The sequence below is a fragment of the Pipistrellus kuhlii genome, unplaced genomic scaffold (genome assembly GCF_014108245.1).
Source record: "Pipistrellus kuhlii isolate mPipKuh1 unplaced genomic scaffold, mPipKuh1.p scaffold_m20_p_12, whole genome shotgun sequence".
Classification (NCBI taxonomy): Eukaryota; Metazoa; Chordata; class Mammalia; order Chiroptera; family Vespertilionidae; genus Pipistrellus; species Pipistrellus kuhlii.
In genome coordinates this window covers 10288312-10360400 of record NW_023425427.1, presented here as the reverse complement: position 1 = coordinate 10360400, position 72089 = coordinate 10288312, and positions in this window count along the sequence as shown.

Below are 72089 nucleotides of genomic sequence, written 5' to 3'. Positions count from 1 at the left end.
ACCCAGACAACACCAACTTGAAGAACAGTCAGCAAAGGAGACTCAGAAGCAGAAGCAAAGGGGTAAAGAGGAGACTGTAATGTTATAGAAGCTAAGGAAAGAGAAAGTTTCAAGAAGGAAGGAGTGTTGAATGCTGCTGACATTTTAAGTAATGTGCTGACAGAAAATTGTCCATTGGATTTGTAACAAGGTGTTTATTGATCATCTTATCAATGATAATTCTAAAGAAGCAAGCCAGATAGAATGGGTGGAAAAGTGGATAGGAGGTGATTTCTAGATATCATGTTAAGAACTGGCTGTGAAAGAAAGTAGTTTCTATTAACAAATGTGCTTAAATGATGAATTTTGTGTTTTTTAAAATTTAATATCTAACCATGTTTCTGGACTGTAAACTTCATAAGGTAGGCAATATATCTTAGTTGTTTACTTCAGTGCACTCCAGACCTAACATACTTCTCAGTTCATACTGAAACTTAGTAACATTTGATAAGTAGATGAATAAATATGGATTTAGGAAAAATCTTAGAAAACTATTTTTAGGAAAATGATAAAGCTGCATTTAGAATATATTATTGACATTAGAAGTTAATTTGTTAGAGGCAACTCTATTGTCATGCTCTGTTACTTTGGGGGAAAGATTTTGGACTGAAAAAACTATAGTCCTTGTTCTACCTTCTGAGAGGGGAGAGAATTGCACTGTGGTTCTTGTTTCCTTGAACTTTGCCTCCTGCCTTTGTCATCAATGCTGTTGCCTTAAATATCAGCTCTTATTATTGCTCATATATCTAATGTAATTTTAAGTGCCCTAGGCACTGTAATCCCTTTGTTCCTATCTATAAATCAAAATTAGTATAACACCAGGCTATAAAACCCAAAGATTATAGATATGCTGATATTAAAAAAAAAAAAAAACATACACACACACACACACACACACACAAAAAACACTTTTCTCTACATTTCACTGTGTGCAAAATTTTGGATAAACCATATAGCTAATGCAAGCTCAGTCACTCCTGCATCATTGGCACCTTAAACATAAGCTTAACCCACCTACTGAGGATTTCATTATTCCTCTTGGCTGGCCTCTCTCCAGTTCACCCTCTTCTAAAGAGATCTTAAAATACAGATGTGATCTTGTCACATGAAATCCTTCATTGTCTCCCCAGGACCTATAGGATAAAGTGTATTCTCTTAGCCTGGCTTATAAAGTTTTTGGTTTAATCACCCCTGGAAATTCCTTGGTCTCATCCATTACCATAGTTCACATCTGTTCCAGCCATTCTGGATTGTTTGGAGTTCTCTGAACACCTCTTGGGATCTCAAAGATTTATACATTTTCATATTCACAGCCTAATCTCTCAGCCTGGAATACTCCTCTCCAACTTCACCTACCTAATTCCTCCATCTCTCCAGACTCAGCTTAAAAACAAACAAAACAAAACAAAACAAAACAAAACAAAACAACAGCAACACTGAAGACCTGCTCTTCTAGGCCTTCACAAGATCTTGTTAGGTCTCCCCCTGCCCTTCCGCCCCCATACCCCCTCCGCCTCAGTTCCCACTCCCACTCTGCTATTGGAGCATATTCTTGTTTTAGCTAATCTACACACAGTATTAAAACTGACCTCATTTCTTTTTCACGTGCTTCTAATAATGACAGTCAGCATGTATTGGCTCTTTAATGAGTTCTACGTAGGTCATCTCATGTAACTCTCACGAAGTAGGTACTATTAATATTGTATTTTACATGTGACAAAATTAAAACCTAATGACTTATTCAAGGTCACTCAAATATCAAGAGATAGAACAGGGATTCAGACCCAACTATCTAACACTACAATACTTCTTGAGGACGAGGAGTGTACTCCATTTGTCTCTGTTGCCAAATTTGCACTAGGTTTAGAAGAGCAATGAGAAGTTTCTAAATGTTTGTTGCATGAATAGAGTTAATGAATCGGTTTACTTTATTATGATTTATTTGTTATCTCCTGGACATTATTAGGAAAATTAGATTACGTACATTTTAATTTTTTCTACAATGTTATAATGAGAGCATTCAAAATAGAAAGTAGTCTAGCACAAATCAGAAGGCTGGAAGCATTGGAAGGCATTCCAGGTGGACAAGGAATTAGATTTGTTCAGTCTCATGGTAAGAGCTTGAATTAGAGCCAAGGGAAGAAGCAGGAGGGAAATAGTTTTATTCACTGGGAATTAAAACATTTTAACTTCCAGAGCTGTGAAAAGATAGAATGGGCTGCCCAGTAAGGGGATGAGGTCCCATTCTTGGGAGTACAAGCAGAGACTGAAGGACCACTTGGTGAGATGTTGCAGAGGAATTTCAATGATCTAATGAGGAATTTTACTGGATGACCTTGAAGCTTATGTGCATCCAGAAATCCTTTGAGTCTGAAATAGAAAGAAGAGGGGGAAATGATACTTTTTTTTTCCTGCTGGTATAACTGAATGTCTAAATTTAGAGAAGAGCAATGTTTGGATTTACCTATCAAATCTAAGAAAATAGTCAGACCAAAATAAGATAATTGAAAAATTTACTGGAGACTTTTCTCCAATGAATCAATTCTGCCATGGTCCTGTGTCATGCTTGTGCTCCTTCATTTCCACCATCTACCTTGGAAGTGACTTTCCCATGAGTGATGAGTTTTTGTAAAATGTGAAGAAAGGGAATCAGAGATGAGCACCTCTTCCATCGGGCCAGTTTTGAGGATAGAAGAGACAAGCAGCGAAAAACTTTCCAGCAAAGGAAAGATGAAAGAAACAAAGGGAAATCACTCAGTAATAGAGCAAAACTTTCTGAATTACATTCTCTAATTCTGTGGAGGCAATAGAATTAAGAATGATGGCTCTTATCCCTGAGGTAGGGGTGTGCCCCTCAACCTATTTCTATTGCCTCAGGTTTTCCTAGACTTGTGGGAGAAAAAAAAATAAAAGAACAAGAAGAGACCCAAGAATACAGGAAAAGCATCTGGTAGGACCAGCATAGTCTTGGCTTATTGCAGAAGCTAAATCTCAAAGTAGAGACAGACACTATAGGAAAGGGAGGCATCATCAGAAGATGCTGGAGTACCCAGCAGCGGTGCCTAGGCATCAGCATTGGGAAGGATGAGTCTTTCCTGAGTGGGTTCATCAAGGGGAGTTTGTGAGACCTTCTAATACCAGAAAGCAACAGGGATGAACATGGAAGCTAACATTTTAGTAATTTGACTGTTGTGCTCAAGCCAGGGAATTCCTCTTTGTTACTATCTCCTTCCTGGAACTATAACTTATTTGTAACTCCTTTAGGTTTTACTTAAGCAACTTGAGCAGAAAAATCTTACCTTATTATCATGCCTGGGACACTAAGCACAAAGTAAATGTTTCTTAAATGATGGCATGAAAGAATCAATGAATGAAGAGTAATCACTAATTTAGTCTGAGGGACTATATTAGACACTAGATAGAGTCAGAAATGGAATCTACAAATGAGGAAGACAGCCTCATTATTCCTAAAAAGACTTACGTCAAGTGGGGAAGCTGTTTCATACATATGGTTAACACAATGGAGTCAAATTTGTGAAGGAGGAAATGCTAAGTTTAGACTGAGTCTAGAAGTTACTTGCCTCAAACTCCATATGAGCACATTGATATTTGTATACCAGAGGATCTTTTCTTTATTTTTTATTTTATTTTTTTACTTCTCCTGATTGTTGCCATAATAGACCAGCATTTGGAATAATTTAGAAAATGTTAAAATACAGGATAAGCATAAACTTACCACTCAGCAGCAATCTAGTATTACTATTTTGGCATTTTGTTTTCTTCACTTTTTCTTTACATCTTTTCCTCATAATTGAGATCTTATTACACCTAGAATGTTATGTTATTCTTTCCCTTCCCTGTTTACCCTGCTATTAAAATATTTTGTCTAAGCAGGATGTATGACATCCTGGTAGTCTGCTGTATGCCTGTACCACAACTCGTTTAATAATTCTCTTTCTGTTAGACACTTGAATTCTTCAAATTTTTCATATTATAAAAATTAGACTCACTTTCTATAAACCTAATTCCTAGTCAAAGGGCAGAAATTATTTCTTATGCACCTTTCTAAGCTGCCCTCAACTTAGTCCACGTGGGCTGCTGTAGCAAATTACCATAGCCTAGGTAGCTTACAAATGACCAAGAGTTTGACCACTCGCTATGATGTGCACTGACCATCAGGGGTGGCGCGGAACATGGCAGGCATTGGCAATCCAGCACTGACAGCCGGCGGCAGTGGAGGCGCTGCTGACCCCAATGAGAGTGGGACTGCAGCGGGATGGTGGGGCAGGTGAACTGCACTCCTCCTGTGTGAGCGCACTGACCATCAGGGGGCAGATCCTGATGGTGGTGCCATGGTCAAGGTGGGTGTGAGCAAGCCCAATAGTCCTGCTGATAGCCTCGTAGACAGTGATTAGCAGTGGTGGGAGGTGGGACTGCTGCCTGGTTCCGAGGTGCTGATGGGCAGGGGCTGATGACTCAGGTGGAAGGGGACAGAGGGGGACAGGTGCTGCCCAGGTCCCAGAGATCAGCTGGGACCTGCCCTTCCACACCAGATGCTCACACTTCAATCACTAGCCAGGCCTAGGTACCACACCCATGCACGAATTTTGTGCATCAGGCCTCTAGTACATTCAATAAGAAAACAACAACAACAAAATTGTCCTGGCACTGGGTTGATGTCAGAGAGTTCTCAGTTTCCTGGCTAGGAAAGAATCCAAATTAAAAAGCTGAATTTAAATTTATACCACACCACTTTCTCAAATTACCAAAACATTAATATAACTAGAGGCCCAGTGCATGAAATTCTTGCACTTGGAGGGAGGGTCCCTCAGCCTGGCTTGCACCCTCTCACAGTTGAGGAGCCCTTGGGGGATCCCTACTGATGGCTTAGGCCTGCTCCCCACGGACTTTCTTAGCTGTGCCCCAGAGGCATGAGAGGTTCCTGCCATTTCCACTGTGCTCACTAGCTGTGAGCCCAGCTTTTGGCTGAGCTGCACTCCTCCTGTGTGAGCGCACTGACCATCAGGGGGCAGATCCTGCACTGACTGTCTGCTCCATGGTGGTCAGTGTGCATCATAGCAACTGGTCATTCTACTGTTCAGTCGATTTGCATATTAGCCTTTTATTATATAGGACTAGATGCCCAATGCATGAAGATTCATGCAAGAATGGGCCTTCCTTCCCCTGGCTGCCAGCACCACCTTCGCTCCAGCAGGAGCTGTCTTTCTGCCTTCCCACACTGCCCAGAGGCCTGGAGCAGCTGGGGCAGTGCAGAACGCTCCACCCCAGCTGCTTGGCACCAACATATGCAAATTAACCCGCCATCTTTGTTGGGTTAATTTGCATACTCACTCCTGATTGGCTGGTGGGCTTTCCGAAGGTACAGTCAATTTGCATCATTCTCTGTTGTTAGTGTAGATGATTAATTGGCACTGACAAGGATTGATATGGTGACTATTACATTGTTGATGGTAACATAAAATTATGTAACACTATCAAAAAACTAATTTGGGAATACCTTTTAACAAACAGCAATGACCATGGAAATTCACTTACAAATGCTTCCAAAAGTACCAATCCAAAGAAAAAAGCTATCTTCATCTGGGGATTAAGGGGGAAAAAATGTTAACTTTCTTGTAAATATTTAATATATTGGGGAATGTAGATTATGGCATACCTTCTCAGTGAACTTGTGATGCATGCTTTTTAAAATGTCATGAAATCTTTGAGGAAATAAAAGAAAATAATACAAGTTTATTTAGATTGAATTATACTATATAAATATGTTAATATATAGGCAGGATGGAAAATGATCAAAAATGCTTTTGTTGATGACTATAGAAGTAGACACTGCATTGATAACATAACATTTAAAAAATTGCATGTAACACTTATTGAACACTTATATCTGACATATGCAAAACACTTTATAGCCACTATTTAGAATATTTCTCTTGACATCTCTATTATATTGCGACTATCACTATATCTGTTTTAAAAGTGGATGCAATTGTGGCTCAGATGGTAAAGTAATTTGTCTAAGGTCACCTAGCTAGTAAAAGCAAAACACGAACTCAGATTCAATCCTCTGTAACATAAGTGCTGATGCTCTTAACTATCGTACTCTGATGCTTGAATTTCCTTTTCTAAAGCTGATAATTATTTATTTTTATTGTGGTAAGAACATTCGACATGAGATCTATCCTCTTAACAAATATGTACAAGGCAGTGTTGTTAATGACATTTTTCTTAAGTTGGTTGATTTCTACTGGTTCTCTCTTTATATTCAGCTCTATAAGACAGCTATTTCCCTTTTCATCCTAAACAAATGGCCCCCTAACTAAGAGGCAAATAGTGGATGATTGCAGGGTGAGATCAAGGTCACAAGTAATCTGAGATCTTTACATATGACCTCAACCTGGGAGAGCCAAGGAAATCATACAGCAGTTAGTTTTCCAAGTTTCAGAGGGAAAAAAAAAACCAACCCACCACTTTAATCAGTTGAAGGAGGATTCCTACAGGCCTGGAGGAACTTCACAAAGATTGGAAAGAATGTGCTTGGCAAGAGAGTCCCTGGCCCGAGCATTGATTTTTAGGGAGAGGGAAGAAAATCCCAGATAAAATTGCAAAAGCAGATGTCACAGAGGACAATAGGTCGGGGGGAAAAGAAGCAGCATGGTGTGAAGTATCACAGGAACTCTCAGATAAAAATATGTCCAGAAACAAGACGAAAGCCACCTTGTGCACATGCCAACACATTCAGGGCAAAGATCAATAAAGAGAAGGAAGAAAGCACAAAATCTCAAAATAGCATTTTATAGGTATCAGTGCAACCTGACAAAGGAGGGATCAAGGATGAAAAATGACAATTGAAAGTTAAGTATATTTAAAAGAAACAGAAATATAGAAAACATAGAACAGGAAATGAAGCAATAGAGTCTATCTGGAAAGTATTGAGTTGTAAGATTATTTTGAACCTGAAGAGGGGTGAAATGAAAGACAGAAGGAGAGAGGAATTAATGCGATACTTCCCTGGAACTATAGTACCTACCACCTGGTCAGAGGGAGGAAATTGATGATGCTCTCTTACAAGAGGTACAAAGCTGGTCTTGGATTTGGGAGTGTGAGGGGCTCCACATTTCTCAATTCTCATGAGAATCACTCTTTTTCTTTTTAAGCCGAGCATTCATTATACTTATATTTGTAACATTTTTGTAACAACATCACCTCCCTAAAGATCCAAGAAGTAAAGAAAATATTGATGACAGACTTCATTTGAAGCAAGAAGGAAAACAATATAAAGAGAATTTGATAAAGAATTGGAAAAAGTGACTGTGTAGGGACACTGGATACAGCTTATATCCCCAAGGCTTAAAAAATGACTTGTTAAAAAGTAAAAATTTGTCATCTGAGAAATGGAAGAGTCAAAAATGAAATTTGGTGCTACAGAGTAAAATGGAAGCTGGCTACCAGTCTTCTTCCAGCCTGTCCCAAATCTCTACTAATATACCCATGAAAATGTAGTAGATGAAAACTCATTACCGAAGAGAATTAAAGTGGGAAGACAATATACTTCTAGAATCTGGTAGAAACATCCTTTATTCATAAAACAGAGTTTGGATCTGGATAAGGAGAGGAAGCGGGGTGGGCTGTCCATGTGTAACCTCACAGAAAAGCAGAACAAAAGTAGGAAGACACATTTTATCTGTCGCACAGCTTCCTTTTGGCCTGGAGATCTGGAAATTCTGTAGAAGTTACAGCTTGTAATCAGGGACAAATGAACATGACATTGAACCCCACGCTATCATCTTAGTATTTGTTCAAGTCATTAACTTTCCGAAGCCTTGTTTTCATCATCTGCAAAACAAGGTTCATTTAGTACTATCCTTAAAGAATAGCATGAAGGTTAAATCAGAAGAATTCATGCAGCACACTAAGCATAGCGCCTGGAACAGAGTAAACGTTTAATAAATAGTTATTCTTTGTACTCCATCCTTTTAGAAACCAGATCTCTCGGAGAACAGAAAGTTTCTCAAGGTGGTAAAAAGGAAGTAAAAGAAGGAAAGGCAATTGCAGATTATATCCTAGGATATGGAGTCCCTTCCAACATTGTAAAGAGAGGAGGAAAGAGGAAAAGCAAGGCTTCCGGAGTGTTGCTGCATTTGTAGAGAACCAATGGTTAAGATAGGAAAAGAGTTCTCCTAAGTAGATCTGTACCAGATAAAAATTTTCTACACAGAAGAAATTGGACTAGGCTTGATGCTTGTCAGCCTAAACGAGGCTTTTCAGATTAAACACAGAGAGCCCAATTAAATTTGAATGTTAGAAGATTTTTAATTATTTTATCATAAGTTTACCCCATACAATATCTGGACCATTTGTATACTGAAAATTCATTGTTTATCTAAAATTCAAATGTAACAGGGCATCTTGTATTTTTCTTTGCTAAATCTGGCAGGCCTAATTTACCTTCTGGCTGCAGTTGTTAGGAGGAAGTTTGACTTGCAAAGAAATGTAGAGTGAACGAAGCCACAGGAAATATACTCACTTCAGTTTTCAGCGCACACACATTGAAAGTGAAGGGGTGGAGAAAGATATTCCATGCAAATGGAAACCATAGAAAATAGAGGTAGCTATAGTTACATCAGACAGAATAGACTTCAAACCAAAATCTGTAATAAGAGACAAAGAAGCTCATTATATAATGATAAACAGGTTAATTCACAAAGAGGATATAATAGTTGTAAATATTTATACACCCAACATTGGAAGACATAAATATATAAAGCAAATATTAACATATCTGAAGGGAAAATACACAAAAATTCAATAATAGTAGAGGGTTTCAGCACCACACTTTCATCCATGGACAGATCACCCAGACAGAAAATCAATAGGGAAACGTTGGGCTTAGACTACACGTTAGACCAGATGGACCGAACAGAAAATTCCATTCAAAAGCAGCAGATTACGTATTCTTCTGAGGCACACATGGAACATTCTCCAGGATAGATCATATGTTAAACCACAAAACAAATCTTAATACATTTAAACTGCTTGAAATCTTATCAAACATCTTTTCCAAACACAATGGAATGAAACTAGAAATCAATTACAAGAGGAAATTGGAAAATTTACAAGTATGTAAAGACTAAACATGTTTCTGCACAGCCAGTGTGTCAAAGAAGAAATCAAAACCAAAAAATTATCTGGAGACAAATGAAAACGAAACATAGCATATCAAAATTAATAAGATGCAGCAAAAGCAATTTTAAGAGGAAAGTTAATTACGATAAACACCTACCTTAAGAAATAAGAAAGATCTCATTAACAATGTAAATTTGCACATCAAGGAACTGGAGAAAAAACAAACTAGGTCCAAAGTTATGACAAGGAAGGAAATAATGATCAGGGTGGGAATAAAAGAAGTAGATACTAGAAAGGCAATACAAAAGATCAGTGAAGCTCTGAACTTCATGATAGACCAACTAAGATAAAAAAGAAAGAAGGCTCAAAGAAATACAAGCAGAAATGAAAGTGGAGATATTACAATGGAAAACACAGAAATGCTAAGGATCATATGAATCTACTATGAACAATTAATTATATGCCAAAAAAAATCTTAAAGGAAGTAGATAAATTCCTAGAAACATACAACTTACTAAGTCTGAAGCATGATGATATAGAACATTTTAACAGACCAACAATAAGTAAGAAGATTGAATTAGTTTTTTTTTTAAATTCCAGAAACAGGAGCCTTCGCTTATGAATTCTACCCAACATTTAAAGAATTAATACCAATCCTTCTCGAACTCTTCCAAAAGAGAGAAGAAGAGGAAACACTTCCAAGCTCATTTTATGATGCACCCCTTAAACCTCACATACGTAAATTTTCTGGTCTCACCTGATTATATCAAGGCAACGTCAATGAAACATTTTCTAAAAATTTTCCTGGAATAAATGAAATATTTGAATAGACAGAAAACTATTTTGTAAACATCTAAGCAGAAAACAAAACAGAATAAAAGAAATTACTTACCAAGGAACAAGAAGCAGGCTAACCTGAGACTGTTCCTCTGTAATGCCAAGTGCCAAAGGCAATGAAGTAATAGAGTTTTGAGGAAAGTTGATTATGAGCCAAGGATTTCATAACCAGCCAGGTTGTTGCTCATATGTGAAGTCAACGGCACTAAGAATTCCATGATAGGAGCAGGTTCGGAAAATATGCCACACACACACACCCTTATTAAAAGAATTAGTTAAAGACACATGCCTGTTCTAAATGACCCAGAAAATTAATCAAAGCTAAAAGCTTGAGCAGGAGGGATGTATGGCCAGAGGAAGCTAATGATGAGTAGGAACTCAGCTAAACAATGAGTCGTGGAGTCTAACCTAAAGTGATTATTGAAAATATTGTTTCATAACTGAGTACAAATGTCAATTAAAATTCTTGATATGGAAGACGTATGATCTACGAAACGAATAATTTAATAAACACAGTCTGGTGTGCCAAGTCCAAAATTATATTTTAAGACAAAAACGTGTTAAGTGGAAAGAAAACTCTCACTTGATTTCCTCATTTAAACTGCTTGGTTGTGGAAGAATCAGAATGTCGAGTTTCATTTCCAATTTTGAGATTTAGAGAGACAGGAATTGACCAATGCTGATCTAACTCCTATGAACCTCATCTCACACCATCTCACTAGTTCTTTAGGTTCCAGGTACAGAATATTTTTTATGTTGCAATTGGATAGTTGTTAGGATTCTCCAAGACTCCCTTCTACCCCTGGGCTCTCATCTACTATTTCTGATGGATGGAAAACATCTACTTTGATCACCATCAACCCTTTCACGAGTAACTCCCACTATTCCTTACATTTGCTTTCTTGAGAGGAATTTTACAAGATCTTCATGACTAAGTCACATCTCCTTGTCACATGCTTTTATACAACTGCATTTCTTTCTTTTGGAGGATTTATCAGTGTATAATCATGATTTACAATGCAATTATTTGCAGCTATTCATGAATGTGAGTATTTTATTAATAGATATTTCCCCCACTACTCTGCTGCCTCATCCCAGCAGGTACAGGAACTGTTTTTCCCCCTTTATTTTGTACCTAAAGCCTGGCAAAGTGCCTGCCACCAAGGAGGCAGTTTGTGTTTATTCAGTAAATTGATAGAAACTGTAAAACATAGTGCAAACAATAGGAGGCACAAAATAAACCTCCAAGTAGCATTAAAAAAAAAAAAAAAAAGGAAAGCACAAATAAATGTAATTAAAAACAATTAAATAGTTCAGTCTTGACATGTTGCATATATAGGCTAAGCTAGGGGTGTCGAACTCAATCAGAGAAGGGGCCAAAATCTAAAATCCAGCCTAAATAGCGGGCCGAATGGTTTACTGAACAGTCATAAACTGTCATTGTGATGGAAACGCAGCAGAGTGCAGTGATGACAGCACGGTGCGGGTCACATTGCAAGGCCTGGCGGGACGGATTTGGCCCGTGGGCCTTGTGTTTGACACATGTGTGCTAAGCCATCTCATTAAAAGTCAGTGACTCCTAACGTAAACCTACACATTGAACAAATGCTGTTGCATTCAAGGGACAACTTAAAATGTATGGAAATATGCCGAAACTGGTTTGGCTTAGCGGTAGAGTGTAGGTCTGCGGACTGAAAGGTCCCAGGTTCGATTCCGGTCAAGGGCATGTACATTGGTTGTGGGCACATCCCTGGTAGGGGGTGTGCAAGAGGCAGCTAGTCGATGTTTCTCTCTCTGACATTTCTAGCTCTCTATCTCTCTCCCTTCCTCTCTGTAAGAAAAATCAATAAAATATATTTAAAATGTATGGAAATAAGAATAAAATAATTGGGTGGTGAAGATATAGCAAGAAATGTAAAGAAAACAAAATCAGCTGCTGGCAACCGCTGCTCTGGGCCTGGCCACACCCGACCTGGCTGCTCCGGGCCTGGCCGCTCCCAGCCTGGCAGCCGCTGCTCCAGGCCTGGTCGCTCAGGCTGGGAGCGGCCAGGCCCAGAGCAGCCAGGTCGGGTGCGGCCAGGCCCGGAGCAGCAGCTGCCAGGCTGGGAGCGGCCAGGCCCGGAGCAGCGGCTGCCAGGCTGGGAGTGGCCAGGCCCGAAGCAGCCGGGTCGGGTGCGGCCAGGCCCAGAGCAGCCAGGCCCGGAACAGCTCACTCCTCGCCTGCCCCTGCCCCACAGCTGCCTCTCAGACATGGCTGGAAACTTTTGTGGGAACTTGAGGGTCTGGTGAATCAAGTGATGAAGGCTTAGATTTGGATGTGTTGAGTTAGTATAGCGCTGGGGTGTTGATCTGTGAGTGCCTTGGGTGGGGCCTGGAGGAGGCTGGTTGACCTATTTGGAAATGTCTTTTGTGTGAAGTGTATCATTGGGCATGTGGAGGTATTATTGATATGAGAAAATGCTAAGTAACTGATTTACTATCTGAAAAGGGATTTACTATCGGGGAAAGGGAGGGAGGAAGAGACTGAACATAAACTGTGCACGTATGGATGAGGACAATGGGGGATGGGGAGGGGGTGGAGGGTGGGGTGGGAACCTGGTGGAGGGGGGAAGAAATGAGGAACCTTTGTAATAATATGAACAATAAAGATTGATTTTTTTAAAAATTAAAAAAAAAAGAAAATCAGAGCCAGTGATACTTTCAGATAATATAAAATTCAATTTTTTTTAGGGAATCATGTAAAAAAGAAGAGAAATGGAACCATTTGATTGCTTAAGGATACTTTTTTAAAATATCTTTTATTGATTTTTTATAGAGAGGAAGGAAGAGGGATAGAGAGTTAGAAACATCAATGAGAGAGAATCATTGATAAGCTGCCTCTTGCACACACCCTACTGGGGATGTACCCACAACCAAGGTACATGCTCTTGACCGGAATCGAACCTGGGACCTTTCAGTCTGCAGGCTGACTCTCTATCCACTGAGCCAAACCGGATAGGGCTGCTTAAGGATGCTTGAAGTCATATCTCTCAGTCTATCTTGGAGGGGGCAAAAAAAGGTCATGATAATTTAAATAACATACTTACTTGGATTAATTATATGTATGTACATATGTATAATTAGTTATACATAAATACATAAATACATTGAGGTTGTGCCTACCAAGAGAAAATACTCCTTGCTTTGATTGCATCATGGAACAATTAGGAAGCATGATTATTAACTAGGTTTTAAATGTATGCATTTTGAATATTCCAATAATCAGATATTGCAGAGGCAGCATTTCTTGAGAAAAATGCCAAATCACTAGAAATGTTTTTACAAGTATAAATTTTAAATATTTCTCAAGATCATATATTTTAACATTGCTTCTAAATTGTTATTAGGACAGAAAAAAAATTGATAAGGTATAAATATAAACTATTTGAAAAGTATTTAAACATAAAAAAAATTAAGACATGCAGCCAAAGTTCTCAAAAAAAGTGAAGTACTGAATTCTTTTTTCCATAAATATTAAAGAATTAAATAAGATTAAGGAGAACTGAAGAAAATAATAAAAATATTAATTTTATGAAATACTTTAAATTATATATAAATCAAGACCTATTTTTTTTTTAAATCTTAAAATGAAGAACTCTTAAAAAACCTAACCAGAGAATAGTGAAAAGGTAAATAATTAATATTAAAACGAGAAAATCCTATTAAAGTTCTCATGGTGGAGATTTTAGTTTAAAAAGAGAATATAAGAATGCATTCTACTCTCATAAAATTTGAGATTATCAGTGAAATGAACTTATTTAGGAGAAAAATATAACCATTATGGTAGAGATGGAAAATTTTACTAAAGCACAAAATTGTCTCTACAACAAAAATAATTTCATGAATTCTCTGATTCTCTCGCAGATGATAATTCTCACTCAATGTATTTTTTTTCTAAAACAAAGAATAAATTTAAAAATAAAAATGAATAATCTGCCTTCTCCAAGTAGGATTGTTCTAAAATTTGGAATATCATTTACATAATAGGTATCTTAAGAATTGCATCTTTTACATGCAAAAGTGAGGTGAACAAAATCGGGGTTCTAACTCTCTTTAGAAGTCACAAGCAAGGGTGGACATTAGCAATGAATATAATGAGCAAAAAGAGAAGCATTGAAGAGCGAGCTATGGAAGAGGCATTAACTGTTTTAAGTTCTCAGAGAAGCTGGGAAGCTGGACATACTAGTAGAAAGGAGGTAACATTTCAGTGTCTACTCTGTGACAGGAATGAAGCCACAAGATTTATATAGATTGTCTTGGAAATCTTCCAAAACCACTACAAAGTAGATCCTTTCATCTCCCTTGGCCCAGACGAGAAATTAGACTTAGAGACTTTAGGTTACTTGCTCAAAGATCACAAAGGTAGTAAATAGTGGAGCTGATTTTTGAAGACAGGCCTGCTACCCCAAAGCTTTTCAAAAGGTCACGGAGACATCAAAGTTGGGCAAAGGACAGATTGAGAAGAGAGGTCACTAGTGCAGAAACACTACTTTGTGAGGGAAAAGACAAAATGACATCTCTGGAGAGACATATTCATGGGAACATCATTCTTTGCATGTGGGCATCTTTTGAAGTTTCACACTCTCTTCCAAGGCTAAGTCTGCTTCCTGTTAAGGCTGTCAAGTTGTTTAAATAGCTCATGCCTGGTACCCAACTGTCTCCCTGTGATAGTACTATGTTAGTGCCAGCAATAGAAGATAAAGGTTTAATTCTGGGTCCCTACAAAAGCTGTGCACAGCCTACATTCTCCAGGTCTCCACGCCAAGAATTGATCCCCACAGCGCAGTCCCTTTGAGTCTCAGTGAGATGACAAAGCCCTTTAAGTGATACCTAAGCTCGAGAAAGCTAACAATCCTGTATCCTAAGCTGACTCCAGACTCCACAGGGAAGGATTGTAGGTGAGATGAATTGACAGATGTCACTTTTGGGGTAGAAGCTTTATGAGATAAGTGACATTTTTTTTTCAATCCCACCAATTACAGTACATATGTCAAGGTGGACCCCTCCACCAGACCGATCCCCACGTGACTATGATGATTAGGGTTCCCATGCTGACTTCCAGTGGTAATGTTATAAGGGTAAAACTTAAACTTTTGTTGTTTAAAACCTGTGGCAGATTGTTCCAGAGCTGATAACATCAATATAGTCCACCATCTATGCTCTTAAATTATGACACTGACACTTTCATTGAGAGGCGGGGTCTATGTTCCCCTTGAATGTGAGTCAGCCTATGACTATGGCAGCAGTGGTACGCTATGACTCCTGAGTCTGAGATAAATTGCAGTACAGATTTTGTCTGTTTTTCTTGAGATAATCAATGCAATCCAGGCTCCATGCTGCAAGAAACCAAGCTGACATGTGGAAAGGCCTTGTGTAGCCCTTCCAACCACATTATTAACTAAGGTTCTAGCCAACAGCCAGCATGAACCACCAAGCGCATTCGTTCACGAGCCTTCATATGACCAGTGTCCAATCCTCCAGCCACCCCAGCTAACACTGACGGGAGCAGAGATAATCTGTTCCCACCAAGTTCCTGCCTAAGGTACAGATTTGTGAGCAAAATAATTGTAGTCATTTTAAGCCACTAAGTTTTGGTTCATCACAATAGATAACTAGAACAAATCCACTGCCATTTTGGAGTTGTTATCGCAGAATAAGTTACGTAACCTGATGGATACTATAAAAGCCTACCATTTTCTCCATTTTGCAAGTAGGAAATAGACGTTCTCTGAGGTAGAATAACTGGATCAGAGTACATAGCCTAGGACAGATGGGCAGGATGGAAGAGAGGAAAAGGGAAATAACACTGAACGTTTATCATATGGATAAAGAGCACTAACCTCTTTTTAATAATATCACACTAATTCTCAAAACAAACAACTGGGAGGACAGTGTGGCCTTTTCATTTTATAACTCTTAAGGATCGAGACTGTATTTTTTTATATACTTTCCTTTTTATTTACAATATTATGTACAATTTTTAATGTACTCAAGAACCTCAATTAATGTTTAAGTTGGACTATGTAGACTGAAGGTCAAAAGAAGTTCGAAGGAAGCCAACAGGGGCATGGCTGCTGAGTGTTCCATCTCACAGTGAAACTCAGATCTTATTCAAGCCCAAGTCTGCTCCTTTTTCTTTTGTCATTGTGGGGTGGTGAGGGATCAAACGTCTCCCATTGGTATTGGTCCTGGCAGTGTGCCCTGTGGGTGAGAGAAACTTTTCGAAGTCAGGGCAGCATGGACATTGACCCTTAGATAGAAGAAGCAGAAATCAGGATACTTCTGATTAGCTCTAGGTTCTTTACAGACCGCTGGTTCACTGTTCAGTGTGTCTCAACAGAATAGACTTTGGGGAATGGAGCTCCATTTCACTAGGATCCTATAAAAAAGTCACATTTGTGGGTTCCAAGGTTTAGAACTTTAATATGTATTTTTGAGGGGCGCAATTCTACTCATAATATTAATTATGTGGGGTAATATTTGCTGTGATTATTGATCTCTTGAATATCTTCTTTTGTGGAATAAACACTGAGTAATTTAAAAAATTGAATCATCTCTCTTTTACTTAGTGACATGGTATTTCTTTATATTTCTGGATACAAATCAATTGCTTATCATGAAATTGTATTGAGTCTTATCAAATGTTTTTTTCTGAATTGCAAGTTGATTTTTCCTTATTTATGCAACTAACATGGGATTACCTTGAGTTTTTAATGTTAACCCAATCATGAATTCCTAAAATGAACTTGATTGAATTGTGATATATTGCCCTTTTCATATATCACTTGATTTGCAAATATCTTAGTAAAGATTTTTGTTATGCTCATGAAATATTGTAAATTGGTCAATAATTTTATTTAATTGTAAAGTCTTTGTCAGGTTTTGATATGAAGTCTATACTGAGTTAACAAATAACTTTGTCTTTTTCTTTTCTCTGATTTTATACTTTTGTGTATTTTTTGCTTCATGGATTAAAATAATTCATGACTAAAACTATGTAGGCCTAGAGTTTTTCCTTCTCTGTTTTTCTATTTTTTTTTTCTATTAGTTAACTAAGAGGCTTGTTAGTTATCATTTTATATCTTTAATCTTATGCCATCAGATACATATTAATTTAGGATTATTTTCTCTTTGAGTTAATCTTTTCATGAAATATTCTACTTTATCTCTAGTAATACTTCTTGCTTTCAGAATGACTTTATTTTCTATTAATATAGGTATATTAACTTTCTGTCTCTTTATATTTAAGGTTGTGTCATAATGTGCATATAGCTGATTTTATTTTCTCTAAGTCTGACAAACTATTGGTGTTTACTTGTAATGTTTAGTACTCACATTTAATATAACCACTGATATATTTGAGCTTAAATATACTCCTTCTATAATATTTTTTCCTTTAGTTTGTGTTCCTTTATTTTTCTTTTTTCTTTTCTATGTACTAATTATTTTTTAAAATATTGTGTTTCCCTTTTCTTTGCTTTATATATTTTATTTTGTTAATTTTACTGGTCATCCTGCAGATTTCAATATGTATCATTGACTTATTATTATGTACCTTATGTTGAACTTTTATCACTTCTGAAGAATGCAAAGAAAACTTTAGCTCCATTTATCCCCTGCTGATCCCTGTGCTATTATCATATACTTTACTCATGTTTCTTTCTATTTTTCCTGAATTACCTATTCCATCTGGAATGACATTTTTTTCTGCCTGAGAAACTCTCTTTAGTATATCTTTTAGTTCAATTTGACTGGTGATAAATTCTTCAATTTTGAAATGTGTTTATTTCACCTTAATCTCAGAGAGATATTTTTTTGTGTGCATAGAATTTTAGGTTGGTAGTTATCTTTCAAGTTATTAAAGATATTGTTCTATTGCCTTTTGTCTTCCATGATCTTTACTGAAAAGTCAGCTGTAAGTCTTATTATTGCTCCTTTGAAACTATTATGTCCCCCCACCCCCCAGTTGCTCTTTATTTTCTATTTGTCTGATTTCTATAAGGTTTTCTATGATGTGTCTATATATGTTTTCTTTGTCATGCTTCAGGTTTATAGAGCTTTTGAATCTGTGATTTGCTAACATTTATCAGTTTCAGAAAATTCTCAGCCAGTATACCTTTAAATATTATTTCTGCTCCTTTTTTCTTATCTCTCTTTTTGGGCTCCCATTTTCATGAGTATTAAATCTTTTCAGCATATCCCATGTATCTCTCATGCTATTCCTGCAAATTCTATTTATCTGTCCTTCGATCTCCATAATATTTTTTGCTTCAATATGTATATTTTGTACTAACCTTTGCACAGGTTTAGTTATTTCTCTTTTGCTGTATCTTAAGTTCTATTAAAGCAATCTTATTTTCAGTCATTGAATTTTCATTTGATAATCTTTGTAAATTTCAGTCTTTTACTAGAATTCTTCACCTTTTATCTATTTTTAAAGCATGGTAAGCATACTTATTTTAAAATCCATGTTCAATAACTTCAATAGTTAGGTTACCTGTAGGTTTCTTACTATACTATATGTATTTTCCTTTGAATCATTTAGTCTTCTTTCCTGGTATACCTAAAAATTTTGGATTGAATCTTATACATTTTGTTGAAACATTATAGAGGCATTGGATGATTTTATTTTTCCCCAAAAATAATCTTTCTTCTTTGACCATTGACAGATGACCTCAGTTCAGTCAGGGAGTAAGATAACGCGAGGCTTGGAATGGCATACCAGAATCCCTTTTCACTGAAGTTAGTTTTTACTTCAGTCCCATGAGACTAATGAAATATCTGCTTTGCTGTCTACGTCCTTAGAGAGTATATGCTACTTTGACATTAGCAAATGCCTCTAGAAGAAATTGTGCTCAGAATACTGGATTCAGTTTTCTTTACCACCAGAATCTTGTCTTGTCATTGCTGGATGCATTGGTAGGTTTGAATCTCAGTTTTGTTTCCCCAATTCATTATTAGTGCCATAATATTTACTCTTCCATTTTTTCTTCCCCCCTCCTAGTATATAACAAGGTATTTATTAATCATACTTTTATTTTGATTGAGATATAATTGATAAATAACATTGTATTAGTTAAAGGTATTCAACAGTGATTTAATATATGTATATATTGCAAAAATTACCACAATAATTTTAGTTAATATTTATCACTACACACATAGTTATATTTTTTTCTTATAATGAGGACTTTTAAGGTTTACTCTCAGCAACTATAAAATATACAATTCATATTGTTAACTGTAGTCACATGCTCATTTTCTTTTTTAATACTATGTCCTCACTGCAAATTGGCAAATGGTCTAGGCGGAAAACATGGTAGCCAATATACATACAATTTTCCTTTCTCTCTGGGATCGTGGTCTCTCCAGTGTAGATGCTTTGGTTACTCAACTTTAAGCGGTATTTTGCATGTTATATTGCTTTTATAGTTGTTGATTGTGGGAGCATTAGTCTGATAAAAGTTACTTCTTCATAGCCAGAAGAACAAGTCTTGCATTTCATTTCAAATACACACTTTCCACCAAATGATATATTGTGAGCATTTTTCTATGTTATTGAAAAATTTTTTAAATGTACCCTTCAGGGGTTACATAATATGCCACTGTAATGAATGTACCGCAGTTGACTATACCAATTCCCTGATACTGAGAGCCTTCAGGCTACTTCCAGCTTTTCACTTTTTCAGGTTATTACAGGGAGACTATTGATGCCTCCCTAGACATGTTGTTTATGTTTTATATGTACAAAATTGCTATGATATAACATGTGTATACTTGAGCAACCACTAAAAAATGTGTGCCAGTCAAATGAATGGGAAGGTTACGTGAGATAAGAAAATTCTACATGATCTCATTTGAAGTATTAATCTTTTATTTGGCAGAAATCTGTGAATTCACTAAGGGTGAAACAATTAGGCATTTAATTCTGATTTTCATCACTTTATTAGCTGGGTGACCGTGGTCAAATTACTTGGACTTGCTGAGTCTGTTCCTTACTTCTTGAAGACAGATAATAATATCTACCTGACAGAGTTGGTGTGATTTTGTAAAGAAATGGTTATTTATGCATCTCTGCACACCAGAAGCTCCCCAAGAACAAGGTGCAAACATTCATTTATTCACTCATTCACAATATTTATTGAGCATTTATGGCAAGAGGCATTGGGGATATAGCTCTAGTTAAGTCAAATTAGTTCATACTTATATGAAGTTTACTTTATAGAGTGGTTGAGATGGACAATAAACAAGTAACATAATTGTAGGTAATTACTAGTGCTGTGAAGAAAAGTAAAGAAGGTTAAAGGTTAGAAAGAGATGGTGGTAATGCTGCTAATTTTAAATGATTGTCAGGGAAAACACTGAGGAGATAACTTTAAGCTGAAATGTATGAAATCAGAAAGCAAGTCGTGTGGAAATATGAGAAAGAGATTTCCAGATAGAAGGGAAATGTCAGTGCCAGTGTCTGCAGTAGAGAAGCTCAATGGTTTTATGATACAGGTAGAAAATCTGAGTAATGGGAATAGAATGAATGAGAGGAATAGAAAGTGAGGGCACACACAGGCAGGCAGGGGTCAATTCAAATAGCAGGGATATGTTGGCCATGACTAATGGAAAACCACTGAAGAGCTTGATCAGGGAGACATGTGATTATATTTTTTCAAACAATCACTTTGGTTGCTGAATGGAGGATAGTCCATGGGAACCAACATGGAAACAGGAGCTGTTTCCATTTTCTTTATCTTAAATTCTCTATACAGGCCAACCTTGTTTTACTGTGCTTCACTTTTTTGTACTTCACAGATATTATCCTTTTGACAAACTAAAGGTAAGACCATCCACTAACAAAAACATTGCAACTCATTAAAGGCCCAAATGACAGCAAATCTTAGCAATGAAATATTTTTAATTAAGGTCTATATATTGTCTTTTTAGACTTAATGCTATTGCATACTTAATAGACTAGCAGTATAGTGTAAATACCACTTTTATATGCACTGGGGAACCAAAAAATTAGTGTGACTCGCTTTATTGCGGTATCTGCTTTGTTATAGTGGTCTGGAACTGAACCCTCAGTAACTCCAATAATTGTGAAAAATTAATTGTAGTTGTTATATTTTTTTAAAGAAACATTTGGCCTAGGGAATGTATGCTTTGGAGCTATGAGTTCACCAGTGAGTGTAGCTCAAGCAGACAGTCAAACTCCTTTGACAGACAATCAAGGTTCATTTGACAGCATTTTGAGGTCACGGGTAGACAGTGCGGTGTCAGCACTGTCAAATGATTTTGAAAATGAACATCAATCAATATTCATTCATTATGGCTTTAAAATTGACTGATTGGTGAACCAACTGTAATGTATAGCAACAGTGTCTACCTCCTTGTGTCGAAGCAGGAAGACCAGGGTTAGTGGTAACACCCTGACCCAGATTTCTAGTGAAAGAAAAAATATTAGAACATTATCAAATCTTCAAACTCTCATCATCTTTTTAAAAGTATTTTTTGTGAAATAAAACAAAGCATTTTAATTTAATCTGGAAAACACAGGAGATATCAAGCTTGAGAGTCTCCTTTAAGTTATGCCAAGTCTGGGACACCAAATATTGAATATATTTGTTCTCCAGAGGAATCAGCTTATGTGGCTGTTCTTAAGCAGCCTCAGTAAAATGACAGAGGGTTGAAAAACAAGTACAGGCAGTCCTCAGGTTACCTTGGACTCGATGTATGTTGTTTTGTGGTTATATCGCCATCTCCCATTTAGTTATATATAAAAAGTTCCGTCATTTTGATGTCTGTACATATGTGCACTGTTTTTTTATCATTTACTTACCACAAGTAATGGTCAGGAATTGTTATCTTTCTTTTAATTTTTATTTTTTTAAACTGTTTCACTCATTACTGCTGTGTATGTGCTTCATGTGAGTGACGTTGGTGCTTATGTAGGTGAGTTCCGACTTACATCCTGCCATATCAGGAACGCATCTCTGACATAACCCGAGAACCTACTATATTTAGGATTTGAAGGAATCAATAACCTATAATGAATAACCTATATCAGAAGTACTAGATATAACTCCTAATAGACTTGATCATTCTCATCAATGGAATGGTTTTTGGCTTCTCTATCTTAAAAGTACCTCCCATACCATTAGTCAGTGAATTATAAAGATAGGCTGAATAATCCCAACTCAGTAATAGAGCAGAAGTCACCAGGATATCCAGAATATTCATTTATTTATTTATAAATATATATATTGTCAAACAGTGTGAACAAAACCAGCCATTTAAAAAATAATTGTAAAAACAATGGGATAGGTGCTGGAATGAAAGATTTCACCATAATGGAGAGGGTGCTAGTACAATTAAATGCAAGTTCTAGAATTAGCCTTGGGAACTTATCAAGATGGATGGGGCAGTATTGAGTACCTAATGAGGGGGATACCACTGTGTAAAGAGAGAGCTTTATCTTGTCATACTCCGTCAGAACTTACCCTGGGTCTCACCTTTCCTACCTACTGGCTAATTATTCTCACATGTATATTCTTCAAGGTAAACTTTTGAACAATTTTATGAAGTTCCAAAAGTAAATTCTATTGTAATTTTTATTGACATTTTCTTAGTCCCATGCACTAATTTGGAAGAATTTGGTCTTAAAATACTTGGCTTTCTCATAGGGAAATGCGATCTGCCTTCCCATTTATTCAAATCTTACTTTGTATTTCTCAGTAGAGTTTAATAGCTCTTGTTTATTTGTATCCTAAACATTTCCCATTCAGATTATTCTTAGGATTTTTTTTTTTACTTATGATGAATTGTCTACTTTTTGTTTTTATATTTCTAATGGATATTTTTTGGTATATAGAGAAGCTATTGCATTTTAAAAATCTGTCATATCCAGCAGCTTCATTAAACTTTCTGATGAATCTTTTTTTTTTTCCAGTTAGTGCTTAGATTGTAGCAAAAATAAAAATAAAAACAAATTTCCTCCATTATTGTTCTGTGCCATGTCATATTTCCTTGCAGAATTTCTAAAACACATTCTGTTCAAGGAGGAGATACACGTTTGCCTTAGTATTCCTCAGTGCTGGTCCCAGAGCAGTCTACTAGTAAGATCCTTTTCTTTTCTTTTCTACTATTGACCTTGACCTGTCTTATTGCTCTTCCTCCATTGAGAATGACTGTGCTGCCATTATCCACAGAAGGTCTTCTGTGTCCTGGGACCAATGGCTGCCATCCTGACCATCAAATTCTCTCTCCTGTACTCTTCCCTGTACTCCCTTTCTTCTAAACTTCTAGGTCCAAAATACATTTTACTCAGCCCCTGTCACTGTGATAGCTAAATCCTATGGCTCAAGAGATACTGGATTTTGCCTTAAAGATACTAACAGCTAAGGAGAGACAATGATATTTCTTCTGTGAGCTCAGTATAGCATGTTCATCCAACTCCCTGATGAACATCTTCTTTTGTGTTTCTCACAAAATATCAGGCTTAAGACAGATATACCAGTATTGAGTCTTTCATCAAACCCACGACATATCTTAGCCAGTGTCATCAACTGTCACTATGCTGTTTAAGCAAGAAACCTAGAAATTGTTCTTGATTCCTTTGTCATCTCATTCTTATCCCTTCCTTCTGCAAGTGCTATTGGTTTTATATACAACATGCTTTTAAAAATCTGCTTCTCTCTCTCTCTTTATCTATATGGTTACTATATTGGTTCATGCCACCATCATCCCCTTCTTGGGTTACTATGCCAGCCTCCTAAAGGGTTGCTTCACTTCTCTGCCCGATCAACCTGATTCCATCATCCAAAATCAGCTACAGAAATTTTCTTAAAACATATACTGTAATTCATCATTCCAGTGTTTTAAACATGTACAGGCCATGGTGATGTTACTAGAACACTAGTAACATATAAACTCGTTACCACGGTCTCCAGGTTCTTGGTGAACTTGCTCTTGCCTCTCTCACCACATCTCATATCACTTTTCCTCTCCACTGTCAACACTCCAGCTACACCGGCCTTTCCTCCATCCTCCCAACAGGTCTTTACAGATGCTGTTCTGTCTGCGTGGATTGTTTATTTCCCTCCCTGTCACGTGGCTAATTGCTTCTCATTCCTTCCATCTGTGGTTTTCAAATGTTTTTGAGTTTCTATCATCAGGGGGCGGGGCAGAGATAACATTGAACCTAAACTTTTAGTAGAAGTATATTTAAATTATACTTAAATATGTTTAAATTATAGACTAGTGCTATTTTGCTAATAGGTTATATACATTATGAAATACATGCAAATATAGAGATGGAAGGAAGAGATAAATGATATTTTAAGAAATAATTATGTCATGTTATTAATAGTACACTTTTTTCTTTATTCCCCAGCTTTATTGAGAAATAATTAACATATAATATTATGTAAGTTTAAGGTGCACATGTATTAATTTGATTACTACCATAGCATTAGCTAATACCTCCATCCCATCACGTAATTACCATTTTTTTTTTATGGTGAGACCATTTACTATCTTAGCAGCATTCAAGTATATAATACAGTATTGTTAGCTATGATCACCATGCTGTACAGTGGATCTCCAGAAATTTGTTATTCTTATACCTGAAAGTTTAAACGCTCTGACCAGTATCCCTCTGTTATCTCCACCTCCCAACCCTTGAGCAATACATTTTAAATGGCAGCTGATAAAAATCCATATTTGAAGTCATCTATTAAATTTCAATTTTTGTGGAGCATTTTTATTACACATGTTTTTAATTATAATTGTACTAGAGGCTAGGTGCACAAAAAGTCATACACTCTGGGGGATCCCTCAGCCCAGCCTGTGCCCTTTCACAGTCCAAGAACCCTCAGGGGATGTCCACCTGCCAGCTTAGGCCCGATCCCATCAGTCGGACATCCTTAGCACTGCCACAGAGGCAGGAGAGGCTCCAACTGCTGTTGTGCTCACAGCCACCACCCCAGCTCCCAACCATCACTTCCCTGTGGGAGCACAATGACCACCAGGGGGCAGCTACTGCTTTGAGTGTTTGCCCCCTGGTGGTCAGTATGCATCATAGCAACCAGTTGTTAGTTGGCTGTTAAGGTCAATTTGCATATTATCCTTTTATTATATAGGATTTAACTCCATATGAAGCAAACAAAGATTTTACTCAAGGAATCAATATCTCAGTTGCTGTTTTCTTAATGTGGCTTGCATTTACTTTATAACTATTGTAGTATGTTCTATCCATGGCTTCTTGGGAGGAATCTTTTAAAACCACTTGTAAATTTTGTCAGTGTTCATTTATTTAAAACTTGATAGTATAACCTGAAAATCCACATAACCAGGTCCTCATGAACTATTCTGCATTACTGACAATGAGAAAGGAAAGAATAGGTGAGGGACCACTGACTGTCCCTTGATGTTCCATTTCCCTCTCTAGAGATCCAGCCTACTTTGGGTGACATGTGGTCATCTAACAAATGGGCAGAGAAGTGGGGGGGGGGGCAGGGGAGAGAGAACACTCATCCGTAGATCTGACTAGTACATAACTTCTCAGTTTTAGATTTAAAAATTATCAAAAAAGGTCTATATTTCTCTGTCTACCAGTAGGTCTCTGGCATGGCATTTTGTGGGGCTTTCCAGGCAAAAGACCATGCATTGTTTCCTCCACCAGGACAGAAACCATGGTTCATTGTTGTCAACATTTATCCCCCGCTATCTAGACAGTTCTGGGCTTTTTATGACAGTTCAGGAATTCTCAACTGCAATTCAGTGTGACACTGATGTGATGTGAATAATTGTAAGGTGAATGGCAAGTCATTAGTTAATAACAAATTTAAAATCAATATCACTTGTATATGACTTTTAATTTAAATTAAGAGGAACCAAATGTATCCCTGTAATAATATTAATTTTAAATGCATTTGTTTACAATTTTTAAGATGGAAGAAAATAGGTGGAATTTCACCTGATGCCAGGAGAATTCACAGTTTATCTTGTGCATGCCACATTTCATCCTACCTCCTCAACATGAACTTCATCTTTCCTGCACATCATAAGGCATTGCAGATTAAGAACTGGTTACTTGGGGGAGGGAGGAGAACATGTGAAGATACACAACGTGGTGCATGTTCTGATAGAGGAACAGACTGAATGCTGTGGAATAGACAGAAGTGTGCCCTGATTGCTATTTGGGTCAATAAATCTCAGTGGAGGAAAACGCCTTAGAAATAGACCTTAATTTTAGTCCTGCCCCTATCCAATTTACTGATGGTATGACCGCACGCATAGCATTTGTACTAAGATCTCTGAAAATGACCGTAATACCTCAAGTCTTCCAGAGGATTGTTGTGAGAATTAAATGAGGTAGTTGCTGCAAAAGCTTTTGGTTAACCTTAAAATACTGTATAAAAAAATGTTTTAGTCAAAACCATTCTTTTCTCAGTTGCTCCACTGAGCTAAATTCAATTCGATATGATAAATTTTTTATGAACACTCATTATAGTTCGGGTAATATGCAAAGAATTTGGGATACAGAGTAGAGAGCAAAGCCTGCCCTCAGGTTCCTTGCCATCTGAAGGGACAGATAAACACAGGCACAGGTCAATATGCAGAATGCAGGAAGGCAAAGAGCACAGTAACGAGACAGGGAGCTCCTTTGTGTTGGAGGAGGGTATTGCTTGTGAGGGAATCAAGCCTTAAGGAAAGCATATATGGGATGAAGACTGGGCAGTGTTTTGAAGGCGTTCAGGAATAGGATAGGGCTTTCCATACAGAGGAAATAGTATGTGTGAAGGCAGAGCCTCTGCAGACCCAAACCAGAATCTTCCTTCTCTCTCTCTCCCTCTCCCTCTCTCTCCCTCTCTCTCTCTCTCTCTCTCTCTCTCTCTCTCTCTCTCTCTCTCTCTCTCTGTCTCTCTCTCTGTCTCTCTCTCTCTCTGTCTCTCTCTCTCTCTGTGTGTGTGTATGTGTGTGTGTGTGTGTGTGTGTGTGTGTGTCCCTATGTATCTTGACAGGAGACTCATGGAGAAGGTGGCAGGAGACCCTAAGAAGTTCTCTGTGGTTTGAGAATAAGATAGCACAAGAGAGGCAGTCAGTGTGGGGTGGGGATTATAGGACTTTGGTTTGGTGGTTGGGATAAGTATTACTAGCTCATACATAATTAGTATTTAATGTGTAACAGGCTTTTCCAAGTATTATCTCACAAAATATGGTCCCTTTTATTATTAACTCCATTTTACAAGCAAGAAAACAGACTGAGGTTAGATGAGTAGCCCAAGATGGCATCCCTAATAAGCTGAGAAGCCTGGATTCACACTTGACTCTAGGATTGCAGATGCTGAGTCTCCAATGAGGACTGGGTTAAACTAGGACCCTACTGTGTATGTGGTGAAAGTCATGTGACCCACAGAGAATTGTAAACAAAGCAGTGGAGTTCATTTTCACCTTCAGTGCACCAACTTCTGGAAGTATTTTTCTACCTTGATCCCTGAACATGGGCCCCTTAACCCTGCATTGCAAGGTCGTGTTTCCTCCTGCTCTTCCAACTGGAGCTGGAGTCTTTCTTTCAGCCAAAGAGGAGACACCGGGTTTCTTTCATGCAATAACAAGCCCACGGACCAACTTGCCCGGAGCTCCTCTCTCCTTCCCATTACAAAATTCCACTGACCAGGGGCATTCTATGGAGCCAGAGTTTATAAACCTCACTTCCTGTAACATTCCCCACCCCACCCCCCATGCCCTTGCAGGCCTCAGCCTGGAGCTTGGAGCCCCCTCCCCTTGGAATCCAGGCGGCGGGAGCTGCAGAAACCTACAGGCCTCCTCCTAAAGCTGGCTTTTGCACAATAGCAACCTCATTGGGTTGCAGCCCTGCCTGCAAAGGTCACCGTGTGATGAACCCAAGATTAACCTCATTCTCCAATCAGAATTTTGATCTAATCTCTGGGACAGAATGGTTAACACACATGGTCTTTTTGTTTCTGAAGAACTGGAGACCTGACATGTGACAGCCTCAGCTATGCCAAGCACCGGAGGAAACCACAGAGTTCATATTACATATGTTAGGCTTTTCTCCTCTCTCTCTCTCTCTCTCTTTTGAGTTGCAATTCTCAACAGGCTCCAGCAGACCTTGGGTGGTGGAATAGCTTCCTCCAAAGGAGACTCTTTCCTTCTGTAGACTTGCCATGCAGGGGACACTGACACAGCAGAGCATGTTTTGCTTGGCTCTAATGTGGCCCAGTCACATTTTGTAGGCAGGCTGGAAGTGGCCACCCCAGAGCGGAGAGCTATGGAGAACATTCAGTTTTGCTACCGCAGACAGCTCAGCCACAGACACAGATGATGAAAGGGAAATTGGCATTGACCTTGCTGCTTTGCAAGGAACAGATGGGACTTAGAGTCTGGTCTGCAAAGAAAAATGAACCAAGCCTCCTCCCCAACAGTCTCTTCCTCACTATTGTGTGAGTGTGTGTGCGTTTGCTTGCAGTTGTGTCTGACATGCACGGGAGAGACAGAAGCAACCTTGCTTGTGCTGGAGCTCCCTGTTGCACAGTTAACATTTGACTGGCATGTAGAATTCCCAGGGTCATCAATAGGACAGTAGCTCAGAATGGAGGAGAGATTCTTACTGTTGATAAGGAAGAAAGGAGAATGTTATGGAGAGTGCTTTCTAATCCCTCCAGGGGTCCTATTTCAGAGGAAAAGAGTCTCTGTTTAGAGAGTGATGCAAGAGGTCAGGAGCAAAGCTGATAGCTAAGTGTCCAGTGCACACTCATCCCAAGTCATCTGAATGTACCATTGATTTTTGTTTTTGTCCTTGTTAATTTCCCCACTAAAAGTGTCCATTCCCTACCATTTCCCTCTTGGTGAAATCCTTTTCATCTTCTAACTCCCAATTGAATTTCCACTTCCTTCACAAGGCCTTCACTAATCCTGCCCCACTCCGTACAAATCATGCCTTCCTCTTCCTTGTAAATGTCTTGAGAGAAGGGAGGCTGTGCCCAACCCATACATGCAGATGCTCAGTGGTGAGACAGTGGGAGGAGCTCAAACCTGGAAGCAGTGAAGCCTGACTTTAAACCAGGCCCTCCTACGCTGGGAGACTTTGAGGAAAAAACCCGCAAACCTCTGTTTCCTCACCTGTGCTCATGGATGGCAATGACCCCTTAGTGGGATTATCAGGATAGGATGTATGCAAAGAGAGTGCAGGATAGGTAATTCAGAACATATGGTTTCCACTGCCCACACCCTGGATCTAATTCCTCTTTGTATTGTGTTCTGTACGATTCTTTACACATTTTAGACATGAAATAAATCTTGATTAATTAAAGTAAGTAGAATATTTTTTCTCCTTAAGCATTCTGCACCATTGATATCAAATAATAATAAAAATAACAATACTAAGGAAAATAGTAGCAAACTCTAGTGCACAGAGGTTTTATCTATGCCTGTGTTATCTTAATTTTCATTAAGGACTCTGGAGGTAGACATAATTATCCCCTTTGCATATGAAGAAATCGAGGCCACACAACTGGTAGCAATACAATTAGATTCCAAACATCACCCAAGTGCTTAAGTGTCACTTAGACCTTGGTTCTCAACCATGACTGCACAAGATTATCACCGGGGGAACTTTTAACAATTTCAATGCCTGAACCCCACCCTCAGATTTAGACTCAATTAGTCTGAAATGGGACTTAGGGAATGTTTTTAAAAGTCCCAGGTGATTCCATGTGCAACCAGGGATGGGAACTCCTGACTTCTGGAATTGCTATAGTGCAGGTAGAGTTTTGTATCCTAACATAGCTCATGTGTGCTAGCTTTATCTTGTCCAAAGTCAGTAGCCTTCCATTATCCAGTCTGGGGACAGAACATCCCACTCCATGAAACTGCTCTGATGAGAATTCTGTCAATACTCTCTAGCAGGTCTGGGTTCCTGAAATGGGTATGTCTGATGTGTCGTTTATTTTCAGGATGACTCTTCATACAGCCCAAATACTGTGAATAGGGTAGCGAGGTGGGGAAGGGGGGAGCAGTAGGGAGGGGGAACTATTTGAAGCCAGCAGGGAGAGTGAACTGGGCATACATGGGCTGCAAAACTGTGGCTGTTACTTTTGACAGCTCTAAGCGTTCTGACACCTTTTTGATCATTGGTGGTTTGAATAGGTAGAATGGTTTGTGTGTAGCCTGCTTGAATAACCATGTTGGTCTAATTGGAAAAGTAACATTGTGTTATGACGTGAATTTGGTGATTGTCCAGGTAATCCTAGGCAGCCATGGGCCACTAGGATTAGAACCAGTGAATTTGCTGCATTGGTTATGAACCCATAGGCAAGTCATGTAACTGCCCCAGATCTCACTTGTCTTGACTGTAAAATCTATATATATAAAAGCCTAAGCGACCATTAGGACCAAATGACCAGAATGACTGGTCAACCAATTGCTGTGATGCACACTGACCACCAGGGGGCAGATGCTCAGGAAAGAAGCTTCCCTCTGATGTTCAGTGTGCTCCCACAGCTAACTTCCCACAGCTGCTTCCCAAGCCAGCCAGCCCCCCCACCCCTAATCCCCATGGCCCCACTCCTTCCTGGCTGGCCAGCCCCCCAATTGGGGGGGACATTGGCAGGGAGAGTGAACTATGTATGCGTGAACTCACCTCCTCTGGACCTTCCCTTCTGCTGACTGGGCCCCACCCTCCCATAGGCCCTGATCAGGGGGCTGGCTGGCCAACCTCCTGGGGCCCCTCCTCCTAGTCTGACAGCCCCCAATAGGCCTCAATTGCCAGCCAGGATGAGGGACACTACCCATGCACAAATTTATGCACTGGGCTTCTAGCAGAGTAATAAATACCTTAAATATGATTTACAAAGCTAGTGTGCTTGAATGGACTGTGTGTATAAGCTTTTGAGAACTATACTGATGTGAAGATCTCTCATGCATACTCTGAAGGCACTCAGTTTGCTTAGAATCCTGACCTAGCTTGGGCAAGTTCCTTAATGCCACTGTGTTCAGGTTTCTTTCATCTGTAAAATGATGGGAGAATGCATATTCACAATGAAAGAATTGAAATCTTTGGATTGGAATATGATTTAGCATGGAAAACCTGACTATGTAGTCAAGGGCATTGACCTCCTTTCCCTTAGATTGTCAAATAAAATTTTAAAAATGACAACAGCCAACACAACAATAGCCACCTGGTGTGAATGAATCAAAATTATATCTATTCTTTTGGTCAGATCAGCAAAAAAATAAATTTTTTGATGTGCTGCAGAATTTTAGTAATTAGTTTCCCAGAGAATTATCTTCCAGAGGATCAGGGTATGGGATGATATGTTGCTAGCAACCTTAACAATTTGAAAAATTTTGTCTTGGGTTTGTCCTTACTTTTGAATAGTATGTGTCCCATGAGGTTAAAAAGATTAAAAATAACTAGTTTAGACCAATGTCCTGCATATAGTATGCACTGAATAAATATTAGCTATTATTACATTTATTACTTTAAGAGTAATACCAAGAGAAAATGGACATCACAGCTCCACAATGATTTCTATTAATTAGAGAATTAGTAGATTTGGGAACTAATCCCCTACCCTTTTGCCTGCTAAGAAAATATATTTCTTGGTCTGTGATATACTCAGCACTTAGAGGGGCAGTATTATACTTTGAGGACACATTAGTGTATATACTAGTCAGAAAGAAAGGAAGACTTCAGGCCCAGCAAAATGCTAACAGGTTGCAAATATGAAATATTTTAATTTTCTTTTTACCACTTTCATGTGTTTTCTAAATTTTATCTTTTGATCTCAAGTTATTTTTGTAATGTGAAAAAGCTCATTCCTTTTTTTAAGCCCTCTTCTGTTTCCTCTTCCTTAGAGAATTGGTTCTCAGACTCAGGCTTTCATTTACAAGACCACCATCAAAAAACAAACATTTATTGATTTCATATGCCAGACCCTGCAGAAGGTGGGAAGAAATAAAAGAAAAACCCAGAGATATCATTGGAAAATTTTTCAGCAAAATCACTTTGTATGGTGACTATATATAAATAATCACCATGTTTCACTATATATATATATATATATATATATATATATATATATATATATATATATATATATATATTTCACACCATGCTTCACTATAAATTCTTTCAACCAGTCCTTCTCTTTAGATTGGGGAAAATATACATTGCAGTCAACATTTTATGAATATAAAAACTTGGCTGAGTCCATTAGCGATGAGGTTGGGCTTAAAGGTCATCTGAGTGGCATAACAGGATGAAAGCAGTATTCCTAAGACCTTAGAAATCAGTGACACTTCAAGAAGGTAAATATTAGGAAATCAAGTTGTAAATGATTGTGACCAACTCTATGTCAAATCCTCACCTTAGCAACAAATGATAGTGGAAGCCAAAAAGATTTGAGGGTACCAAATAGTATCCTTAAAGAGTCTCCTCAGAATAGTCCAACTTTCCAAAGCTGGGCATTATCAAATCTAAGAAAAAAGCTTCAACCCAAGACAGTTGTTTGGAAGAGAGTACAGGAAAAAGAAAGAAGATATGGTCTTTCTATATTCAACATAATTATCTTCCCAGAGAATCAGGGTATGGGCTGATATGTTGCTAGTAACCTTAATTGATTGAATTTTTGTCTTGGGTTTGTCCTTACTTTTAAATATATATATATATATAGATATAGATATAGATATAGATATAGATATAGATATAGATATAGATATAGATATAGATATATATATAGATATATATATATATATTGATATAGATATATATTGATATATATATATTTTTTTTTACAGAGAAGAGAGAGGGATAGAGAGTTAGAACCATCGATGAGAGAGAAACATTGATCAGCTGCCTCCTGCACACCCCCCACTGGGGATGTGCCTGCAACCAAGGTACATGCCCTTGACCCGAATTGAACCTGGGACCTTTCAGTCTGCAGGGCAACCCTCTAGCCACTGAGCCAAACCAGTTTCAGCTGTCCTTAATCTTGAATTGTATTAGGAGTTGATCCCTAAAGTGGTTGATGGTATTAACTGCACTGCCCAATAAAAATTCACAAACCCAGAAAGTAAAACATCATACCCTGTTCAAACAATGTTCCCAAGCATCCTGCCCACCTTCTCAGTACTGTTGGGATTTCTCCATGTTCTAACCACCCAGAATGCAAGTCAATGGCTCTTCCCTTTCCTTCTAATTGCTCACAGCTTTTTTCTGGGCAAAAGGAGCTGGGCTTGCCTGCCTGCCCTTGTGAAAATGAAGGGAATCATTCAACATTTTGTTCTGCATTCTTCTACCCCAGATAACCCTCTCTAATTTGAGGTTGGCTGGAAATCTGGAAATCCTTATTCTTATCAGGAGAATTTCCATTGCTAAAGGGGAAGGCGCACTAGGCCACACATCCTGTGTTCTGGGGGAGGCTCAAAAGAGTCCATTGCTGTGCTCTGGACTCAAACAAAGTCAGGGACTTGCTAAGTGGATCCAAGAAGCAAGCTAAGACAACAGGCTCACTGTGATTTTTCTCGTTCTTTCCTCCTTCTCTTGCAGAAGCCCCATTGCCCCAGGCACCACAGTAAGCACATTTTCCACTTGCAAAATTCTTCCTGTGGACTAGCAAAACTCCTTGCCTGGCTTCTGACTTGAAAGTCTTTGGAGCCTCAGGTGATCAAACTGATCCTTTATAGACCCGGAGTCCTCAGTGTCTGCAGAGAGCTGCCTGCGGGGGCCTAGGACATACTTGCTTGTGTTTTGGAATGTGTAGAGGTAGACTACACTCCAGGGATTTGTTCATTTTAGCAAACTTGGCAGAACTTCCCTGCGTGACCTAAATAGAATATCTTCCTCTACATAAAGCATGCATCAGGGTATTTCCTGATTTATTCATGAAAGGTTTGCTTTACAAAGGCCTCAGGAACTGTGCGATCTCAAAATACATGATACATAGAGCTGGATGCTAGAGTGGCATTTGCACAAATTGCTGTGATAGATGGGCTGTGCAGTATAGCAGCAGAGTTGCATCAATTTAAATACTCTGAGTAAGGGGTGGCTGTTTCAGAGGAGGAAGTGAGGCCCACCCTGCAGATTGTTAGCAATAACACTGGAAAGTGCTCTCTCTCTCTCTCTCTCTCTCTCTCTCTCTCTCTCTCTCTCTCTCTGCCATGAGTAATTGATCACAAAGAGAAAAAGAAGTGGATAAAATTCATGTGCACTAACTGGGGATATAGAACCTTTATCTACTAACCATTCATTGGTTCACTCATTCATCCCAAACTAGAGAATCAACCTGTCAGCAACTGGTAGGCTGAGTTCCATTGAGGGGGACATAGTAATAGTTATATATGAGCTCAAAGGGACAATAGGAGGCAGTATTTGCAATCGGATCAGCCTTGGCGATTTGGGTTTCTTTTATTACCCTAGGGATGGATGGTAATCAATCTCTCACCTATGAGAGAAAGACTGCTTTCTCCCAATCAAAGCAGGCATCTTCAGGTGAGTCCACTGTAGGGATCATGGGTTTATTTAATGCTTCCATATTCTCAGGCCGGGGTATTTTTAACAGTGCTACAGATGAACCTTGGCCCTTTGCAGAGAAGTTTTATTTTGGAGCTTGTGAAGAGATTGGGGTTAACGTACGATAAAGTGAAAATGACGTTTATAAAGATGGTTTGAGCAGAATGCCAGGACCCATTACCCTGATAACCCCACCACCAGACCGACAGCCTCCATTGGTGAGCTGCAGCTCAGATCCCATCAACGTTACTTGCAGGACACTTCACCACTTTGTGGAAAATTTCCAGGGGTTTTCACATGCCAAGCAACTCACCCTAACTAGGACAAGGAGAGATTGTGTTACAAACTTTGCTTTCGGGCCTAGAACTTTGGGGAGAGCCAGACCTGGTTCCTTCTCCTGGTTTTTTGTAATGATTGACTTCCACTGGCAATGAAGGAAAGGGTGACCCCGGTGCAGGCCTAGAGCCCAAGTGTCAGAACGAGGTGGTCTGATGATACAAAGAGTGCCGTGCATGTGGGCTGAGCTGTAGGGGCTGATGCTTCTCTTCAGAGGGTGACAGGCATTACCCAGAGCAGTTTGGATCCCTGATGAGAAAGTAAAAAAGAATTTCTGGGAAGGATCTCCCAAGATGGAAAACGAACTAGAGGATGGTATTTGAATGAATTAGCCTTCAGTGATTTCCCATAACCCACAGGATCAAGTTCAAATCCTTAGGACAGCCGACAGATCTTTCACCATCCGGTCCCTGACTAACCTTGGGTCTTCCCATTGTCCCCAAGCAACATGTGTTCTGACTGTTCCAAGCAGCCCTTTGTTCCCTGATGCTAATGATGGCCAACATTTATCCAAGCCCTCAACCTGCCAGGAGCTGGACTAAGGGCTTCATGCATTTCATCATCCACTCTTCAGAGCATTCTCTGAGGTAGACACTGTTATGGTCCCCAGTGTACAGATGAGGAAACAAAAGCAGAGGTTATAAAACTGGGTCACAAGCCATTAAGAAGGTTGGAGTTAGAAGGCAGTATGACTCTGTGGCCAGCCTGTAACCACTTCACCGCCCCTTCCTCCTCTCTGTATGAGAAAATACCTCTAGTCCCACCACACATTGCTTTCTCTGCCTTTCTCCATATTTGGCTGATTTTTCAAAACATCTCTTTGTTCATCCAAACCCTCAAGATCAAATATCGCCTTCTCTGGATGCTATTCCTGGCACTCCCAGGCAGCGTTAGTGGCTTTCTCCCTGGAGCTCCCACACTCCTTGTGCAAACTCTCAGCATACACTCCACTGCAATACAATGTCCTCTCACTCATTGATTTTTTGTGCCTGGTCTGTGCAGACTCTGAAACTTTTCCCCCAGATGAATCAAAGCCCCAAGACAGTGAGCAGCAAATGGGGAACAAGCATTGCCATGAATCCAGAGGTAGCCCGGGCTCCAGGTGATGATTGCACCCAAATGCCCATGTGGTATTTCTCGAGCAGCTCTGCAGACAGGTCCAGACGAGCGCCTGCCTGCCACATTCCTGCCTTTATCATTAACCGCAGCCCGTGGTGACTTTCTTCAACATGTGAGGCAGCGCCTGCCTGTCTGATAACCTGGCTTCCTTCTGGAAAGGATTTCCTTTGGCCTGGGCGCATACCTGGCCCTGTAAGAGTTAACCAGAAGGCGGCCCAGATCAGGAGAACATGAGGTTTCCATTAACTGGTGGTATGCGGACAAGTGGCACGAGCATGGATTATGCGGTAATAAAAACACACTGCACAGTATTTGTCAGAGGCCTCACTTCTCTCCTTCCCTGCCTCCCGCCCCAGCACAGAGAGACCAGACCCTTGCTCCTCTGGTGCTCACTGGTAGCAAAAGTTGGCATCAGACTTCCCCCTCAACTTGCTTTAATCCTGTGGTGTGTGCTCATCATGTCCCCAAAAGGCAGATGGAAAGAAAGAGTGCCAAAGGAATTCCTTCCTTCCACTGGAATGAATCCTAAGTGGAACGACTGGGAGACAGAAAAAATGATAAGGTCAGGGGAGAGAGAGAGGAGGGAGGGGAAGACAGAGGGTGGGTGGGTGGGAGGGTTGGTGAGCATGAGCTGAGATTGAGAAAACAGTTGGGTGAAACATTGGGGGAGTCAGAAACCATATCTTATGGAAGGAAGGGAATTCATACGTGTGGAGAGAATTTACTACATGGAAGGTATGATGGTTAATTTTATGTCAATTAGAATGGGCCACAGGGTGCCTATTCTGAGTGTGTCTGTAAGAGTGTTTCTGGAGGAGCTTAACATGAATCAATAGACTGAGTAAAGCAGACTGTCCTCCCTAATGTGGTGGGCCTCATCCAATCCAGTGAAGAATGGAGTAGAGCAATCATGCAGAGTAAGAGGGATCTCCTGCTTGATGGTTTGAGCTGTGACATCATTCTTTTCATGTCTTTGGACTCAAACTGAAATATTGGTGCTTCTTGAGTCTTGAGCCAGCTTACACAGGAATTCACTATTGGCTCCCTGGGTGTCTAGCTTGCCAAAGGCAAATCTTAGGACTTGTCAACCTCCATAATCACATGAGTCAATTCCTTGTAACATTAAAAAAAATCATTCATATATATATATATATATATATATATATATATATATATATATATATATATATATTTACTTCTGGTTCTCTGGAGAACTCCGACTAATATAGCAGGCAGTGTGCTGAACACTATATGTTATTTCATACACTTTCAGGAACTTGTCCCATAGACTATACACTTAATGAGAGGAAGCTTCCAATCAAGGTCTCTTTGGGTTTAAAGAATATTCTCTCCCTTTCTTTTAGTTATAGGGTTGCCCAGCCACATGGGTGAGATTAGCCTCCCATTTTCAGTTGCAGGTGAGAAGAAGGTGTTGGGCCATTTCTCTTTCTTGGAGACAGGAGATGTTAAAAAGCAATTGCTAGAACACAGCATCCTGAGGATCTTTCTCTCAGAAGCTGTGTCCTATGACTCAATGCCCTGTGATCATGGGTGGTTTTCTGAACAGCCATCATTCTGGGGTTCAGAAACATTTATTCTGACCACAATTATTTACTCAGCGCCTGCTATATGGCTGGTCCTGTAGTTTTGACAATGAGCAAACATAGCTAGAACAGCATCTTCTTTATCAAGTCCACAATAACCTAAGGGCTCCAAAAAGACATGGCAAAGGAGTACACATGCTATGATGTAGATGTGTAAAGATACAAAGCAAAAGAAGTTATACATCTTGGTAGGTTGGAGGGAAAGCCAGGGAAAAGTGGGGTGCTTTGACTCTCTGCCAAAGCCTCAGAGAGGGTAAGTCAGATTTGGATCACAGAAAGTAAGAAGCTGTAGATGAATAGAGATTCTCCATTCTGGTTGCTCATTAGAGTCACACGGGGAGATTTAAAAGATGCAGATGATGGGGGTCCATCCCCCAAATCTATGGAGGTACAGTCTAAACTTCAGTATTGTTTTAGCGGGGACAAAAGCTCTGTAGGTGACCCTATGTGTTTTCAGGATTGAGAACCGTGGGTGTACTGCCCAGTGTGGATCTGGGCTAGAGGGAGAGATGAGTCTGGAGAATAAAGAAGGGCACAAAGATGAAGGCCTTGGATACCACTCTCAGCAGTTTGAACTTCTCCTGTGGGCACGCAAGAATTTTACTCAGGGAGGTGACCTTACTTACAGGAAATGGGTCAGCACAGTGGTGCAGCCTTGGTAGGCTGAGCTCCAGGGGACATTCTGGCTTTATCTTCTCAGAGCCTGACCACCTGTGCTTACTAAGAAACATTTGATTTAACTCTTCCTTTGGTTCATGCAGCCAAAGTCCTTGTGTCACTTCAGGGGAAACTAGCTGTCTGGTGCTCAGGAAATCCTAGCTCTGAACTTGCTGCATGTCTGACTTGCTTAGGGACTTTAGCCAGCTCCTTGTTCCTCTCTGATCCTCAGCTTCCCACACCAAACACTTAGGAGATTAAACAAATCTGTGCTTCTTTATGAGATTGGTAGTATTTGATTGATTTAGTTAGTTTTTAGCCAAAATGTTACATGTATTTTTACATTTAACAGAGCAGTAGAGTAGATAGCAAGGTTTCCAATAATCAAACAGGTCTAAGTTAGGAGAGGTTGGGAAAGGGTGAGCCAGGGAATTTCAAGCAGTCAATGCTTTCTTGTTATCTTTGGTCTCTGACCAGATTATCCATTGTTTTCCTGATATATTTTATATGTAGGGATATTGCTTAATTCAAGATGCTCCTCAAATAATCTGCTTGTCCCTGATCAGAATCACCATACATCAATGACCCAACAAACTGTTGAGATGGAGGAGAATCCAGATTTGGAGATGTCCTGCTCATTCCCATTGCCCCTGAGCCAAGAGTAGCACCAGTTTGGAGAGGTCCTCCTCACCTGGGGCATTTCCTGCTCCAGTCCACTCACATCAACCCCAGGAGAATCAAAAGTTGCTACTTTGATTCCTCATTGCCAGGGACAAGCCCAAGTTCTCAGACATGGCCCTGAAGACCTTTTGCACTCCCCCCTCCATCTTATTCATTCACCTCATCTCCTAGCAGGTCTTTACAGGGCCCTGCTTACTCTTTCCAAGAACAGCCAATCTCATTCATGCTTACAGGTCGCAACCCATGTATTTCCCTCTGGTTGGAATGTTTTCCCCTCACATCTCTACCTGGGAAACTTTTACACATCCTGTAGGCCCAGCTAACATGTCACTTCATTCATTTGAGGACCTAACCTATATTTCAGGGAAAATGCTAAATAGTTGGAGCATGAACAAAACAGAATCCCTTAGTAATGACCCCCGCCTCTGTACCCCTCTTCACTTTGCTCCTAATGTTGTCAATTTGTGGTGATTATCTGTTTGCATTTATGGATTTCTCCCTAGATTATAAACTCTGTAAGAGTCAAAATGGCTTGTATTTATTTCTGTATCCATAGTGTAATGGCCTGACACAGCATAGGAGCTCAGTGCATGTTTGCTGAATGAATGAAGATTTATTCAATAAATGATTGTGTGTATGTGGAGGATGTTCAAAGGCTAGTGATGATTGGGTTCACTCTTGGTACTGCCACAGGTTGTAAAAATGAAGACACCCATTATATCCCTAAGTCCAGATAAGAAGAGCCTGGTAGAGATGTTTAGGGATCACTGACACACAACAGATGAGAAAATAAGATCAGGCAAGCAAAAGGGCTCATCCAAGTGACCAAAGGATGAGTAGCCAGTCTTCAGCTTTTCCCACACCGGCTGAAGAGAAAACTTCAACTGGCTGTGACTATCATCCCAACATGATGGAACCCCTTAGTTCTCTGCAGCTCCACTCTCTTAAACAGTGTGCAGCCATGGCATCATCATCTTGGAATATGATCACCTGTTCGGTTGCTTTCTTCCTTGGTCTATTTGATATGGCCAGCCAGGAAGGCAGTGCTGACGAGGCAGCCCTCAGCCCTGCACTGACAGAAATCAGGTGTCCTCGCTTCATAAAAGAAATATTAACCGATCTGCTGGGAGCTGGAAGCAGAAGTGCTGACAAAGATGTAACTCTCAAGAATTCTATGGGGCAAGGAGAGAGCAGTGTTCTTTCCTGATTTAGAAACTTCCTGAGATTTGCAGGCGAGACAGAAAAATGAGAGAAGCCATGGTTGAAGGCCATCAGGAAGGAAGACTCACCTGCTCATCAGAGGGGATCTAGAGAGAAATGATGATAAGGAAGGCTGCCATGTCCTCCTCTCTGACCCACCACACTATCCAAGTCCCTACCACTGCCTCCTGGACCCAAGCTTTGCCACTGGCTTCCTACTGTATGCTGTCTTCAGCTTCAAAATGTCCCCAGCCCAGTCTTTACATGACTATCAGGTGGTCTTTCTAAGTTATTTGACTGTAATTTAAATACCCTTCACTAAAATCCTTCAGTGGCTCCCTGTGACTCAGATGGCATTCAAGACCTCCCTAAATTTATTCCTGATTCCCAAAGGCAGCCATTTCTCCCCAGAAGAGGGGATTCTGTTTTCACTTACTATGTGGGTCAGACAACCTCTGGCAAAGGAAAGACTCTGGAGATGGATCCTAGGAGCAAGCCCTCTTTCCAGAAGTGCCTTCCTTCCTATATTCCTCATTCCTCTCACAGAAAGACAATTCTAGGGAGGTAGTCTACTCTATGCCCTGGCCTATTAGAAGCACCTTGAACTTAGAAATGATTGGACACAATCTCTGCCCTCAGCTCAGAGTGTACTGGAAAGGGAAAAGTAGAAACAAATAATTATGAGAAGGAAATAAATGCTATCCTAGAAGTCTGCTCAAAGTGCTTGGGAGAGGGAGCCAGAGACTGTGAGTGGGAGGAGGAAAAATTAGGGATAGTGGGTTAGGCCTGGGAACATGATTAGACATTTCCCAGGAAAAAAGGTGAGTAGGCCCTGAAAGAGCTTTCCCTGTGTTATAAACCAGGTGCAAAGACTCATAAAAGACAAATGTGGAATGTTTGGAAACAAAGTATAATTAAATAGAGTGGATTGGGACAAGGTAGGAGATTTGAGTGGCTAAAAGACCTCACGTAAGATCATCACCTCTCTCTCTCCTCTTTCTCTTTCCCTCTGTGTGTGTGTGTGGTTACTTTTTTCTATATCCATCTTTCTCCACCTTGTCTCTTCTGGTCTTGGCCTCATTTTCTCTTCTATGGAGGAGCATCTTGCGTGGAAAGTGGAGCGAGAAAGGTGAGGCAGCTTACATCATCCTAGCAGAGGAAACCTGGAGTGAACAATTCTTTCCCACCCCCTCAATGTCTGTTAATCCTCAGAAAGAACTTAGATTGGCCAGTTTGAGTCATGTGCCCACTTCCAGGACTAACCCTGGTCACCAGGATGGAGGAAATATTTAAGCAGGTAACATGGATATCATGACCAGGGCAAGGCTCTGGGATTCCTGGTCTCTCCAAAATCACATGGTCAGAGAAAGGAAGGAGCAGTTTCTCAAAGGAAGATGGGCTGCCATAACCAGGAGACAAGATGGTTTAAACAGACAAAATTCAGGGTGTTTGCTTCACCTGTATATTCCCTTCCTTCAGGCACACCTTGGTGGCTCTCTGGGAATACCGGGTTTTTCCTGACCTCTTTATCCGAAGGGACTTGCACATAACATGACCTCAGTGAATGATTATTGATGATTATTTTGGCACATCCAAAAAATAAAAATAAAAAATACAGTTAGTGATTAATAAAAGAATGATAATGTGGTGAGCTGGAAATTCAAACACTGTCAAACAACTCATTTGGAAGAAGTGTCTTGCTGCCCTTGGTGAGTCTGAAGAAAGAATAAGAAGACACTCAAAGAACATGTGGAGTGTGTGCAGCTGCATTTGCACCAGGAAGCAGAGCTCAGCTGAAGAGCTGCAGTCAGCATCCGAGATAGGAGGGGCCTGTCCCGGCTTTGATGCTGCAGGGATAATGGAGCCACAGTGCAAGCACAGGGCCTTTCATTGGCAGGGTAAAAAGAAGCCAGCTGGGGTTTGTCTATAGCCGAGCTTCTGAGTCTATCCCATACTTCTGAAGAATGCCCTCTTTGTTCCTTTGCTGCAGGTGGCACCTGTCATTATAGGACATGGAAATAGGATAAACAACCCTGAGCTACTTAAGAGATGCCCCTTCCTCAAATGAGCCTCAAACAGCTTTCCAAGTTCATCTCCTCGCTCTCTTTCTCACTCTTAGTTCTCTCAATCGGAGGATTCAACTAAAGGAGAGGAAGGTGGTCACAGAACTCTTTGTTCCAATAAAATGTCACTAATTGTTGTTACATGATGACAGTCTGTCTCAATGTTACTACAGCTTCCTCTCTCGTAACAAATCATTTAAAAAATATAGAAAAAATCTAAAATAAAAGATAAATCCAAAGTGAGGTCCCAACCAAGAAGTGGAGCCCTCCAGAAACAATGAAGTATTCTTTAAAAGCAGAAAGTACATGAGATTGGTGTAAAGAGGGGAAATGTAGCCCAAATGGCACAGAGGAAGTTTTCATGAAAAATGCCTACTTGCCCGGAAAGGGTAGAAAGAAAGGAGACCCAGCCTGACTGACATGGTGCCATCAAATGCATAGGTCTGACTCCCATTCCATTCCCAAGGTCAGCTGGTCTTTACAGGGGAGCTGCCCCCAGGGCAAAACAATGTTGTGGGGGGAAAAAACGAGGCAGGACCACAAAGAACCGATAAAACCCATGAGAAAGGCAAGCACCCATGCCTTGAAGACAGTCACAACAGAAAGCTCTCCAGAGGCAGGTCCCAGCACTTCTGAGACCTCACTGAAAAGGGCACGATCCCCTCAGATGGGCCGTGTGCACAATAGGCCCCAGGGCCTCCTAACAGCCTTGCTATATCACAACTGAGTTGTTTGCACTGGAGAAGGTTTCTTTTTTCACTGTCCTCAAATTGAGGATTCCTATTGGTGTTCAACTGACGCCAAAGATCTTTGGTTGACAGCTTGAACAAACCACTCCAGAAAACAAAATCAAGCAGACAAAGAATATGAAGAGTTTTACTAGCCACGCATCCGATAGGCCTGATATAATATGTAGAGAACTCTCTACTCAATAAACAGAGACTCTCTTTTGTAACACATGTGATATAGTCATAAAATTCATCCATAAACAAGGCCACAAACGAAGTCAACAAATTCCAAAAAGGTAACTAACCATTACACAATGAAATTAGATGTTAGCAAATAAGATATAGATGTTCAAAAACATGGAAACAAACAAAAATAAGATAGGTATCCAAATATAAGCACACACATATTTTTATTTTTTTTATTTTTTGCTTAAAGAGAAAGCAAAGAGGACACTTCAAAATTAAAGAAATGTGAAAAGACCAATAAAACCATTTCAAAAGTAATTTGTTAAATGCATAATGAAAGAATTTTAAAAATATAAAAGCAGAAATTAATAAACTAGAAAGCCTGATCGGTGCCACTGGTGGTTGCTCTGGCTGCTTTTCCCAAGGTGGAGTCTGGACTCAAATGAAGCTAGGTAGCAGCTTTTGGTTGGGAAAATGGAATCTCATAAATGAAAACTGCCCTTGATCAGCTGAACCAGAGAATTCAGATTGCTAAGGACAGCTCAAGCAGGTCAGACTTTTGCCATAATCCCTAAAGTACAGGAAGTAGAGTCTCTCATTTTTGGCAATTCCGTGGATTGTCTTCTGACCTTGAGTTGACCTTCTACTTAAAATAGACATCAGAATATCTCTCATTCTGAATGTACTATCTGGCTTTTCTTTCTTTCAAATTGCCTTTGTGGAATGAGATTTTTTCATGACCTTCTCCACTACTACTGGTAGATTAAAATGATTTGAAAGTGTTAGAAATGGAAATGTGCAAAGAAGTACCCCTCCTTTTTTAAGCAGACTAAGAGTTTAAATGGATTTTTAGAGCAAAGAGTTATATGCAGAATATTAGAATGTATTGCTTGTTTAATTACATTTTGTTCCTGTTATTTATTATGAGGAGGTTAATCCACATCTTCCTAGGAGGGATTGTTATTATCGTCGGGTGTGCATAAAATTGTATAACAAAATATTGAGTGCCCACTATGTGCCTGGCATTGTGCAAAATAGGGCATACAGCGCCTCTAATCTGGAGCTTTCAGCCCTGATTCCTGGAGCATGCCTACCATGCCTACAATGGAAAAGTATTATTTCATTGTGGGTTGAAGAGCTTAGAGATCCCACCAGGTCTAAAGTGTGAGCTGTTGAAGTCTGGGTGCAGCGACGGGGCACAGTACAAGAGGAAGCCTAAGCAATGGTGGTGAGGCAGGATGGACAGCCAACCCCAGAGGAGCATCGTTTTCACAAATCCACCGCGGTCTAGGGGCTGGGACCCAGGGTCTTAGAAGCCCAGAAAATGATCCTATCAATGCACCTGGAGAGAAGAGAGTCTCAGTGACACGCTGATACTAATTTCACACAAGATTGATTTTAAAATGCCAATTTGCCACTTTCCTGTGGCCAGAGTCATCCTGTCTGTCAATCTACCACACTACTTCCCCAGGACCAAGGTACCTGGAAGGTTGAATTAGTCCTTGGAAGATTGCTTGCAGGGTATAGAAACATAGTGAGGGAAGATGGCTCATTTTGATATTTTCATCTGTGGAGAAATTGCCACACAGCAACGAATGCTCGTAGGCAGAATAAAACACAGTTTGTATCTGGTAGGAGCCATTTCATTTTTTCTCTGGATCATCCATATACAAATATATCTTATTTTCACTACTTCTCTATTTTCTATTACTACTACTCCTATCGCTACCACAGCCAGCAGGTGTAGGAGTTACTATGTAAGCACTGTGTGTATGAACTCACTACTCGAAACCTCCTCATGATGTGTATACTTTTTACCATCTCCTTCAGTTTTTAGTTGAGGAAAATGAGGCAGGAAAAGATTAGGTAAATTGCTCAGAGTCACCCAGCTATTAAATGGCAGAGCCTGAATTCAGATCAGGTGGCCTAGCTCCAGATTTTGATGCCTCTGTTTTGGGGTCATAGTCTCTCTCATAGTCATCTTTCAGAACAAAATCAAGCAAGAATGGTTTGTGTGAGTTGTTAGACATTACATCAGAGACAACTAAGAATAATAAGATGGGGGGAAAACACCCCAACTTTCTTTAAGCACCAGTTCTTTCCTTTTTAATTCCTAGAACCTCACATGGAGGATGGAAAATTTTTAAAAATATATGTCATCTCCCCTAATGCAAAAGTGGAGCTGAAATACTTTCTGAAGGTCAATGTCTAATACAAAAGGTGATTTATAGTAGTCACTAGAAGGCAAGAGTTTCCTATTCATTATTCTTATTGTTGTTATTATTCAGTCCTTGGGTGAGGTACAAATCATATAATAGACACTAAAAAAAAATCATGTTGACTGCAAGAATGAATGAATTGGATGCAAAACTTTAAATTATTCTCTGGTATTCTGAACAGTTTTGGAACAATCACATCACATTCAAAACTCTGATTTTCCTAATTGCAAGTAGGAAAAATGCATTAGACTAGGAAACATCCATTGAGGTTGAGGAAGATATTTGAATTCACACATCACATAATATCAATCCAGAGACCCCAGATTCTTCTATCATACAGCTGAGGAAATTGCAGCTGTGCCATGTGTGTGCCAGGTCTGAGGAAAAGTGGTGGCCAGTTGGACCAGACACAGATCTCTCAACCACCAGATCAGTGATCTATATGCTACATTTTGAGATCCTCAAACAAATTTGACACAGTTAATGCAGGACAATTTCATAATCTAGAGCACAGTGTTGTGTTCCAGATAACAGATCTGCTCCTGGTAGAAAATAGACACTCTGGTCAATGGGGAGATAATCCTTGGTGAGAAGGAGCTGTGAATTGAGAACAAAAACAGCACCGTACTGGCCATGGTGGGTATCAGTTACTCTGAACGAATCATGTTCGAAGTACAGCAAATGGATGCCCACCCTCCATAGCCACACATAAATTCAGTGACTTTGCCCAGCAAGACAAAGACTTAGGAAACTTAGCAGAGCTGAGTGGCTTGTAAAACACTACATTACCAAGAGAAGAGGTTGAGCTCATTAAATACAGACAACATTAAAAACCAACAGTCTAGGGGACGATAACTTAGTGAAGGATTTTAAGAAGGTTGTTGTGAAATCAGAAATATGTTTAGACTGATCTTTCTCACGCTAGTATGGACAATGCACAGGGGTGTGAGGCTGGAGGCAGGAGGCAGGAATGTGTGGGGAGAGGGCTGGAATAGTCCGGTGAGAGCGAGAGAAGGCTGGACTTGGGCAGTGCCAGTAGGATGGAGAATAGGACTCTGAAATAACTGACTTTTACAGTAGCTTAATTGTTACTGTTATTTGATAATACGATTTATTTTCACTTTCTGTTGCTGCTGTAAAAAACTAAGTGGCTAAAAACAATACAGATTTATTCAGAAGTCCAAGGGGGGTGTCCATGTTGGCAAGGCTGCATTCCTTCCTGGAGGCTCCGGAGGAGAATTATATCATATCTCCATCTCTTAATCACATCTGCAAAATCCCCTTCATTGTGTAAGACCACTATTCACAGGTTCCAGTGATTGGGATGTGAACACCTTGGGGTGGGAAGGCAGAGTGGAGCTGGGATGCATCATTCTGCCTGCCACAGATGGGGACTCTGAGAACCAGAGAAGGGAAGTGTATTGCCCGAGGCCTCAAGCATGTACACAGCAGAAATGGGATATGGATCCTGATCTCTTGTCTTTTAGTGCTGCTGCGATTAGGCCATGCGTAGATCAGTTATCACCGCATGCTGTAGAGAGTGTGGCTGAGTGGATGGCAATGGCCTTTGTCCTTTCCACTGTGTGATGCCTGAGGAATGTGCTGATTCCCATTTTTTTGGCCAGGGTGGTTGTAATAGGGCCCATTGGTCTGTTCTTAGCTAGCATTGACCAGATCTGCCAAACCCCACCCTCGGGCAGTTTAGCTTTGTCATATATGCACCACATTTCAGTAATCAGAACCATGCAGGGTGAGGCTGTTAGGCACATGGCATAGTGCTAGGCAAGAGTCCCCGAGTTGGAGCTGGGAGCCCAGGGTGCTGTCTCCCTTCCATTGTCATATGATGTCACATCCCCTCATTGGAGACCGATTATCCTCCCCTGTGAAAAGAGATGGTTGGGTTGGATACCGAGGTCCCTCTGGCACTCCAACAGTGTAGAATGTGGAGATGATTTCTGCCCTGATTGGCAAGTCAGATAGAATGGATGTATGGCAATCCTCATGGAAGATCTTTCCTTCTTTGATTCTCAGCCCTTGGAGCTTGGCCTTCAGTTCCCCTACATGGGACTGTGGCCACCAGAAATACCAGATTTCTGCAGAGACAAAGGGCTGTGTAGACTTGAAGGAGCATTGCAACCTAAGGCTGCGATGGAGTCCACATACCATGCATGTTCCTCACCAAATGTTCTCTGGCTGTGAGCTTCCTGGAGTCTCTGCATTTCCAGATTCATACGTCTCCATGTCAAACATACACAGATCTTCAAAGAGTAATAAAACTCTTTTGGCTTCTAACAGTAGCCCATCAATCTCAAGAACTAGGCAAAGGGAAATGGAAGAAACAGGAAAGAACTAGAATAGACCCTCAGGGTTTACTTTGGTCTCAACTAGCAGAAATGACATTTAAGAAGTTGAAAATGTAGAAATTAGGGGGGAAAGGGATAAGAGATTAAGGAGAAGGAGAGCTTTTAAAAGCTTATAAAAAACCCAGGGATTAGGACATCACCACAGAAATTGTGAGGGGACATAATTCAGCCCATAACACTGGTGGTCACTAACATCCTGCCTAACTTTTGGGGTCTCCACTTCCTCCCAGTTCCAGATTTCCCCAGTTTTACCCTGTTCAGCTTGCTTGTCAGCACCCTCTAGTCACCAGTTTCTTCATTTTCCCATGGACTAATGTATGCAGTAACAGGTAGTACAAGTAGGTAGGTAAATGAAGAGCTACATTTTCCTGGTCCAAAGGTAAAAGTAGCTCATAGACGTGACCCTACTTTTCTGGAAGTTCTGGGACTGTAAGTTGTTAATTTGGCTGAAACTCCTCATGGAGAGAGAAGGAAATAATTGAGGTTGCAGAGAAAAGAAAACTGAACACATAGGGGCAATTCGTTAGAGAGAGGCTCGGAGTCAGGGAGGGAGACGTGTATAGAAACACCTCGAAGGCAAAAGAAATATAAAAGAAAGAAAAACCTACTCCAGGGTGCCCACAACCACTGTCAAGTGAGTGATGGAAGTCAGTTCCCCTACTTCACACATTTTTTTTAATGCAAAAGATATGTTCTTGGTGCTCAGGGACCATCCTGACTTCATGTAACCTGATTCTTTTCAATAAAGAAGGTGATTCATTAAATGTATAACTAAATGTGATTCCATTTTTACAACCTTGCTAGGCTTCCCATATAAAAATAGTCCTAGTTCAGGGGGAAAATCTTTTGTCAGATAGAGTCTATAAATTCTTGGTTCATAAACCATAATAAGCTGTAGAAAGACTTATGGAGAGACACCTGAGGGCAGCAGCGAGAGGAGAGAATTGGCTCCTAAGAGCCTAGGTTTATGTCTCTCTCTGAGGTTTCTTGGCAAGGAGTTGGACCACTGTCAACATCATCTGAAATGAGTTTAGAAGGACCCCAATGTGACCTTGGTCACGCCTCCTTGTGGGACTGCTGCTAGAAGGCAGTTTCAAAACCCAAATGCAGCTCATTCTTCCACAGAGAGAATCAGGGTAGTAGGTGAAGGTGAGCAGTGTCCAGAGCAGAGAGCAAAGGAAACCAATACGTGGTGTGTTAAGTTCCCACTCCTTTCCCCTCACAGCCCGTGCTCACATCAAACATAATTCATCACACATGGCAGGTTCTACCTATGAGTGGGGATGTGCCTCCCAATCTTTCTGACCACCATGCTCCAGGCAGCCATGATCCATTGGATGGAAAAAACATCTGAGGTGGCAACTGTTTACTACCGTTGGCCTAGAGCTTAACCTGAACAAAGGAAGCAGATGCACTGAGTTTTATTGAAATAAATGTCAGAAAAATGGAATGGGAGGAGAAAACTAATGATGAAGTGGGGTGAGACAAAACTGCAGATACCAGGAAGCCTCAGGAAGAGAGTGGACCAAGGAGTGTGTGTGTGTCTGTGTGTGTGTGGGGGGGGGGGGGGGGGGGAGTAAGGGGCAGGGTTAGAATTATGACCCAGCCCAGTGGTCAGCAAACTCATTAGTCAACATAGCCAAATATCAACAGTACAAGGATTGAAATTTATTTTGAGAGTCAAATTTTTTAAACTTCTTCTAACACCACTTCTTCAAAATAGACTCACCCAGGTCGTGGTATTTGGGGAAGAGCCACACTCAAGGGGCCAAAGAGCTGCTTGTGGCTCGAGAGCAGCAGTTTGCCAACCATGGACCCAGCCCCAGGGACTTCAGTTTGGCCATTGCTGCCTAAAAGAGGAAGTGTGTGGACCTGGCCAGTTTGGCTCAGTAGATAGATAGTCGGTCTGCAGACTAAAGGGTTACAGGTTGTATTGTGGTCAAGGGTACATGTCCTGGTTTTGGGCTCGATCCCTAGTAGGGTGTGTGCAGGAGGCGGCAAATCAATGATTCTCTCTCAGCATTGATGTTTCTCTCTCTCTCCCTCTCTGCAATTATATATATATATATATATATATATATATATATATATATACACACACACACACACACTTGTACCTGCCAGTTGGGTACATGCATGGTCCATGAGGCCCAGGTACAACAGGCAGGGTAGACGCAGCTCCACTATTGCACTGCTGTGGTGTATAGATGGCCAGCTAGAACCTGGCACGACACAGACTGCAGGTATGATACATGCCCCCAGCTCTGCAGCCAGGAGTGAGTCCAAGCTGATTGCTACCGTGGACTAGTTTTATGACCTTGGGCAAGTTATTTAACTCTCTGAGACTCAATTTTCTTAAATAGATCATTGAGATCATATTATCTCATTCACAAAGTAGTAGTGAGAATCTGATCCACAGTTAATGCTTAATCAATAGCCGGTATCCCTGCTGTTATTTTCCTCACCAGACCTCTGCCCCTGGAGAAGGCAGAGGTGCAGGAGGCAGGGACAGCAATGATGAGTGTCTAAACTAGTATTAGGTACATTATGGGGAGTGTACTTGACTGCAATCAGGCATTAAGCTGATGTGAGGCTCGTTTCAGTCTTTGAGAAAGCTGATTTATTTCTGGTTTATTCTGATACCTCCAGGCCTCCCGTGATTCCCAAATGACAGTCCATGGTGTTTATAAGGCCCCAGACTCTGACGTTGTATCTCAGACCTGCGAGACTTGCTGAAAGTTCTGATCCGCTTCTTCCTCTCACACCTGCCACCTGAGGACGGTAAGTCCCTCAAAGGGACAACTGTCAGAATGTCTCTGTTCTCCTCTTTTCTTTATGGTCCTGGACTCCCAAGTCCTGATTTTTTTCCCTTAATGTTTTTATCTAGGCTACTAGTTATTCTCAACAGGAGAATTCATCCTTAAAAGCCACTTTGTCATAATTAGAAGTGGATTCTAAGTAAGCGACAATTCCCTCACTTAGTTAATGGGTATTTGGGAAAAAAAATCTAGCACATAAAAATAGTGATAGACAATTTCCTCTACTATGAAAGGAAGCTATTTAAAGAAAAAACAGATCAAGTGAAAAAGTTACAGATGATATGAGAATGACTGATGTTTTCAGGTCACCGGCTTAGTACATAGTAGGTTTTCTAGATGTGTGTGTTTCTATATGTAGGTTTTTATTGGTTTTACCTTGATTACTAGAAATTTCTTTAATGGTTTCCCTGCTTCTATCTTACTTCTTACCTTATGCTGAAATCTTCCTGAGAACACAGAAGCAGTGCTCTCCACCTCTTGATCGAAGCCCTTCAATGAATCTTATATCAGCAAAGCTTCTTCCAGATCAGAAGTGGCTTAACGAACACATATATCTATTTTCTCACAAACAAAAGACCCAAAGTTTACCGGTGTGAAAGGTTGGTTAGTTATCGGTGTCGTGATGTCAGATGCATGGGTTGGTTTCTCAGAAGTTCGTTTGGTTTTCTATCCTTGGAAACAAGCTGGCTGCCACTGCTCCTAAAATCACATTTTCACACACTGACAAAAGCATAGGAGAGTCAAGGAGGCGGTGGTGGTGTTAGCCTACTTTTTATCACGAAGGGCATTCTTTCCTGGAAGTACTCCTGAAACTTTTCCTGAAGGTCTCATTGGCCAGACTCCAGTCACCTGACCCTCCCTTTGCTGCCCCTGAGGGCGGGGCAGCCAGTGTCCCACAAGCCCACCTCCACAGTGGGTGATTGCTATATGCAAAGCAAAGAAGGCAGCGGCATAGTTATAGCAAAGAGGAAGGCTGCTTTTAGATGACCATGATATCTGCCCCAGCTACCCCCCTTTTTCTTTTACATAAAGTCAAAACCTCTTATCACAACGTGTTAGTAATTATTTCATGATGTAAGAACCCATACCACTTTCAAGTGCGACCAGCATTTACTGAAGAGACTTGCTGGGGAACAGGGAAGCATAGAAAATCAACTCAACAGATCTGAAGGATGCTGAGACATCCATACCCGGCCACAGCTCTGGGCTTTTCTAGCTCAGGCAGGCGGGAGTGAGTTTCATAGCCCTGCTAAGGTGCAAGATCATTGTGTTGAGTCAGTTCATCCCTCAGCGTCTCTCAACCATCCCGTTTCCCTCCTCCTGCTCCTGACCATTTACTAGTGTCCTGTGGATTTCACATTTGCACTTCCAGTGACAAGATTGGCGGGTCCATTTATTTCCTAAAGAGGTCAATTCCTAGGCAAGCTCCAAGATTTGGCTCAAGCATCATGGGAAGTGTTTGTTGATTCTTATGGGGACCTTGCTTGATGCTTCCTGGTCCCCTTAGCCCACTGTGCCACAGAACCCACGTCTCTCTATTAAAACTGTCTCTCCCCGAAAGGCTTATTAAGGGATAGATTTTGGGGCCCTCCCCCCAGAGATTCTGACTCTGTCAGGAACAGGCTTAGGAATGTGCATTTTAACCTACATGACTCTGTGTGAGGAAATATGGACTGCCCTTTTAAAATATCAATCCTGTGGCCCGCTGCATACCAGGTTTTATGAATTCACCCGGAGTTGGCAGCTCAGAGAGGACAAAGGTACACAGTGAAGAAATAATGAAACCAGGATTCAAATTCAGTTCTGCTTATTCCCCTACCTACCCTTGTCTCCCATCTGGCTGCCTCATTGCAGTTCAGCCCCCGCGACCCCCAAGATTCCTCCTTTCTCTTCCGCAGAGCTGGGCCAGGCTGGGTCTCCCAGTGGCTGCCAGGGGACAAGCAGATGGCTCCTTCACGAGAGAGCTTCGGTGGCGCCCCAGTGGCCCTTGTCTGATCCGCACAGTCTTTTGCTGGGAAAGTGGTGGGACTCAGTCCACCAATATTTCCAATCTGGTTAGTCTGAGAAAAGGAAATTTAAAAGCATGCTGCCAATCTCCCTTTAGCAGGTGCCCTTTCTGTAGCCAAGGAGTTCTCTGGAGAGTCCTCAGTGCTGTACATGGGATCTGGGCAATTCTCTGGCTCACTCACAATAGTGGCCTATAGGAAAGTATAGCTTCCATGTGGGGCTGGAAGAAGGGGCTAAGAGGCAGGAGAGGGAGAAATGAGGAAATGCCTAGAGGTCAGACTTCTGGTTTTACTGAATGGGAGCTTCAGGGTGGGATTTGGAAGATCTGAGCTCAAATCCAGAACCCGCCATTCATCTGAGTGTAATTGGGAAAATTATTTCACTTATCTGGGCTATAGTTTGCTTTTCCACAAAATGGACCCATGATCAGCTTCTGTTCTTGGGACTGAGATCCTTTTTTAATATATTTTTTCAATTTCAGTTTTCAATAGTATTTTATAATAGTTTCAGGTGCACTTCTAATGGTTAGATATTTATATAATTTACAAAGTAATTCCCCTGATAATTCTAGTACCCACCTGGCACCATACATAATATTGATTATATTCTCTACGCTATACTTGACATCCTCATGATTATTTTATTCCCATGACTATGTTTTAACTATCAATTTGTACTTTTTAATTCCTTCATCTTTTTCTACCCAGTCCCCTAACTCCTTCTCTCTGGCAACCATCAGTCTGTTCTCTGTGTCTCTATGAGTCTGTTTCTATTTTGTTTGTTTGTTTATTTATTGTGTTCTTTAGATTCCACATATAAGTGAAATCATATGGTATCTGTCTTTCTCTGTGTGACTTATTTCACTCAGCATAATGCTCTTTCGGTTGTTGAAAATGATAAGATTTCATTTTTTTATGGCCAAGTAATATTTCATTGTATATATTTACGAGATTCTCGGTGCACAAAATTTGTGACTCAGGAGAATGGGGGGGGGGGGGGGGGGGAGGGGAAAGGGTACCCACATAACATCTGGCTGTGAAAAGCAGTGGGGTGCTGTCTGCCTGGGCTGAGGACCCTCGTTGCAAGCCTGTGCGGATCGGACAAGGGCCACTGGGGCGCCACCAAAGCTCTCTCGTGAAGGAGCCATCTGCTTGTCCCCTGGTAGCCACTGGGAGACCCAGCCTGGCCCAGCTCTGCGGAGGAGAAAGGAGGAATCTTGGGGGTCCCAGGGGCTGAACTGCAACAAGGCACCTGTTGGCATTAAGAGGGTGCCTGGTTTTTAGTTGCAACGAGGGTCCTCAGCCCAGCCTGCACCCTCTCACAGTATGGGAGCCCCCAGGGGGAACAGGCCTAAACCATCAGTTGGACATTCTTAGCGCTGCCATGGAGGCAGGAGAGGCTCCCGCCACTGCCATTGCTCTCGCCAGCCATGAGCTCAGCTTCTGGCTGATTGGCTGAGTGGTGCTCCTGTGTTGAGCGTCTGCCCCGTGGTGGTCAGTGTGTATCATAGCAACTGGTTGTTCCGCCTTTTGGTTGATTTGCATATTAGCCTTTTATTGTATAGGATATGCCACATCTTCTTTATCCACTTGTCTTTTGATGGGCACCTAGGTTGCTTCTGGGTCTTGGCTATTGTAAATAATGCTGCAATGAACATAGGGCTGCATGTGGCATCTCAATCTCAAGTGCAGGACAGAGTTAAAGGCTGTTTCTGACTAAGTAGACCTGGAATAGACTCAAAGCCTCCAGAGATTGCCTCTGCCTATAGACTGATAGGATTCTGACTTTAACTGCCCCCCAGGCATTCGTCCTCTGGTGTGGCTGAGAGTTTTTTTCAACTGGGTGGGGCAATTGCTTCTGCTGGGAGGCTAATTGTTACTTTTAATCTCGTAAATTGCCTAAAGGCAAGGTGTTTTCCAACAGGGTATGTCTACTGTTTTCCCCCCCAGGCAAGGTGGATATCTATGTGGGGAAAGAAGTCCCTGCATGACTCAGCCCAGGGAACTTGGGGTGTCTGCCTTCTGAGTTCTATCCCCTGAGTCCCCCGCCCTGGCTTCTGCTCTCACAGCTCCAGTCTGCTTCACCCTCCCTCAGCTGGAGTAAGTGGGTGGTTCCATAGGGAATATTGTGCGTTGGCATTAAGAGGGTGCCTGGTTTTTCAGTTGCCACTCCCTGGCAGACAGCACCCCACTGCTTTTCACAGCCAGACGTTATGTGGGTACTCTCCTCAGTTTTGGTGCTCTCTGCTGGGGGGCCCACTTAGGGATTGGATCCCAGAGTTCTCAGTGGCACACCCCACAGCTGAAATATCACTCTGGGACTCCAGTTGCTGTCTGCAGGCTCCTGGCCAGTTCTTTTGCACCTTGGTCGTCCTATCAGTCTCAATGTGGTCTCCACTTTGAGTCCTTGGGTGTCAGGGTTCTCTCCTATGAGTTTCTTATTGATTATTTGGGAAGTTTTTCAGTATTTTAGCTGTAATACCAGTTTGTTCCTGAGAGCATGTGCATGCAGCATTCACTTAATATACCACCATTTAAAAAAAAAAATACATTTTACTGACTTTTTACTGAGAGGAAAGGAGAGGAATAGAGAGTTAGAAACATCAGTCAGCTGTCTCCTGCAAACCTCCTACTAGGGATGTGGCTGCAACCAAGTCACATGCCCTTGACCAGAATTGAACCTGGGACCTGTCAGTCCACAGATTGAAGCTCTATCGACTGAGCCAAACTGGTCAGTGCTCTGCCACCATTTTTAATCTCTAGTCTAGAGCTTCTGTTTAGGGAAAGAGTTTGGAATTATTGTCATTTTTAAAATTTGTATATCCAAGTATCACATACATAGAAAAAAGCACACCACTACTGGAGTAGAGCTCCATGATTTTCACAAAGTGAACACCAGTGAAAAGATCTGCATAGTCTAAGCACCCCAGAAATCCCTCTCAAACTCCCTTCTAGTCATTAGCTTCTATCCCGGCTACGACAACATGAACTCCTCTTTGCTACTTATTAATATCTGGAACCTTATAGCATATATCTTCTTCATCTAGTTTCTGTTGCTCTACCTTGTGTTCAAAAACTGTGTCCATATTGTCTCAGGGAGCTGGAATATCTTCATTTCTCATTGCTCTGTATTTTTCCATTGTGTTAGTATTCCACAATGTACTGATGATTATAATAGCCACAGTTTCCAGTTCGGGACTGTTATGAATCGTCCTGCTATGAACATTCTCAAACACATCTTTTTATGGGCTTTACTTATTTGGTTTAAGTGTACACTCAGGGGTGGAAATGCTTGGCCAAAGAATGTGTGTTTTGCAAAATGTGCAGTTTCCATTCCCACCAGTAGTCAATGAGAAGTTCAGTTGTACCACATCTTTGACAGCACGTGGTCCTTTTCCTTTATATATTAGCCCTTCTGGTGGGCATACAGTCAGCCTAGTGACTCTGAACAAATAGAATTTGACATCTCCAGGAGAACAAGTTCTCTTTGGGTTTCACAGTCCCCATCAATCCTTCCAGTCTTACACGAGGCCACCTAAAATATTTATGCCACCTGACATGTTCCGAAAGGCACTTGAGTTTGAAACCCCTGACATGTATTCTATCATCAAAATCTAAAAAATATATATTATTCCACAACAGACACTGAATAACTGGCCCAAGGTCACACAGCAATAAAGTGGCAAAAGCACGTGTGTGCCACCAAAGGTTGGACCTGGGTTCCTGGGTACCTTTCCCAGGCATGATAATTAGCTGGAGATAAGGCAGAGGAGTAGAAAAAAAAAGCAGCACATTATTAGGAAAACTGGTTCTGCTTCCTACTGGATTCATTGAAAACTACCTGTACAAACTTAGACAAATGAATACGGTCCTCTGAACCTGAGTTTACTTGCCTGTAAAATGGGATGTTGATAACATATCCTAAAGATGAATTAAATGAAACCGCATATGTGAAACTGCCTGGCACAATGCCCCCCAAATAATGAATATGAGTTAAAGACCTCAGTGGAACTGGCAACTTGAGTGCAGGTCTCTGAAAGGCACCCTCCTAGCTCCATTGATGTGACCAAAGTAACAAAGGAATAGAAAAATTCTGACAATTCTGCACTGGTACTGAGAAGTCAGGAGAGTTATTGGCCACAGTCCTTGAACTTTGAGGACTTTCTCATAGGAAGAGTAGAGTTGGCCCAGAGCAGAAGATATCAAGCAACAATGGGAAACCCTGGCAGATACTCTCTTAGAGGAGGAGTACTGAGGGCAGAGGCAGGCAGATGATGCCATAGAGAACAAACACTGCACTGGGTACCCGTCTGCAAATTTGTGAGATAGGAACAGGGTCTCAAGGTCTGAGCCATTCTTACTAGATTGTATTCTTGCTAAATGTTAACATGTGTAGCAAAGTATTTTGCAGACCAGCTGTACACAACGTGAGTTTGACAAGGTCTCAACTGGGTAAGTGTGGGCTTACCTGCAAGGAAAAAACCAACACATCATTGACTAAATAGCGTATCTAAGCAATGGCAAAACCTTTCTTCCCAGAGGCAGAGCTTTGGCCTTAATTTTCGTATCTGCTTTCCTAGCTGAAAATAAACAAAACCACCTTGGGACAGCCAAATCTTAATTTTTAACAGAGAACCCCAGGCCCTCAAACCCTTTGAGTTGGGTAACAGCTTGAACAGTATCCTAATGTGGGTTTGCAGAGGTGCTACCAAAGAGAACAGTCCAGCAGTGCTGAGACTGAGACCTCCATGGATCATGGGCAATGGTACAAGGCGGGAGGCAGGAGGGGCATATGTGCCTCAGTAGTAGCCAGGAGGGGGAAACATTTAGTTCTGGGCACAGCAGGAGCATCAAACACAGAGACCAAGTTCCCTAAAGGATGGCCCGTGCTAACGCCCCCAACTTCCCTCCTCTGAGAACCACAGGGGAGAACTAGAAAAGTGGCTAGCCCTCTAACCTGGGATCTGAGAGGGGACTTCTAAAAGCCAAGCAATGAAGGGAAAAACAGATGAGGGGAAAATCAAGAAGGATCCACCCATCCTGTTTACAAGAGATCAGTCTAGTGTACAGTGTGTCCTCTTTCTACTTGACTGAGCAGAGATGGAGCAAAAATGTGAACAGTGAAAAGATGCTGCAAAATAAAAGAAGAAAACATCACACGTTTCAGGAGAAGAGCTTATTTTTGGAAAAGCTTTACTAAAGAAAAACAGAGAAAAAGAAGCTAGGGAGAACCTGCTTGGAATTTAAAATGTTGACTAACAGCTTTTGCAAACATACTCTTAGAGACAATTACAGAGAACAAAACTCCAACCAGCCTTAAAAGCTGACGCTAAGAAATAATGGATCAAATATGAAATATATTGACACTGTAAGGTACAGACAGATGGATAGAGGAAAAACATATCCAGGTTCTAGAGTATGGCACGGATCAGAATTGCTTCCTGCAAAAAAATTAAAAATTAAAAAATTAAAAATAAATAAGGTCTAAAAATAAGTAGGAAGATATTTTGTGTCTTCTCCATAGTCTTATTTAGACTAAGACTCAAAATCTTGCTGAAACTGTTTTGGCTCAGTGGATAGAGCGTCAGCCTGTGAACTGAAGGGTCCCAGGTTCGATTCCGGTCAAGGGCATGTACTTTGGTTGCGGGCACATCCCCAGTAGGGGGTGTGCAGGAGGTAGCTGATCCATGCTTCTCTCTCATTGATGTTTCTAACTCTCTATCCCTCTCCTTTCCTCTCTGTAAAAAATCAATAAAATATATTAAAAAAAAAAAAAAAAAAAGACTCAAGATCTCAAGTAAACAGGAAATGCCCAGGGGCTTGCTCTGCCCCTGTTCTCTGCTGTATTAAGAATCAGGCAACATTCTATTTCTTCCTCTGTGTTCATCCTTTCACCCATCTTGGCCATCGCAGTCCATTGAGGGGAGGCAGGCACAGCAGGCTGGGAACTGCAGTCCCTACAAGTAAAGCAATAAAATCAGGATGGCACCTGGAAGCACCCACCAATGCAGGTGGGAAACACAGTCTAACTGAGGCAAGTAGAGGGGGAACTCCATGGGAGTTGTCTTAGGAACCAGGCTGCCCCTTCAAATCCTGAATCTCCCGCTAATTAGGTGACCTTCGGGGTCTCTCTGTGCCTCTGTTTTTCCATCTATAATTATAATAGTACCTACCTACTTAGCAGAGTTATTATGAGGATTAAAGGCATTCATATACACTGAGTGGCCAGATTATTATGATCTCTGAATGCATAATAATCTGGCCACTCAGTGTGTGTGTATATATTAGAGTCCCTGAAGTGTCTAAATTACTAGAGAAGAGACTCAAATAAGAATTATTCTACTTTATATGCATAATATAGAAGAAGAAGTTATTAAAAATATAAAATATAAATTAAGGTAACAAAAGTAAGACAAAACAGAGCAGTAATGATTATAGCTGTAATTGGGATAATTCTCTTATCAAGAGATATAAAACTCTTCAACATTGGTAAGAAAACCACTCGGACTATAACCATTAGATATGCATAAATAAAAGTATTTTTGAAGGGTTACAATTGAAAAGATGTCAGACAAATGCGAATTAAAAAACTCCCTAGGGATAGAATGTTAAAATACAGTAGAAATAAAAGAAAATCATTTTAAAAATGGAAAAAAAAATCTTGTTATTGATGAAGTGCATTAACCAAGATAAAGGTGTAGCAACTATGGCTCTTATGAGTTTGACAATAAACTACTAAAAAATACTAAGTAATAATAGTTAGAAATTTAAGGATAAATTAATAGAAATTTTAAAATGAAATATACATCATCTAATTTATGGGATTGTTTTCCTGATAGCCACATATAGAAATATAAGTCTACAAATAGCAAATGCAACTCTTTCCACAGGTTTGTGAAACATTTACAAATGTTAATTATAATCTTCCAAGAAGAACAAAATAAATTGTCGAGATTTTACGGGTCAATTCTATCTTGAGTGCAATAAAACTGGAAATCAGTAACAAGAAAATATAATTAAAGTTCAATCACCTAGAAAAGTAAAAGCACTCTTATAGTGTTTAATTCAAAGAGAAAAACTTTAAAACATTATTTTTTAAATATCCCAAACAGCCCTGACTCAGTTGGTTAGAGTTTTGTCCCCATATGCCAAGGTTTTAGGTTCGAACTCTGGTCAGGGCACATACAAGAAGCAACAAATGGCTGGCACCGTTTTGGCTCAGTGGATAGAGCATCAGCCTGTGGACTGAAAGGTCCCAGGTTCGATTCCGGTCAAGGGCATGTACCTTGGTTGCGGGCACATCCCCAGTAGGGGGTGTACAAGAGGCAGCTGGTTGATGATTCTCTCTCATCAATGTTTCTAACTCTCTATCCCTCTCTCTTCCTCTCTGTGAAAAATCAATAAAATATATTAAAAACAAAACAAAACAAGAAGCAACAAATGAATGCATAAATACACTGAGTGGCCAGATTATTATGATCTCTGAATGCATAATAATCTGGCCACTCAGTGTGTGTGTATATATGTGTGTTTGTGTGTGTGTGTGTGTGTGTGTGTGTGTGTGTGTGTGTGAGTGTGTGTTAGAAGTCCGGTGCATGAATTTCAGCATGGGTGGAGTCTGGCCAGCCTGGTCAGGGAGAGGGGACATGGGCAGTTGGCCCGCCTATCTGCTGGTCAAACTCCTGGTCTAGGGGTCAATTTGCATATTATCCTTTTATTATATAGGCTATATACTGAGTGACTAGATTATTATGTGTTCAGAGATCATAATAATATGGCCACTCAGTGTAAATAATGTCTGTCTCTCTCTTTCAAAATTAGTAAATAAATTTTTTAATCTCACATAATTATTACATATAAGTTGAGAGGACCCCAAGTTGTACCAATAAGTTATGACTTTTCATGGCTTTAGCATTGTTTAAGAAAGAATGGAAATAAATAAACTGGTAATTTTTTTTATTCTAGAAGCTATAAAAAGGACCTAAAATGAATAGAGAGATCTCAATAAAAATTAGAAAATATATTAAACAACATGATAATATAAACACCACATGGCAGAATATATGAAATACAGCTTAAGCTATTCTTAGAAGGAAATTTATTGCTTTAAATGCACATAATAGAAAAGAAGAAAGGCTGAAAACAATCTTTTAAGTACCCATCTCAAGAAGTTAAAGAGAAAATAAATATAAAAAAAGACAAAATAAATTATTTTAAAGAACAGAACATATTAACTTATAAAAATAAGCAATAAAAAATCAAAAGGAAATGCTTATTACTTAAAAAAAATTGCCAGTATTTAAAAATTCCTGACAAGATTAATGAAGTGAAAAAAAGGAATAGAAAACATAATCAAAATTGGAATTTAAAAGAGGATATGATTATAGACTCTATAAATCTTAAAAAGATGAGATTATTATGAAAGACTTGGTCAATATATTTGAAATTCTGATAACATTAAGAGATATCACCTAACTGGCATGGCTCAGTTGTTGTGTGTTGACCTCTGAACAGAAGGTCAAGGTTTGATTCCCCATCAGGGCACATGCCCAGGTTGTGAGCTCAATGCCCATTGAGGGGCTTGCAGAAGGCAGATAATCAATGATTTTCTCTCATCATTGATGTTTCTATCTCTTCCTCTCCCTTCCTCTCTTTTAAGTAAAAATAAATATATACTTAAAAAATTTAACAGATATCTAGAATAATACTCACCAAAATTAACTTAAGGAGAATTTTAAAAAAATGGAATAGTCTTAGAAAATTTAATATGTAGATAATAGTCTTCCAATAGGGAATTCTGCAGACCCAAGTTACTTCACCTGTGTATTTTTATAAATAGGAAAAGAATCATACAATATTATTTTGTAAAAATTCAGAGACTAAAAAAAACAGGAATATTTCTAAGTCATCATGAATTCAGCCAATCCTGATACAAAATCTGACAAGAACATTATCTATAACTAAAACCATAGCCCAATGTCTCTTACAAGTATGTGTGTAAAATGTAAAACAAAGTATTAGCAAATTCATATAAAATTTTGATTTTATATAGTACAGATTGTGGGACAGTAGGTTTAATAAAAGAATTGTGCATCATGATCAAATTGTGTTTGTTTCAGGAATAGAAGGTCAATATATCTTACAAACACCAATCTGTGCAATTTACCACCAGGAGGATGACCATGTCATTATCTTAATATAAGGCAGAAGGAACATTTGATAAATTTCAAAACCTGCTCATGAATTTTAAACAAAAACAAACTAGTTTTTAGCAAAATCCCAACAAGTCTTCTTGAGTAAATTGACAAAATTAATGTAGAATATTTTTGGAAATACAAATAGCTTGGAATAGAAAAAAAAAAAGAACTTGAATAAGAAAATCTTTCAAGGATTTATTCTGCTATATATGAAAGCTTGAATAAGACATTATGCTATTAAAGATATAAAAATAAATGAATAGAATAGAGTAAAAAGTCTAGAAACAATACCACACATACACAATTTCCTGATTTATGACAAAGGTTCCACAACTGAGAAAAAAAGAGTGATCTTCCCAATAAATGGTGCTGTATCAACTGGCTATTCCTATGGATCTCTACATTGTACCAGACATAAAAATTAATTCTAGATAGATCTTAGGCTTAATATGAAATTTAGAGCAATAGAACTTTTAGACAATAAAGTAGGATATTATCATGGAGTAGGTAATATTATTTAAAATAAAAATAAATGGCATTAGTCATAGAAAAGATTGATAAGTAGATCTATAGTAAAATTTATAGTTTCTGCTCATGAAAAGAAAGTTTCAGAATGTGATATTTGCCATAAATATAAAAATATTTATAAAATATAAAAGATACATGCAATGTATATAAAATGTAAATCATGTATCATTTATATGTGGTAAAGAACTCATATCCAGAATATATAAAGAATTTTTAACTAAACAATAAGAAAAATAACCAATAACAACTAAGCAAATGATGATTAGGGACTTTCCAAAAGAAAACATTTACATGGTGGATAAACATGTGATAAACTTACCATTGTAAATCATAAGGGAGGTGGAAACTAACCACCAGTACAGTGAATTTATGTTAATTGGTATCACCAAGTATTGGTGAGGATGTGGAGTAACTTGAACCTTCATACAGCCAGTAAGAGTGTACAACGGTACAACCACTGTGGAAAACTCTTTAACAAAGATCTACTAACCCTGAACATATGTCCTATAGGGCCAGGAATTCCACTTCTAGATAAATACTTAACCCAAGAAGCAAAGCTTTGGCAGACTCATGAATTGTCTGTGTAACATGAGCACAAAAAATAAGAATAAAATAGCAACGTTGCTATAGTATCCCAAATGTCCATCAAGAATAAGATCAATTAATAGAATAGTAGGAAAATGAAAGAGCAACTATTTCACAGAACTACATGGATTATTTCACAGAATGTAAGGAAAAATATGCCAAAAGATGAAAGAGTATATAATGTTATTCTTTTTATACAAAGCTCAAAAATAGGTTCAAACTAGCAATTATTGCATTTAGTAGGAGAAGCCTGAGAAAGACTCTTAGGGAGCTGGTAATTTACATACCAGGGTCTGGGTGGGGATTCATGGACATGTTGAGTTTCTAAAATTATATCACTTGTGTACTTTTCTTGATATGTTATTCTTTGATAACATAGGTATGTCAAAATGTTTACAGAATTCATAAGTTACCTTATCAGATGTGATATGTAATTTTCTTTACATTATACTTTCATATACTTTTCAAATCTGTGATATTTAAGCTTTTGGCAGTGATTTGCATTTTCTAATCACTTTAATGAAACACTCTCCTCTTCATCCTATGGCCCTCTCCCTAGTCTCATACTGACAACTCAGTTGCCTCACCTATTTCTGTGGTCTCTTCATCAGTCTTCTTGCCTCTGGGTTTGTAGAATAGGAGGCAAGATTATCTGCCAGATATTGGTCAGTTTTGCAGACTCCGCAGGAGAATCCCCTAATAACTTTGGAGCAGTTGTTCTTGGTAGCTTTTTAGACCACTGGGTCTCATTTTTTTAAACTATATCATATCTGAGTAATGATATTCCTCTAAATTGCCTACTCCCATGAAAATGAAAATGTTATGCTAAGTGCAAGAGGCCAGACACAAAAGGTCTGTTTCATGTGTACGAAATAACCAGAACAGGTGAATTCATAGACACAGCACACAGATTGATTGTTGATCCCAAGAGCCTGAGGGGAATAGGGACTTGGGAGAAATTGCTTACTGGACTAGGGAGAATTGTTATGGGCTGATTGTAACCGCCTAAATTTATATTCTGAAATCTTAATCTCCAGTGCTTCTGCATATAGCTGAATGTAGAGATAGGGTCTTTAAAGAGGTAATCCAGTTAAAATGAGGTTATTGAGGTAGGACCTGATCCAGTATGACCAGCATCTTTATAAGAAGAGATTTGAATACATCCATGCAGAGGGAAGGCCCCATGAAGACACAGGAAGAGGACTGTCTACAATCTAAGGACAGAGGCCTGCACACACACCCCCTCAGGCCCTCAGAAACCAATGCTACTGACACCATGGTCTCAGATTTCTAGCCTCCAGAGCTGTGAGGCAGTAGCTTCTATTTTTTAAGCCCCAGAATCTGATACGTTGTGATGGCAGCCCTGGGAAACTAACACAGGGGTTTTGTTTGGGAGTGGCAGAAACGTTTTTGGAACTAGACAGAGGTGGTGGTTGTACACATTGTGAATACACTCAATACCATCGCATTGTTCACATTACAATGGTTACTTTTATTTTATGTGAGCTCCACCTCAGTAACTTTAAAGAAACAAAACAAAAGATAACCAGACCCCCAGATTCCCTACCACACACCAATCAGCCAGGCAGTCTTCCTTCTCAAATGAAATCAACAGGCTGGAGGCTTAATCTTCAGAGAAGGTAAAACAGAGAAGCTTTGGGGGGAAAAAATCAGGAATCTTGTGAGCTATTTGTCAAATGGAGCCATTATTAAAAGTTCAACTATTTAATGGTACCTAAGATCAATTATATTAAGAACAAAGATAATATGAACTCAAAATTCCTCACCTCCTAACTAGTTTAATATCTTTTACTATGGTCTATACCCATGGTCAGCAAACTGCAGATCTTGAGTCACATGCGGCTCTTTGGCCCCTTGAGTGTGGCTCTTCCACAAAATACCACGGCCTGGGCAAGTCTATTTTGAAGAAGTGGCGTTAGAAGAAGTTTAAGTTTAAAAAACTTGGCTCTCAAAAGAAATTTCATTTGTTGTACTGTTGATATTTGGCTCTGTTGATTAATGAGTTTGCCGACCACTGGTCTATACTCTTGATGTTATTCATATCACATTATCAACTATCAACAGTGGAAATACTGTGAATAATGTGCAACTGTACATCTCTTCAACATCACATTCAGAGAGATGATGTTGGTGCCTTGAAGTTTTCTGCGGTGGGCGTTTTTATACCTGGGAGGTCATAAAAAACTACAAATCACGGTGTTCCTTTTCTTTCTTCCTCCTTACCTCCTTCTTCCCCTCCCATCCTCCCTTCTTTTCTCATTTGTGTTCTCCTTTCCTTTGTCCTTTTCTTCCTTCCTTCAAGAGTTGGTTGGTAAACTCCTATGAGCACACAACTGCTAACGAATGCTAATGATCACAGAGATAAGGCTCAATCCTGGGCAAAGAAGAACCCCAATGGAATTTGCCTTTGGGAACATTCTGCCAGTTTTCCCTCTTTGTACCCTGGCTTCCTCCTTGTTTGCCATGGCACCGTAGTTCCTGGAAGCCACCTAATGTCAGCCAGAAGGAGCCAGGGTCAGGGAGACAGTGCTGCTCCTTCAGGTGAGCTCCTGGGAGGAGCTGTGTTCCCAGCTGTGGGGCCAGCAGCAGAGGAGCCTCCAGGAGCTAGAAGCCAGCCTGACTCCTGCTTGCGCGCTGGCAGCATCATCCTGGCTGCCACTCGCTGGCCCAGCTCTCAGCTTCCTGTGTGTCATGGAAGGAGCAGCAGGCACTGGGCCACTGTAAATGTTTGCTGGAGATGGAGCAACCTGGCCTGGTGGCAGCTGCCTCCCTACTCACTGCCAGAGCCTCGCAGAGCTCCGAGTCAGTGGGTTCACCGGTGGATTGGGAAGAGCAGCCCATGAAAAGGCCCCCCAAGGTGAGCCTGGGTCTGCCAGCCAAGCAAGGAGGATCTGCTCCTTACCTGGAGCACGGAGCATAGAGGACAAAGGGTAGCTCAATCAAAGCCAAATCCTTATTCTCTGCCGGGAGCCCGGGATAGAATACCTGCCTCAATTCCTGGGATAGAATACCTACTTTTTCCTGAGCAGAGAGTGGCAAGCCAAAGTCACTGCAGCCTCTTTATCACAGACATTGTCATTGCCAACCACAGATGCCAACCAGTGCCAAGCACTTCATATATCACTTTTAATCTCATGCCATTATCCTAAATGTCATTATCCTTCCTTTATAGATAAGGAGAATAAGGCTGAGGAAATGACTTGGATAAATTTGCAAAAAAAGTTCATGATAGAGGATGGATTTAAGTTTCTTGGGCTCCAAATACAGTGCTCTTCTTGCTATACTATACTGTCTTCCTATTCACAACTTCCCACCTGGACTAGTGCAGGGTCTTCTAACTCCGTTGTCGGATGCTTATTAACACCCCCACATCTCACCTCTGTTTCAATTCAACTGACACAACACTGTCAAGCTTAATCTCTCCGTCCTCTATAATAAAAGGCTAATATGCAAATTGACTTAACAGGGGATGACCGGTTGTTATGACGCACACTGACCACCAGGGGGGAAGATGCTGAATGCAGAATCTGCCTCCTGGTGGTCAGTGAGCTCCCACAAAGGGAGCGCCACTCAGCCAGAAGCCCCGAGTCAGGCTCATTGCTGGCAAGCACAAAAGTGGTGGCAGGAGGAGCTCTCTAGCTTCTGTGGGAGTGCTAAGGATGTCTGACTGCCAGCTTAGGCCAGCTCCCTGGACCTGAGCCATCAGTCAGACATGCCCCAAGGGCTCCCAGAGAGGTGCAGGCTGGGCTGACAGACCTTCCCCACTAGTGCACAAATTTCATGCACCAGGCCTCTAGGAGCTATATATCTGGATAAAGAAAATCATGAAGCTGTGAATGCAGATATAGATATAGGTGTGGATGTAGGCACAGTTATAGGCATAGGCATAGACATAGATATATTTTAATGGGAGATTCAAGAAGGCAAGAATCATGCCTAATTCATTATGTGTCCTTAGATCCTTCCACAGTACCTGGCTTAGAGCAAAGGCTCAGAAAATGTTGGTGGAATTAAATTGAATGACCTTTCATTTCCCCAAATCAAAATTTAGGTAACTCCTACCAAATAATAGAAATAGGCTCCAAGCCCTCATATCAACATTTGGAGCTCTCTACCCACAAACACCACCTGACATTCCCAGTCCTAACTACATGCAAATAGTACTCAGAGCATACGCAAATGTTCCATGCTCTCTATACTCCCTTGAGCTTTCCTACCTTCAAGCCATTGTTCATGCTCTTCCCATTCTCTGAAATGCCCTTGCTAGCCCCCTCTGTGCCTCCTAAAAAGTGACGGCTATTTTAAAAACCTCTTCCTCCTTGAAGTGTCTCTTTTTCCCCCCCTTTATGAAATATGTTATTTCCCTTCCCAAAACTCTTAAAGTTTTATACCTTTCTATAGCCTAACCTTTGTCTGCCTTGTATTTGAATCATTGAGGTAACAGTATCCCCTGTCTGGAATACCATTAACCTATTTTCTTTCTTGTGTCTGATCCAGTCAAATATCACCTCCTTCATGAGGCCTTCCCAGCATACGTGACTCCCAGGCCTAATTAGTGATTCTCTCCCTAATGCTTCTGGAGCATCTGAACATCCTACCTCAAAATATTGGTGCTATTCACCACCCTCTCCCAGCTGTCAAGTCCCTCTGACATCTCTTTGAGCATTCTTTTTGGCTCCTACACAGTGTCAGTCACTTAGCAGGTACCTGATCATTGTTGAATGAATGAGTGAAAGATGAGAAAGACACTGTCCTCTCTTTCTCTGTTTCCTACTTTCTTTCTCTACCATTCTACTTGTTTTGGCTTCTGTTATCAGTATACCATTTGTAGGATCACAGATGTAGTCATGTGAGACCAGAAAAGAAAAGCTAACTAGCATTCAAAAGTGTAGGGAGACACAATAGATTGTCTGATCTGAGAATCAGATTGCATCTGTTAGGATGAGAATAAATTGTTTCCATCAAATGAGTCAATGACAATAGGATTGCTAATTTATTTGAAGGAATAGTTTTAATGTTTCTCTCAAAACAAAATAAACAAAGGGGGGGAAAAAACCAACGAACATGCAATAATCCTATAATAAAAGGCTAATATGCAAATAGACTGAACACTGGAACAATCGGAACAACCAAACAACTGGTCGCTATGATGTGCACTGACCACCAGGGGGCGTGCATGGAACATGGCGGCATAAGCCATGGCAGGATGGTGAAGCAGGTGAGTGGAGGCACCAGACCAAGGCAGTGCACCGGTTGCTCTCATAGGGGCGAGCCTCTGGTGGTTACTGGAAATGTAAAGACCCCAACATGGCTAAACTATGTAAATTTGTGGCCCACATTAGGCTGGAGGCTTAAGCCAAACCTAGTTCAGTCTCTGGTACATAGTCATGCTTAAGATAAATGGAGAGATCAATGCCTGAAGAATAGGTAAATTAGTATATGAACAAATAAAATAACAATGCTTCCTTTTAGTAATTACTTTTGAGGAATATCACTAATAAAATTTTAAACCAAACAAAATAATCTAAATAATGTCATCCTTGGCAAGTTGTCTACAAACAAAGCATAGCTCTCAGGAGCTCTGTGATTCTGTTTTGACAGTATGGCTGCTGTGTCTGCAATATCTACAATCCTTTTGTTTATAATAGCACCTTAACTGGATGATTTAAATGAGTGAAGATGGCTTTTAAATTTTTCTACAGTTATTTAAATGCACATTTCAATTTTACTGAATTGTGCAAAAGTAATTTGGAAGATTAATTTCTGAAAATACCTGGTGGAATTTGCATACACCAAGCATAATTATTATTGATATTTGCATAGTTCTCCCTGCCCACATGCATGCACTGTTACCAACTGCCACACAACCCATGAAATTATTGAAGACGTTGCTGTTGGTACAATGTGGATTCATCAGTAAATGTTCAGCCTCATAGAAGAAAAACAAACATCAATGTTCAGCTGTAGAAGCATGCATTCCTTTATTATTATTTATTATTATTATTATCATTATTATTTGGGTCAAAACCCACAAAGATAAATCCAAACCAAAAGAATGTGACAGTCTTTTGCAGTCAAGATTAATGCCATTGCAAAGGATTTCTGAGATTCAAAAGAGATTAAAAGCACCATTGGGGGGGGGGGGGAGGAAAGTGAGAGGATCTCAGGAATGCTGGTGGGGAAAAGAAAGCAAATCTACCCTCTGCTACAGAGGAGTGGAGTTTCTGAATGTATTGAGAGAGCCTTACTGCACAGTTAAGAAGAAAACTAGCAGACATTTGGTTCATGGGGATCACAAATGCTTTAATGAATGTGTGAATAGGTTTACTGAGTGCTTCTGCTAGGGCTTATGAAGAACACAAAGACATGTTTCTTTTCTTTAATTTGTTTTGATGACAAAACCACTGGAAGGAAGTATTGGAAGAAATTACACAGAAAATTTTTTAAAAAGCAAATACTTACTAGCTGATTTGGCTCAATAGATTGATCATGCAAGAGGCAGCTGATCAATGATTCTCTTTCATCATTGATGTTTCTCTCTCCCTCTCCCTTTCTCTCTGAAATCAATAAAAATATATATTTTTAAAGCAAATACTTGTATAACACCTATTAATTGTTAGGCACTCTTCATATACATAAACATATGTAATTTTTATAATAAACTAGAGACCTAGTGCACACATTTATACATGGATGGGGTCTCTCAGCTTGGCTGGCGATTGGGGCCAATCAGGGCTGTCTTGCCCAGTCCTGATTAAGACCAGCTGGCCAGAAGGAGGGACTGTGGGAGGTTGGATGGCCATGGGAGGTTTGCTGTGGGAGTGCACTGATCACCAGTGGGCAGCTCCTGTGTTGAGTGTCTGTCCCCTGGTGGTCAGTGCATCGTCATAGCAACCAGTTGTAACTGTTGCTAGGCTTTTATATATATATAGATAGTCATCCTTTCATTTAGCTCACTAACAACTGTTGAACCATTTCTTGTATTTGGCATATTATAACAAATCAAGTCCTTATCCTCAAGGAGCTCACATTCAGTGACACAAAACACACATCAGGTATATTTTTTATTATAGTGTTAAACAGCTATGTAATCAGTCTATGGTAGACATAGGGAAAATAACAATCAACTCTGTTGGAGACAGGGGGAAAGTTCTTAGAGGAGACAAGATCAAGGTTTGAGAGGATAAATAGGTAGTTTCCAGATCAATAAGAAAGAAAATATTGGTATATAGGGCATGAAAAACACTGTACTGTAAGATGGCAGGGTTGGTGTATATCACTGTAAATACCTCATTGAGGTTGGCAGTGGGTGAAGAAGAAATGACACAGATGCCCATATGGGTTATGGGGCCATTGAAAGATTTTAAACAATGAAATGACATGTTTAGATTCTATTTTTAAAAGATCTCTCCAGAGACTCTATAGAGATTGGATTTACAGACTTAATTCTAGAAGAAGGTAACATTGTTGAAACTAATAAAATATAATAAGGAATAAAATGACATTAAGAGTGAGAATCAAGAGGATGGGACAGATTCACCAGCTGAACATATAATAATAGATCTACTCACAAGTAATAGAACACATTATGTATACATGGACCAAGTAGTTAAGAAGACCATACATCACAAAATATATTCTGCATGTTTTAGGCAATGATTTGCCATCGAAAATGCTTTTAATCTTGATTTCTCTGGATCTATTATAAAATTATTATTTTCTAAATTTTTTTGATCAGTCATTTATATCAGTAAAAAAAATCCTTGAGAATGTACCTCAAATAACTGTATATTTTTTAAATTATTTCTATATTATATATGTGCGCAACTGTCAGTGGTTGGCATTTCAAGGGAAGGTTCATCATTAATGATAATGATATAAATTCATATTTCAAAAGACTTCTTTGAGCAATATAAGATTTCTGCAGGCTTTGCAACTTGTCCAGAACAGAGCCCACCACCTTTCTCCTCCACTCACCTGTGCAGCCCCTCTCAGCAGAAGTCAGAACCAACCACACAATCCTTCAAAGACTCAGTCCTTCCTTTCCTAAATCTAGACTATAATTTACAGTTATTTCCATTTCTAAATACTTTGGGTATCCATTAGCTCTTTTCTCCCTAGCCCAACTGCCCTAATTTCAGCTGCCATTTCTTCCTTGGGCTGTGAACTAAAGACAACCCTGGTTAAAATGCTAGGCACAGCCTTAGTGCAAGGTGACTTTAGGAGAGCTATTTGATTTCAGTTTCTCCATCTGTAAAATGAGAGAATACTACACTTTTCATAGAGTTGTTATGGAAATGGAATGAGTAATGCAATTAATGTTTGGGAGCAGTGCTGTCACATAGAAAGCGATTAATTTGTATAGGTGTGTAGGTGATTACACTTTTGTCTCCATCCTGATAGACTCAGATCTCACCTCCAATCTCACTGCAGTATTAATTCTTCCATCGTATGTTATGTAAAAGTGATTTTTCTATAACACAGATGTGACCAGGTCACTGTCATGCTTAGAACGAAATCTTTTCTCTGCCTTCCCACCTCCCCACCCACCCCCATATCACTCACCCCCATTAACTACACAATCAATGCAGACATTTTGTAGGACAGGAAAGGCTGTGAATGAGATAGCCCATGTTTGTACTTCTAATCCTGTTTCTGCCCTCCTTAACATGCCCCTTATGCTGCAGCTGTACTGAGATATTTGCTCCACTTCACGTAGACCTGTGTACCCTCCCTCCTCTGAGCCTGTGTATTTGCTGTTCCTTCTGCTGTCACCATTCCTTTACTGACCATGTTGTAGACCATTCAATTAAAGTTGATAGAAATACGAATTGATATGAATCCTTTCTTGATCTGTGCCTAAGGATGCAGTTGATTATTCTCACCATTGGTGCCCCCAAGGCCTTTTCTCTGTTCCTCAGTCACAACACCCTGTACCCTGTACCAAGTACCCTGTTACTTGCTTTGCCACAGTCCATGAGCCCTGTACCGTAATTACCTGAGAAAGTGTACATCCACCAAGTGGATGGCATGCTCTCTGAAGGAAGGGACCACAATTCACTCCCTCCTGTGGCCTCAGGATCTAGAACAGCAGCACTGCACCTAGTAGGGGCTCAAGGAGGGCTTGGCATGTTTCCTGAGTAACTATATTTTCAGTGACTTCTGTGCTTGTGTGTATTTGTGGGT